Source organism: Varanus komodoensis, unplaced genomic scaffold (assembly GCF_004798865.1).
Source record: "Varanus komodoensis strain SLA01 unplaced genomic scaffold, ASM479886v1 scaffold54, whole genome shotgun sequence".
NCBI classification, from domain to species: Eukaryota; Metazoa; Chordata; class Lepidosauria; order Squamata; family Varanidae; genus Varanus; species Varanus komodoensis.
Genome location: NW_025336142.1, coordinates 2,095,016 through 2,166,297, shown reverse-complemented (window position 1 = coordinate 2,166,297; position 71,282 = coordinate 2,095,016). Strand labels below are relative to the sequence as shown.

Sequence of the window (71,282 nt, the reverse complement as noted above, 5' to 3'; positions counted from 1 at the left end):
TTCGTCCGAAGGATGCTGCGGAGGATCGGCAGAGGTCGAGGAAGGACGCTTTGCCGGAGCACTCATGGTGGAGGAAGAGCGCTGAGGAGGCGCGGACGAAGAGGAACCAGGCCGTAGGAGCAGTTGGTCAGACTGCATTAATGCCTGATCCCATAGGAGCTTCCTGAGACGATTCTCCCTGTTTTTCCGCGCCTGCTTGGTAAACGCCAAGCAATGACCGCATTTGTCGGTCCTATGCCCCTCGCCGAGGCAGAGGCGGCATAGATCATGTGGATCAACTGGTGACATTTTAGATCCACATTCAATACATTTGAGGAACGCTGCCTGCTGAATCGGGAAGAAGAACAAACTTGGAGCAAGAGGAGTTTAAGGTTTTTGAGACAAAAACAACGAAGAGGCACAGATCTATAGCGAGAGACGAATAGGCACGAGGCACAGCGAACGGCGGTCGCAAAGACTGAGTAAAATGGCGGACACTCCGCTCTATTTATACCACGAAGGGGGAGGGGAGTGGAGTTTTCTCGCCAAAAAACCGTTGGCTTTCTAATCTTCCGGCCTAGGCACTGCGCAGGCACAGCAACCCATATGTGTGATGCACAGAGGCCACGGCAAAGAATCATTGCTCTTCTTTGGTCAAGAATTCAAAGGAATGGCAGGAATGAAGAAAAGGAACACCTGGAGCACTGCTGCAGATAACTAAGGCCTAGGGAAGAGAACAAAAGGATCTCCCCCTCCCTCAGAGCCACCTTCCCTCCTTTTTCTTGTGGGTTGCATACCAGTTCTTCCACTGAAGATGGGCATAAATACCAGGATTCTTGGCATAGCCTTGGGCACTTAATGCTTTTCCTCCTTTCCCCCCAATTCACACCATGTTTTCTAGGCAATGTTTCCCCTGTAGGTAGCAGCGCAGAATCAAGACTCTGGAGGAGAAGAGAGCTCTTCGTGTGCCTCAAGGGTCTGATGTATCCAGGCCATTTCCCATCTGCTGGGTGTTTAGACCAGGGGTACCCTAAATGCATACCCAGAGCTGCACAGGTGCTAAGGAATCCTTATCTCCCTCCGCCCCCCACCTTCCTCCTTCCCCAGCTTTTCCAGAGTTCTCTCTCCACGGGATGGCAGAACATGCTTCCCTGAGCTGCAGCCTGGGCCACATGCTCACAAGGGGGAGTTTTGCATAGAGGGAGAGAGGTTCTGCACAAGCCGTAGATGCAGCCGGATGCATTTCGCCGTGCCTGGCTGTGGGACACGACCGCAGAAAAACTGCCACAAGGTGCCTGGCCTGCCAGCCTCCTTGAAACTTAGAATAAGCCCCCGTCTTGTTTTTCCTTGCAAATTTGCTGGAATGATTCCCCCCCCCCCCCCCCGGCCACCGAGAACACAGTTTATTACCTGTATTCTGCCGCATTTTTGGCAGCGGTCTGCCAGTTTCCTCATTGCCCTTCTTTCACTCACGAGAATGGCACACGCTTCGTCCAGCCGCGGCTTTTCAGCAGCGGTCTCCGCTTCCGAGGGCCCACGGAAAGGAACAAGCCTGCATGCCTGTACGCAAGCCCACAGGCCCCAGGCGGCTACGAGTACCGTTCTGAAAAGCCCGGCTGCAGGCCCAACAGCTGCCTGAACCAAGTCCGACTAAGAGCCGCCAGTTCTGGGCTGGGCTGGGCGAGGCTAGGGGTACAGGCTAGACAGAATTGCTGAGAGCTGCCTTTTGACGTTGCGGCTGTATTTGCGTTGCAGCAGCTGGAAGCGGGTGAAGGGATGAGCTTTGACCCGCGGCTGGAGCACGACGGGGTCTGCTGCATCGAGTGCAGGCGGAGTTACACACATTGTCAGCGGATCTGTGAACCTCTCCTGGGCTACTACCCGTGGCCGTATAATTATCAAGGATGCCGCTCCGCTTGCCGGCTTATCATGCCCTGCAGTTGGTGGGTTGCCCGCATCTTGGGCATCGTATGAAGCAGAGGGAAGCGCTCGAAGCAGCCCGGACTACAAATCCAAGTGGGAGTAGACCTTGAAAAATGTGGCTGAAAAGTCCCGACTCATTTTCTCTCCATGTGTGTTAAAGGATAATTGTTTAAATGCATCACCTATTAGAGATGTAAATAAAATTAAACACTTATGTTAATATTTCATAAGTTTTAATAATTCAGAGTTAGACCAAAAGGCCTTTTGTACAATCTTATCCTCTTAAACCCTGCTCAAAGTCAACATTTTAAAGTAAGATTCTTAAGACGAGAGCCAGATTAGCTCTTTTGTGTATGAATAAGTTTTCCAACATGAAAGCTCCCTTAGAAATTGAAATTCAGCCTCTCCTACCCACATCTTATGAAAGAGATGTGAAAATCCGTCCGGTTAGTTTCCTAGCTAGACCTTTGCTTTGAGGAGTTCCTTCAACCATGTAGAATTTGACAAATAAATCCTAACTGAACCTGCTCTCTGTTGTTGTTCATACAGACCTGGGTCAGGATGGAGCAGTTAGAAACCAACTAGTTCGCTGTTTCTCTGCTGAGCTGCTGCAGGAAGGGAAGGGCCGTACTGAAGACGCAGACACTTCAACAGAATTCAGGGAATTGGGGCATTCAAGGAAACCCATCCAGCTTTCTGGAGAAGCCTGGTGACTGCAAGGCCTGGACTCCAGTCCGCTTTGTGGAGCCTGCGAGTCCAACCCCCCCGGGAGCACGCAGTGCTGACGAAGCCAGATTTCAACAGGTTTCAGCCTTAGATGGCATTTTAGTTCTTCACCGTGTGTCCTATTGATGCTTCTGAGCATTCCTAAGGGAGCCCAGCTCTTATAGAGCAAATGCCCATTCGCTTGTTTCTGAAGCAAGCAGACAAATCAATATAAGGAGTGGTCACGGCGTCCCCATTCGCTCACTAAACCATGTAGAAACAGAGCAAGTCAGAAGGGGTCTCCTGGGCCATCTAGTCTGACCCCTGGCTCTGCGCATGACATGCCTCCCATGGGCATGCCTAACATTGTCACTGTGGGAGGTGGTGCAAAGAAGCAGCCTGCTTCCACACACCCAGATGCGGTATTAACAGCAGGATGGGAGAGGCCATATTGACTGGTACGGTTCCGCCTTCAGGCACACGTGCATGTGCTGCATGGGCCAACGGGATCTATGTTCCGATGCAAACATTTCGCCTTGAGCTAAATGACTAAAGGCCAAAGATGCAAAAATGCCTTTAACTGAAACCGAGAACTGAGATTCTATTTATTAGATTTGTATCTTTTTTCCTTACAATGATCTCAAAGCAGCTTGCCTTATTCTCCCCCTGCTCTCAATCTTATCCCCACGACACTTCACTTCTTTTCTGTATGGATGCTTTCACCTGACCGTAATAGAAATCTTTGTTGCTCATTATAGAAAATTTGACAAGTTGCTAATAAACCCTATTTGCTTTGAATTGTGCATGCCACTAAAGGCTTTCAAACTCTGTACATTTCAGCAAATCTTTACTTCAATTCAACACACTAAGCCTTTCAGCCCCTACATTTCAATCTTGCACACACTTAATTGGAAGTAATTGGATGCACTTTTCATTGGAAGTACACTCAACATCACAGACTTAGATAACATTACAATACTTTGTTGTAAAGCTTGAAGCTAAAAAATCTATTTAACAGAAGCAGTGAAATCTCCGCTAGTAGTTGCATTTCAAAAGCGTCCTATCCATCACTCGTTTATGTAATTTCTAGACAAATTAAATAGTTTAATGCCTCATTGGACTTGCGTTTACAAAATTCCAGTGAACTCACTGAAACTTTAGGAGGGTACCACAATAGGGGTTTTGTGATGGTGGTTGAAAGAGGAATTGATGCTACAATATATACAATCTTTCAACACAGGTAAACAGATTCTGCTGTGTCCACTTTCAGAAGCCCACAAAACCCAGAGGGAGGACAGTGAGGCAGGATAAAAAAGCATATAGTCTGGGGAAGAAAGAAAGCAATTCACTTTCAACCAATTATCTGTTCCATTCATTAAGAGATCACCTTTGAAGGCAGGACCGAAGAGCTGCTGTTTGGTAAAAGAATGCTATCCGGGACTAAAACGCAGTACGCTACGTATACCCACTCAGTGCTATCCTCTATTCCTTCCACGCTTCAGAACCATAAACAATCCACTCCCCTAACATTTTGCAATCTGCTTTTGAAAATCTCATGAGGCAGCCTACCCACTTCTGGGAGCACACGACTAGTTGAGTTCCTTTGGATCCAACTGGCAGCTCAAATTCAAATTAAGATGGAGGAGACGGGGAAAGAAAAGGGCTTGGCTAATTATGCTGCAATGCATTGTGACAATTCAGGAAATTTAAGACAAATTCTTTGGCAAACCATAGAGTACAGCGAAGCAAAAAGCTATTCTGTATACTGTGGCTTGGGTTGTTTCAAGGGTTAACTAGTTAAAGGCCAGGCAAGAAGGCGGTCCAGTCTGGGTGTCAGCAGCATTAAATGTGAGAAGCAACATTTCAAGGGAGTATGTTAAGCAAGAGGAGGATTACGCGGTTGGAGGGCTGTGTGGTTTGAGCGAGGGGTGCAGGGGCCAATCTCCTCTCCGCTGCCCTCACAAGCACCCCGGTACTGACGGCCCCATTACTGCCACTGCTGCCCAGAGCCAAGAGCCGTCTCCGCGGCGTTTGTCTCCGTCACCAGACCCACCCATTTGGCTCCTCCAGCCAGTGCCAACCGGGAAGGCTCTGGTTCATCCTGTCTGGTTTCCTTGGCGTAGTTCCCCTAGTTTGTTGCCCTCCAACAAGCCAGAACCATAGGCCAGGTTTGTCCATAAGCCAGTGATTCCTGGCTGGCTTAGCCTCTCCTAGGAGATGCAGCCAGGTGTGAGCAACTGAGATGCGAGCATTAGCACATCTGCTTGTTTGGGAAGTTGTGTAGTATGTCCATTACAGCAAAAATTTGGATTACTAAATTTAGGGCAGGAGAGGCCGAGACGAGCAGAGAAGGGTTTAACAGAATGCAACATACAACCAAGTAAGTAGTTGACCCGTTACGTTCAAAATATAAAATCTGCCGTAACAAAGCCAACTTCTGTTTAACTGAGTATCCCTTGTGAGATACTGGATGAATAATAAAGCAGTGAGATGCACCCAGTGTGATTATGCTAAATTGCTTTTAATCCCTCTTTCCATGTCACGTTCTGATTTTTTCTATCATGTGAACAAATGCATGTGTAGGTCACGTGATCATGCTCACATACGTTCCACTGTTTTTATTGCAAACAGCCTTAACTTCATCCAGTAAAGGCCCTATCGAGAGGCAGGCATATCAACAGATCTAAAAATGATGGTTTGCTTTCGAAAACAAGAAAAAACGACCCTGACACATTTATGGAAAAGGTATATATTTACAGTTTTATTTGAATATAGAGTTGAGCAACAAACAATATTAACACTGTAGCTGAAAATCGTATTTACCCCAAAGTCACCACAGTGAATAAATTATTTAAAGGAAGTGTGTGCATTAATAAGGCATTAACCCTAAGCAGTCCAATTAAAGGCTTTGCTAACTCCCCAAATGCATGACCAAGCAAAAAACAACTGTTATGACCAGGTCCAAATTATCTTCAAAGGACCCCCTCCCTAGGCAATAGTGCTAAGAGGCCTCCATTCCCGATTATACCTCTAAAACCTGCAACAAGCAGGCCTTCCAAAAGCAAGTGGAGATGCAAAGACCAAAATTACCCCCCGAGGGAACGTCCTGTGCTTTCGTTTTGAGGATGCCATGTCCACACACAACAGCAGATGCAAGAGCATGGGCAGCATGGCGTGGCACATCAGGAAGCCAGTGGCGTGGCCTGCTATGGCCAGAGCTCTGTGTGGGGCTCCCCGGCCCTCAGGGACCCCACAAGCAGTCCTGCACACCCCACCACTGACGCTTCACGCACCCCAGCATGCTGCTCGCTCGCCTCCCTCGCTGTCGCTTTGCCCCTTGCTTGGTTTTTCGCAAGGCAGAGCCACCTTTCGCTTAGGTGTTCCCCCTTTCACTTTTAAAAGAGCCTGGGGACGCCGCATCAGAAGCAGCCGGTGCTCCGGCACCGTCATTTCTGCAGCTGGCCTCTGGGAGGTTCTCTGGGCCTTGCGGACTGCTGGAGTGCAGATTTCACTGTGTTCTGCAGGACACCTAAGCTCTTCTAAAAGTTGCAGGGGAGAGGGTGGGAGAGGAAAAAGCTGCTGCTCTGTGGACAGAGAGGAAGAAAGCACTGTGCAAAGCCAAGGGAGTGGGTGAGCTGGGAGAGCAAGCAGAAAAAGCACACCTGGAGAGGGGGAGGAGAAGAGCGGGAACAGGTGGGGAGATCACAGAAAGAATGAGCACAGGGCAATGTCCAGGAGTGTGCCAGTGCCCCAGAGGACATCTTGCCCAGTCCCGTCCCCCCCACCGCCAGAGCAACTTAGAATTTTTTCCATTCCATGTCGTCAGGAGGGTTGACTTCTACTTTCCTTTTACCCACATCGGACCAGTTCGTGCTCAAAACTGTCCCACCAGATTCCATCTGCAAAAGTAAACGCATACACACACACACAATTAGCCGTCAGCTCTAAAATGACACAAATACCCCAAAACACTTCGAGACAGGGTGAGGCATGCGGGCAGTGGGGAAGTGTCAGCCGAAGGGCAATGCTCATCTGGTGCCCCCCGCAAAAACGTTTTAAGCCCAATTGCAAACAAGACATGGTTATTTCATAAATATGCAAGAATGACCTGACGAACCGCTTGGCCTCCTGTGACACATTTTAGTCAAAAACTGGCAACACTTTCGAAAGCCTTCAGGACTCAAAACTAAACTCTGGAAGTTTGTTTCCCAAATCTTTCTCCTTTGCAACAAAGTGCTCTAGTGCTCTCTTTCCAGATGCAACACAATAAACTATATTCATTCCCTGTTCCCATTGTCCTCCCAGGAAAGGAATGAAATGTAATGTTAGTAATTTTTAAAGGTATGTTCCAAGTTTAAGCAAACCCAAGAATCCACTCTTCTAAGGACAGACCAAGTATTATAGCGACCAAAAAGAGCAAAGGGCGCATTTGGGAAAAGTCGAGCAGCACTACTGGGAAAATCCAGGTTTTACAGCCTAAACGTGTAGCAAACACCTCCATGCCCTCCTTCTGAACAAAAGCATTTGTACATGAGCATATGACTCCCAAAACCCTAGTCACAAGCCAGAGACTGGTCTTCCCTTGTGGCACACAAATCTGGATTCAAGTCCTCACACGTTCCGCCAGCCACACTAAATTAAGCATCACGGAGAAGCTTATGGCACATGGGCAAAAGCACCCAAAGCAGAAGTTATCTTACAAAAGATTTGTTCATGGCGCGCTTCACTTCATCTGTCCCATCCGAGTAGATCTGCTGGAAAAGTTTGTTTAAAGCTGCATCACCCTCCAATTTTTCATTCTTCTCCTCTTCTTTGATCTCAACCACTAGCTTGTCCCAGTTCCTTGTATAATGAGAAGATGATGGATAGAGGAGTGTGGAATCTGGAACTGTAAAACAGATGAAATGGTAACACCGCAAGAGTAATGGACACCTGTCAAGTTAGAGCATCTTAGCTCGTGCTGTTCGTAGAAGATCAGCCAAGGCAGAGGTGGTAATTCCTCAGGCTGTGCCGCTCTCCTCTCCCACCCGACACATACAGGACTGCAAAGAGCAGCTGGGCCAAAGCTACGCATGCCTGGTTAGGCAGTCCAGAGGGCTCTCTCTGGGAATGAAACTTCATGGACACAAAAGCTGAGAGGACAGTGCACAGAGCTGAACCGCACAGACCTGGGGCAAATTGTTTTCGTTGAGGAGAACTTTCATGTCCTTCCAATTTCTCCCATCGTACAGCTTCTGGTTTCTTCATTTTTATCTCTATCTAAAGACACAAAGCAAACCAAGAAAAGCATTTTAGTGCATTTCAACAGCCCTATCAAGTTAGTTGGGGGAGGATCCGCTGCAATGGGAAAGAATACAGCAATGAAGGCGATTTTCACAGTGTGTCGCCCACGTAATCAAGGGCAAACACTCTTGCCTGGGAGTCAAGTCCCTCTCAACTCAGTGGGTCTCACCTCTGAGTAAGCAAGTGCTGTGCTCTGTTAAAACCGCCTGGCATGTTCTGGCTTATGTTAATACCTTTGCTGATGGTTTGGCAACTAATGTCGACATTACTGCTGCCACAGAAATGGCTCAAACAGAGAACTGAGATGTTGAAACAGTCCCAAGTTCCTGTACCCAAGTTCCTGTAGCCCACACCCTTCTTCGTCCTTTAATACTTGTTCGTCATAAGCAAGAGTTTCTCCTAAATCTTGTGACTTTGCAGAATACAAAACAAAATGGATGTTAATCGTTTTGTGAGAGCCACAATAAATATGAAAAATGATCTTGCAATCCTTGAAAAGAAGTGCTTTTAAAAAAGCAAAAAACTGTTGTGTTGCTGCAATAAGGTTTGCACCATTTTTTCTTCAGTGCTGTTGGTTTAATTAATTTGCATGTATCTGTATAACTGAATAAATGCATGCAATTCACATTCCCTAACTGGGGAGAACTCTAGCTACAATCAAAACAATTGCTGGATGCTCTTGAGAATATACCTTCACATTTTAGAAGTCAAACTGTGCAGGTCTGGTCATCTCTTAAGGTAGGAGTGCTTCATTAAACAGACAGACTCCAGAGCTCACACAAACAGGAGCTTCCACATAATATAATTTTATAAACTACTTGCTTTTTCCCCTTCAATTTGGGATAATTTTTCAACTTATAACCAGCCAGTGAAAAGACTGCAGCATGATTCCACCACTTGTCCAATGCACTCCAAATGATTCATTTTGAAAAAGCATTTCCACAATGGATACTAGAGCAAGAAAACTGCTCATTCATTTTAAGACCAGAGATAACGGGGCACTGCCTCACTCTGAAGAACAGTCCGCTCAGTCTCATGCAGCATCTAATTTGTTCTGGAATCAAGTTACACTGAAGTGTTTGTCACAGTTCCACCAAAATCCAGGACAACCTGGGGATCCTTGCAGCTCCGAGAACAAGGACACCTTTGTAAATGCTAGCCCTACAGAGCATCTTATAGCGAGCTAACCGAATACCAGCACAGACCAGAACTTGTACTATAAATGCCCAACCAGTCACAGGTAACCAAACTGCCATCGGAATGAAAGAGCTGCACTTGGCTTGTTCTTACATTAAGCCATTTAAAGTTAAATACCAGCTATCATCATCTTGTCAAGTATTGATTTTACAGTGTCTGTTTGGTGGGGCTAGTGAGTTCCTTGAATGGGGACTGCATCCCCGTTCCAGCTTTCGGAGAAAACAAAGGGCGCCATTCTGTGGAGGCCATGCTGACTTTGAACTCCTCCTGCTCTGCACAGGATACCCAGGATCCTTTGAATTTGGAGAACTGCAAGCAGTCCTGCTAGTCTGCATCCTCGATATGGCTTAAAATATTCCTTCTTTCTTTATTCATGTCGGAAGCACTGCAGGCAGAATTTGTGAAAGGCTGTCAGAAGTACAACAAAACAGTGCCCCAAAAATCCAGCACCTGTGCATGAACTACAATGTGCGGGTGGCCTGCATACGGAGCGCACGGGCACAAGCGCCAATACGCACACGTGAGACCCTGTCTGGGTGAAGAGAGAGTTCCCACCCGGCGTCGGGAGACACCACGGGCATCCGGAGCAGCCAGCCTCGACTCCCCCACTGAGCATTTTGGTGAGCCCAGAACACACCGGCTTAAGCGCGCAGCCGCCCACACACAGAGGATGGTCCATGCAAAAGCCCCGTCCGCCCCGGTTTGTCTCAGACCGGTTGGCCTGCTCAGTGACTCCCAGGTTGCCCAGCTCCCCTGAAACTTTCCTGGAGCTCCATCCATTTCAGGAGAAGGGCCAGTCCTTCCACAATCTGATCCCGGAGTGCTCCACTGTTTCACAGCAACTCACAGGTCTCCCAAGAAAGCTTTTTCCTTATTTTAATCTGGGTGGCAGCCCAAAAGTGGACATACGTTTGATGTCGATGCTCTCTCTCCTTACGGTACAACACGAGCTACATAATTAACTTTATCAACAGGTGCCGGCTTCAGGCTACCTGTGATAATTATACAGCTTGCATTAAGTGCTGTATCTAGCTGCATTTAATGTATTATTCTTCTGCCACGAAAATAAAAAAAAAAACCTGACTATGGGATCTGCTTTGGGATCAAATGTGTTTCTTGAACACCAGATAAGCTACTTGAATGACAGTATTACGCATGTCACCATTAGCAAGTTAAATAAATCTTGTCTGTACTGTGAACTTGCCTTTTTTTTTTTTTTTTTTGCAAATAAAGTCATCACATTAACAAAACTCCACAATGTAAAGTACATAAACCCACAAGAACAGTAAAGCTGATGGACTAACTGGACCAACCTACTTTAGGTTGGGAAGTAGCAAAACTGTAGCTCCTGAAAGTTGCACAATTAATTCAATATGTGCTGCTTATATGACTAAAAGAAATGTTAAATGGTGCATATATTAAATTCTGGCCTACATTTCAAGGTTAGTAGTAGTAAAATTTAGACAATCTCAACTTACAGTGCCTATGGCTGCTCTCAACAGCCCTCCTTTCTTTTTAAGGGTGTACTGTTTAGGAATAAAATGAGTACCGCATCCTATTCCTAGATTTAAACTATCTTGAAGTGACGACTGGAGTATAAACTATGAATTACCACCGAGGCCCCTTCTGACTTGCTCTGTTTCTATCATGCAGTGCTAGTAGTTCAGAGTGAAGTAGTAGGCAAAACTATTTTGCTATTCTCTTCTGCCCAATGCAGTCTGTCTGAAATAGTACTCCCAACATTTTAGCGCCCTCTAGTGAAAGTAAGAAATCCTCCTCAAAACTGCTAATTTTAACCCACAGAAATACAATACCTTAATTTTGACATATTAATTTAGAAGACTGTAAGCAAGACCTGGAGTCTTGCAGAACCAATTCTGTGAATAAATGAAGCGGCAGCTGGCAAATGCAGCTATTCCAGATTCATTGGTAATCTATACTAAACATGGCTATACACTTGAGACATATTAGTTGAAGCATTAATTTGGTTTGAAGGCAACACGCAATAAATTTAAGTACATGCTGTGTATTATTTCCAGAATTACAGCCTCATATCGTTACCCCAAACAGTAACTACAGACGCAGTTCTAAAGGTTCTGACTGCTGGAAGGATCAGATTTCTTTTCCTCCTCCTATGAAAACTGCACATGGTCCCAGTGGTACTGCAGCTGGCATCTTTATTTAGTAGCCTCAAAACACCATCCTTCATTCCTGCCAGAACTGCGAATTCCCTAGATTAGATAAATCACATATGGACTTTGGGGTTTCAGGCCTGGCTTTGGTCCAGAAACCATCCGGCGAAGAGACCTCTTGAGTTTTTCGGGACTGAGAGAGATGATTTGGCTCACACTGATGACAAAACGCTAAAATGGAGAGTTCCTAGCGCAACGCTGCTGCTGCGATGGCTGGAAAGAAGCCAGGCAGAAACACTGGGAGCTGCACCCTTTGTGCATACACACGGAAGCAGGCGCGGGGTCTGCGACACGTCTCTGCTCTAGGGCATTTCAATCATGTGTCGAGAACCCATGTGCACAAGGCACAGTGAACATACCAACCCTTCAGCTCTGAACCGCTGCACGGTTCTTCACGGGCTGCTCCTGGAGATGGTTACAGAAACCGCAGCGTATCAGGCCAAAGAGCATTTCCTCGGTGAGCTGAAGCAGAAGTGTCGGAACTGACCCTGGAAAGCCTTTGAGAGCTTATCTCCCAGCCCCTCAAGCAAGCCCATCCACACCTGCAGTGCCCAGCTGGGAAGGCCATTAGCTGGAGCTCTTCTTCAGGCCCTGCTCACACTTGTGGTGAAGCAGACAGTGACCGGGGAGACCATTTTCTGGGGCAACCTAGTTGTGAAACTGCAAAGTACTGGGCAAACCCCGTTTTTCTTCTCCATGGCCTTTCAGAAATTTTACAGTGTACTTAGTGTTTTATTCCAATATTCTGGAAAGTTACCTTGGTAGAAAGAACTCTGAATGTACTTTGTTCAGGAACTATGGAATGAAGAAGATGTAGCTTTAAGTTGTAGTCTTCGTCTGAGGAAAGATTCACTGATGCATTTAGCTGTTAAGATAAAATGCAAAAACAGCACACACAAAGAAAACGGAGTCATTCTAGACCTCCAGCTCTTTTCCAGGAGAAATGAATGCAAAGACCTTTCACTGGGAACTTCTAATTGGTGTCAAACATGGGACAGGGATTTCAAATGGGAAGTTGTACTACATTATTCAACAGGTAAATCAAAGTGTGCTAGAAAATAAACAGAAGATTAATGTTCTTAGCCACCAAGTAGGTACTCAGGAAGCTGTTATGTCAGTTTGGTAAGCATGCTTTAGGTAAAGAACTGAATAACTGTAGAAAGTTTCCAGGAGCTATAAATAATTAAACAGACTAAAGCCACGTGACTTCCTTTTCTTGCTTTATGCTTCACAGTTTTATATCCAGCAAAATGTGTGAATGTAATGTAGCAATTCACTGAACATTCAGTTATACCATCCAGAAAACCAGAAGTGAGTATTTTCACAAGAGAAGTTTTTAAACATCAGGATCCCGATAATTAAAACCAGACTTTGTTTGAGATGATCTACTGAGCACTTCCCTTCTGAGAAGGGTGCGCATCCAGTAATGCCTATGGTGGCATTTACTAACACCTCACTTCTTCCATCCGCACACCTACCCTATGCAGGGGCGCCTATCTGCATATTTTTGCCTTGCGCCGTAGTCCTAAATGCTCCCTTCCTGGGAAGCAACACTGGTTTGAAAGTACATTTGAATCCAGGTGTGTCATTTGCAGCCTGAACTATACATCCAGATTACCTCTTTTTCCGAGAAATGCACGTGGACTTCGTCCTTCTTTGCATTCTTGATCATAATGGTTATAATTACATGAGATTCTGTCTGGTACCAATCATACCTTTAAAAAGGCAAAACAAAGTATTTTAGCTTAACATCCCTTATTTTAAGGATTTCAATTTGCACATGTGTAAACATTCCTAGTCCTTTAAAATTCGGGTTTCTTAGTCCTTTTATACTATAGACCCTTTCCATACTATGATGTCTGGCCCTACAGATGTTTCTGCTTACAACCCCTCCCCTTTGGCAGGCGTGGTCAAACAGGGTCTACAAGATGGGATGACCAACTGCACTTCCCCCTGCCCTTCTGAATAACCGTTCTTACAGTTTATCAACTACGGGATTGGCCACAGTATGACTAATCAACCACAAGAACTTGGAGCACAGGATTTCCACCCGGGGTGAGGGTCCTGGGCTGGCCCAAATTCACCCAATGAGTCTCACGGCAAGTGGGGGAAGAACCAGGATCTCTCGAGACGCCATCCAGTTCTCAAAGAGCTCTGCCACGCTGGCATCCTGCCTGCCATACAGAAACTATTAAGCCTCCTCTGGTCAGACTGTACACCCGCCAAGGAGAGCAGACGGAGGGGGGCCTTTTGATACACGCTGGCTTGAGTTGCTACAGAGGGAGTCAATACAAGCAGGGAGGGAAGCAATGAAAGCTGCAGGGCCAGCTTTCGCACCCATCCCTAGCACTTACTGGAATTCTGTAAGCACAGATTTCTTGGGAAAAACTATTAAATACTAAGCTCCGTTTTTGTAAATGTTAAAAGAACTTACTTGATCTTAGATGGCTGTGACTGGTGTTCCAATATCCAAGTAGCATCGATTATAATGAAAAGTAGTGGAGAATTATTTAGCATTGTTCGTAAATCAGACATCAGTGCATTTTCACATCACAAGAAAGTTATCTGCAACGACCCACATCCATTAAAGCTACGACAGACCTCAAGAAGGGGGCTCCATCAAAGTACAAGGCACATTTTGAGGTCCTTGGATCAGGGCAGGCCACTCCGTATACTCCTCTCAAGGAGGGAGCAAAGTGAACCCCACACCCCCCACCAATGCTGGTGGGGCACATGCTAACTGGCTCCTTCCTCAACTCGCCACCCTCCTCAGCGTGGCAAGGACTCAGGACTCGAGGGCGGCTTTGGAGAGCAGCAGACAACTGAGAGGCTGGCCTGAGCTAGCCGAATGCCGGAGCGGGGTGGTTTAAACTGTTCTGCAGCTGGCTGCCCACAGAACCTTTCCCACTGCAGCTTGCGATGCAGTGAGCCGGTACCACTCATGCGGGAGACAGCATGCGTCAGCTGTTTCCTCCCCTCAGTCACATGGGGGGGGGCACATCCTCACAGGCCCCCTGCTGCCTGTGACGTGTTTCTGGAAGGCACAACAGAACAATCAATATTCAGTATGCTGGTTAATACCAGAAACAGGGCAGGTTTCCTTCCAGGAGGAAAAAAAAAGTCAAATTTTAGGGGGAAAATACTCCTTGTCTATGTGAATCAAAAGCAAAGCCATTACTCTGCAAGTATATCCATTAGAAAGCATCTTACCACTTCGGTCTGTGATCCGGCTGGAAGGCAAAAACAGAAAGGCACAAAATGTATAAATAAATCATTTTGGTCTCAAATTGCCATTTCTCACGCATTAGCTCGGTGGACACATGAGAGATGCTGCACGCACAAACATCGATGAGCGTGTTGCGTGCGCGAGGGAGAGGACAGCGGCTGAGCGCATACACCCCTTCTGGGGGTGGGTCCCCCCCACACCCCGTGAGGTTCCGTGAAAGGAATGTGGCAGGAAAAGCTTTTGCACCCCTGACACAAATGAAAGTGGGCAAAGTGGTGGCTTCTGACGGCATATCAGAGTGCCTCCAACCCCAGAAAATGTGCATGCCATTGAGAACACCAATAAAGCATACCTTACCATTAATGATCTCTTCACATGTCTTGATCCAGACAGGAAGAGCGGTGTTGCTACCTAGCAAATGGAACACATGAAAGTGCACTGCATCGTGACAGCGAACGTAACAGGGGACGACCTTGTTTTTCCACTGGTCTCGGAGGGTGTTCTTTATGACATCACGTGTCCCTAGAATTTGTGACTCCCAAGCTTTTCCCTTAAATTGAGATTTCTACCTTTTAGTGCTGAAGGTCGAATGCTTGACAACTTAAGTTAGTTCTCAATAATATGTGAATTGGCTGTGCTTGACTAATTTTAACAAGCCAGTAGGGTGACATTACCTATAAGAAATGGTATTTAAGCATAATGCAGAAGTACATTATTTGTGTAAGAATAACACTTATACGAGTATCAAGCATTTTTAATTGAAAAAGTCCATTAGCATTTCTTTACCTGCAATTAAAGCAGGGGCCCTTATACATTATTGGACTACAAAAAAATCTTATCATGCATGGAGAGGATAAAAGCTGGGTATCTTCTCCATATAGAACTATTCTGGTTTAGTTTAGGGTTGTTTTAAACAGTTCACGAGGAACTGGCCCAGGGTTACAGATTACTATTACCAAGCTTTTGATAGCAATTTATTTTATTTTATTATTTTATTAAAACATATCTATGCCGCCCTTGCCGAAGCCTCGGGGCGGCTTACAACACAATAAAATACAAAAATAACAATATAAAATTAAAATTAACAATATAAAATAAATAAAAAATATAAAAGAAGTCGCCCTGGCCAGATAAATGAATTAGTTTAGTTAAAAATTAAATTCAAAATTAAGAATTAAAAATCAGTATTTTTAATTTTGAAAATATTTTCAAAATTACTCTCTAGTTCAGCATCACTATATAAAATGGCATTTACAAAATCCAGTCTTTTGAATTTCTGCCACCCAACTGCACATTCTAAACATGATCTGTTTTCAGAGCATTTCAACCTAAAAATGCCATTAGACAAAGCGTGTGAGCGAGCCTAAGAGAGGGCTGCGGGGGATGCCACCCTTCGGGTTCCAGCAATTGTTGGCTACATAGTCTTCAGAAAAGTTTGAGAGGAGCAGAATTTTGTAAGCCCCAGGGAGTTCCTTCATTCATTCATTCATTCATTCAGAATTTTTGTATCCCGTCCCATCGCAAGAGTCTCGGGACAGCTTACATACAAATGTAATTTCATTCCTTGAAATGAAAAAGGTGGGATATAAATCAAATAAATACATATATGGCAGAGAAAAAGCATAAATGCTCAACTGTTGATGGAAAATATGAAAATTCTTCACATTGGTCATCAAGCATCTCTCATGAGCCCCAATGGAGGGCCCGCCTTGCAGGCTGAGAAGCAGAGAATTAACAGGCCCTTTGACAGAATGTTTGACCAGGTAAACATTAACCTGGCAGCCATTAATAAGCATTTAGATTAAGCAGCAGTGGGCCATTCCTGATTTGGCCGTTTTGTCAGTCTGGATCCCCTGCAGTGCAAGTGCTACGAACCTTCTGGAATTGGGTCCTGGTGACGCTGGTGCTGACAATTCCACGCTGCTCCAGTGTGAATGACATCAGCGGGGCTTGGCAACATGACACATCCCCCCGGGAAACCCATCATGTCAGCAAACACTGACGACGCTGTGCTGCACGCACATAGCAGCAAACAAAGTGACATGACCTGCATCAATGCTAACGGTAACTTGGATATTGGGCCTGCAATTCACATACGGCAGATGTGTGCACACCTCTAAATGAGTATGTTTCCATACTTACTATCCAGCCTGCTACCCTCTTTGAAAGACTTCAGTGCAGCAGTATAGTTCTTCATATGATATTCACCTATCCTAAGAGAGGATGAGAGGAGAACATGACACTTCTGGCTGTGAAAAAAATCAGGCTATTCGACAACCACAGTATCTTTGGCTTTACGCAGTATTTTGACCTGGGGCAAGAACACAGACAAACCTGCACAGTTTGGGGGTTAATTCCGCCCCCACTGGGGTGACTGAAAAAATGGGACACCCACACATCTCAGGAGCTGCAGGTCAAAATTTCCCTGAAAAATGCTTAGCAGAGCCTCTGCTTTCCCTGCAGGAACTTCCCTGTGGTGTTGCAGCTAAAACTTTTGGCTTGGGCAATTTTGGAAATTTCACCTTGACCAATCGCTTTGCCAAATGAATCTCCCCTTCTCTAGCCAGTTTAGCAAAGTTGTTTTAAGAAGTGAGTACAGGGTTCTTCACTTTCACATCTACTTTTTAGTGTAAAGAAAAGGAGATTTTTGCTTTCTTTTTTCCCTGAAGCAGGTCAAACACTGGAAGGGAAGGAAATTCCCAAATTTTACACAACCATTTCATGAGGACCATACTCAGAAACTCAAGGACTGAAATAATTTCAAGCAGACTGAGCTACATCAAAACAGCACAGCTTACTCACAGATTTCTTTTTCTCAGTCATAATTGCTGTCTCACACAATAAAATTCACGCACATAAGCATAAAAACACCCACATTGCGAGGAATGGCAGTCCCTCAAGTAGTGAGGCAAGGGGATTCTAACAGGCTGAAAATCCACAGAGGGAAAGCAATATTGACAGGGGAAGAAGTCCCTTTATTTCCACAGCAAAATGTAAGGAGTGGAAACAGCAGGGTGAGGTGCTGCTGTCTAGCTGCCTGGCCCCTCCCTGACTAATGCCATCGGAAGAACGTCTGCGGGAACATCTTATCCCGTGAGATGGGAAAATAAATTTTTTAGAACTGAATAAGAGAGAAAAACTACAGATATGAAGAAAGAAAAGAGCAACAAGACCAGCATAGAATAGTCCTGCCGAGAAAAAATAGATGTAACGAGAACTGGAGTTTCACTGATGTATTCCAGTCCATCTGAGCAACTGCAGGGATGGCCATTTTCCCCCCTTTCCCCTCTTCCAACCCCATTCCTTGCAGGCTGTGTTTGACCAATGAGTGATCACTTACCCTTGCCTAAGAAAGGCGGCAACATTGTTGGGGTCGAGGGCCAGTGCCTTCTTCGCATCTCCAATGGCATCTGCAAGGAGATGGTTCATTTCTTAATAGTTGCATTATTCACACTTCCTGGGCAAAACCAAACCATCTGCCTTAACTGGACATTTTACATGTTAGACGAGCCTTGTAATCTATGTGCAACATTTATTAGAAGTAAAAAACACACAAGCATTTCAGGAAAAAGGAAAAGCATGCCCCCCCCCCCCACAAGCTCTTCTAGACTGGAACAATATTATTGGTTTCACACTCTGAGTTCTGGTGACGAACAAGGAGCAAGTACCAGACAATTAAACAGCCAATTTTAAATTAATCTGAAATCTTGAACAGTAAATTAAGAATTTATTTCCTCTTCAAAGTTTATTAACTTTATGTTCTTGTTGCTAGCTTTCAAGTCATTCAAATTTGCTAGTCAGGGCATATTTCATATGAAATCAATGACTTACATACCATCTTCCATTCCACAAAAGGAAATGGTTTTCCTGCCTCCCACTTCCTTTTACAGCCATCAAAAATAACCCCCTGAAGTTGGACCAGGGCAAGCGACTGCACCAGGAAGGGCAAAGTCGCCAAAACTTGGGAAAACCTATTTTAAGTGAAGGCACTGCCTTCTGCTTGCACGCCATCCTCTTTGCTTCCAAGCCAAAGGAACTTGGTGACATACTGAATACAGATGAAAATATTGAGGAGATACATAAAGTGTGATATTCTAATAAGTTATATTTTGAAATGCACAAGCAGAGCCTACTTTATTGCAAGAGCAAAAGACTTCTCATTTATTTGAAGCTACTATTATATGCAAGCACAGACACAAAACCCACATTTTTCAAGTTATTAGATTGCTGATATGGAACAATCAAATTGATTATCGCTCGGAACAAGTCTTATTTGAATGTTACATTCTAATTATTCCACTTAAAGATAATCTTCTTATAAACCTGAGTAGGATATGCAAACATTATGACAAGAGGCATGTTCCGGTATCCAAGTTTTCAGGTAAAACTACACAAATCAAGCTACATTTTAATCTATCCTTGACACTAAAATATTTTAAGTTATCAATAGCATCAAATAGGAGATGTTACCATGGTAATTTTGTAGAAGAATATGAGCATAAGCTCTTTGACAGTAATACTCTGCATCATCTGGCTGCTGTTCTATGGCTCCTGTCAGCTTCTGCAAAAGCAAATACAAATATTTGACTTGACATTTTCCACAAATCCTTGTATAGCCCACAGTGAAAAGTCTTGCTTGACAAATCAGACAGCATCAATTAGCACGGTTTTGCTTTGAGAAGAATTACACCAGAAGCAACATGCTTCAGCTCAAAAGACAGCTGCCTAAAACTGAGATGAAAACCTCACTGCCTGAATCCAGCAACGAGCTAGGTCTGGAATACCATTTGGAAGACACTGGCAAGAATAATGCATCAATTGTCCTTGCATATGACTGGGCTGGCATAAAATGGCAACTCACTGTGGGCAGCCCATCTGAAAACCTGCAGAGGATGCTAAACCGGTCGAACCTAAGGGAGCACTGTCCTCAGTGTGGCCCCATTCACTCCGATGGCTGTGCACAAAGAAAGCCTCTCTGAAACATCTGATGCTCCCGTACCGCATTCTCCGCTCCATGGCAGGTGTTTATTTTCACACTGGAGTTTTTAAAAGCTTTAACTCACACTGAAGCTGCAGTTTTTGATGTGCCATCCTCAGCTGAGGTTGTCATGACATGCAAACCCAGAGATTATGGTTTATGCCCAGCATTAAACAACCTTCATCCTACCCTAGAAACCCATTTCTGGCCAAGAAATTCCAGCCAAGGCAAGAGGCTAATGGATGGGCCTGACGCTTTCTCACATGAGACATTTTGAAAATACTTGTTCTCGCTACCAACTAATTACCAGCCCCAATTCAAGGTGTTACTTTTGCTCCTTAAAATTTGATCCTTAAAAGTCTAAGTGGCATCTGCACTAAAGGTCTTTGAGCTACAGCAGCAGGCATGCTGGACTGAAATCAGAGAAATCAGGGTTTTAGTCCCCACTCAGCCAAAAAACCCACTGGGTGACTCTGGACCAGTCACAGGCTCTCAGTCTAACCAATCTCACAGGGTCCTTTGAGGATAGGATCACGTACCTCACTTTGTATTCCTTGAAGGAAAAAGGATGGACTATAAAGTAGCAGCCTCAGTTTCACTTACCACAGTGAGAGCCTCTTCCTATATAATTCCCACACAACATACACCTGATGCTCCTGCTATGATCAACAGAATTAGCATCTCAGAGGGGGTTTTCTTTCCCTAAAGTTCTAGAGAGCACTTTTAATTTCTCTCAAGGATCTGACATCGTAGCTTAGATGCTTACTATTCCAACTTTTTACGGCTTAGGTTAATCTTTCTGAACGGGAACACATGGGATGAAGAGACACTGTCCACACTTATGCAAAGAAGTACAGTACAAGAAGGGTTCCATGAGCGAAAGATTCTCCCCTCAAGTGTGGCAACCCACCTCTTCCAGCAGGCTCTTGTGCACCAAGTCGTGCTATTAAAGGAAAAATGGGAAAGTATGTGTGTACTATTGTAGTACCTAGTCACAGGAACGGTACAGAGCACATTCAGCAGAACATGCGAAACAAGGCGGTATGAATGGTGGTACAGAACTATATCTGCATTATGTAATGAAACAAATAAAATCCAGTAAAGAGATCAAAGGAATTTAACTGGCATTTACCCAGCAAAGAAAAGTGTTGTTATAACCAAGGCAGTGGTTGCCCTCCTTATAAACTGGGTATGTTCATTTTGTCTCAGTGAATCTTGGGCATTAATAGCATTGAATTGCAAAGAAAAATTACCACAACTTATGCAAAGAAAAGTGCTGCCTCATTATAATTTTTGGTCATCTTGAAAGTGTCAACATTTTAATCCCTGAAAAAGTTTTGACAAGAACCCCTGAAGCAAAGGTTCTGAAGTTCACTAAGTAAACCCATTTATGAATTTCAAAATACAGTTCTAATTTTCTGTTAAGAGCCATTACCACCTTAGTGAAGTGCACATGGTGGGCATGTCGTGAGCGGAGCCGGCTGGTGCCGGAGGTCAGACTAGATGGCCTGGGAGACCCCTTCCGACTCGCTCTGTTTCTATGTTTCTAAGTGATTCACAAATTTAAAAGTCTGCGGCAATGGGAAACATAAGTTAAGCGTAAACAGACAGTTTTCACAAAAAAAAGAGTTCCCCAATTTGGCCCAGTGTTGTTTCATGTTCAGATACTGCCTAAATTTAATAGAGAACAGTGAAACGTAAAAACAAACAACACACAACTGTTCAAAATAAAGCAACCTGCAGAAAACCTTAAAACAGGGTAGACTCCCAGTTAATGGAAAGGCATGAAGGCTAAAGCATCCTGAAAACAGATGTTTATTCTCTAAGAAGTTCTCAAGTTCAAAATGCAAGTACAAAGTGAATTACACTGGGGCAAAAATCCTAACTGATGGGGTTTGGCCTGCAGCTACTAAACAGGAGAGAACTTAGTTTTCAGAAAAGCAATTAGACGAATGTACGGAAAATATGACTTAAGAGTTACTAGCTAGACAGAGTATCCATGACCAGAATGAACATCAATGCCAGGGAGTTGCTAGGGAACAACAACAGAGCTATTGCCTTAATGTCTTGCAGGCCTAAAGGAAACTCTGGACTGATCCAACAGTTTGATCTTAAGTTTCCAGTGAGTACTCAGTAACTTTAATAGATGCATGTTTGCAGGAAGTAGTCAGTAATTTTTAATAGGTGCCTGTTTACAAGGAGTAGTCAGCAGCTTTGGTAGATGCACAAAGGGACATTTTGGCAGGGGCAGCTCCTTCCAACACAATATCTGCAAGCATTACCGTACACCTGCAGAAACGGAGCCGAGTCTACGCAAGAAAAAGAGCGAACGGGGCGCCCAAAGCCGCGGCTACGGGTTGGCTCCTCAGCCCGCGACGCGAAAGGCTGCTGGGTCGAAGGGCTGCCTGCCCACGTGGAGCAGCGCCCGCCCGCCCGCGGCCCCTGGGCCGGCCCTGCGCGAGGTCAGGGAGCGGACCGCGCTCCCTTGACCGCGGCTGCCTGCACCGCGGCACTGCCACACGGCCAGGTCGCCCCCACGCCCATCCTCGCCAAGGAGAGCGCCCAGCAGGCCGCCTTCTGAGCCTCGCCGCCCCGCCGGGGGAGCCGCCGGGCCCGCCTCTCACCTGCAGGGCGGCCGCGGGGTCCTGCTCGATCTCGGCCTCCGCCGGCCTGCGGGAGAGACGAGAATTAGACACGGGGGAAGCGGCGGCCGGGCGGGCCGGGGGAGCCCGCCGGGGCCCGGCGGGAGGGAGGCTCACCGTGCCGCGCCCGGGCCCGCCGCCGCCGCCGCCATCTTGGCACCGCCGAGGAAACTTCTAGAGCGCGCCGAGTTCGTTTCTCCTCGCGGCGCGCGGAGATGACGTCACGGGAGCGGGCGGGCGACTCTCCCCGGGAAGCGCGCCGGCCAGACACCTAGATCTATGAACAGTGGGAGGTGTAGACGTGCCTACGTGAGCTTTGGAGCGGCATGCGCTTGCAGGGAAGGACCAAGCGCAGCGCGGGAGGTAGCAGCCCGGCCCGCGTGCACCGATGGGCGTTGCTGTTTCGAAACCAGGATCCTGCCTCTTGAGAACAGCGGTCCTTTCCCCGACAGGTTCAGCGGTCTTGCTAGCACACCTTGATTTTAGTTTGCTCTCCAAACAGCAGTTGAGTCCTGCTCAGAACCCGTACTGCAATTAAGAGCATTCATGCATCGATAAGGGAGAGATGCATCCATGCATCTTCAGGAATCCACAAAATCTTATGCCATCAAAAGCGCTAACATCGTGCGATTTTTTTAAGGACCATCTAATCCACTGTAACTGATTCGTGTGCAAATATGCAAAATGGTGAAGAAATGCAACCTCTCACTAGCCCTGGACATGTTTTTGTTTCTTGAACAATTTTTAGTTGCAGAAAATCCCTTTTTTCTGCCACAAATTGCAAAAGGGCTAATGCTCAAGTTCCTCCCCCGCACCCACCCACCCAGCAAATGCATCAAGGCCCAACTGTTTTGCACTGTGAAACCAAGCTGGAAAGCGACATTAGTTTAGTGGATGGAGTGCTGGGACATGGGAGATGCAGGCTCAAAGTCAGCCACAAAGCCCCCTTTGGGCAATCGCTCCCCTTTCGGCCTGGCCTACTTCACAGGGTTGTTGCTGCAAAGATACAACGGAGTGGAGGAGAATTATGCAAGTCACCTTCAAGCCCAGAAAAACAGGACAAAAAGTGACCTACACACCAATAATCTAAAATGTTTGCCTGCTTGTATACTTCAAGGTCACTAATGCACTAATTAAATTACAATAGATTCCCACATCACACCGGCATGCAAAGTGCAGCAACAGTGGCATCCAACAGAGACCAAACGAAATCACCAAACTACACAGAAAGGAGACAATATTATTTTCAACAATTATTGAAAATAATACGAAAGAGAGAGCACCAGCACAGCTTAGCTATGCAGATACTTTAGAAAACAAAACAGCCTACATGCTGAAGCTGTTAACACTAGTTTTACCCTGCAATGTTCAACCGGCACTGCATTCCAACTCTATTGCTTTCCAAGTATTGAAACATCCTGTCTCACAAAGCCAGATGCCTAGACTCGCCAATAAAAAAGTACAAAGAAGTTGTACTTGATTTATTTCCATAATAAACCAATTAAAATACAAAAAGTTCAAATGGGTCATTCAATTTAAAATTTTGTTTTTAAATACAAATTCACTCTGTAATATATGAATACATATAACATTAGAGCTCTAAACATAATGATCTTATTTGTATCTATAAAATATTGCTCTACAGAAACATTTTTATGAAAAACGTTTTTTTGAGAAATTAAATTACATATTTACAATAGAAAAGTACTCTTATAGAAACATTTAAATCTCAAAATACTTACATAAGCCCCATATACTTTTTTTACTTCTTTAAACAAAAATGGGAAATCAAAAACACATTTTATTGTTAAATTGATCTGAAAATAATTGCACCTGGAGTGGTAACTTCAAATCTGTTGAACAGGTACCTCATATATATGTGTGCTATAAAAACAGAAGATATCTAAATATAAAATGACTTCTTGATAAGGAAGATAACATTTCCCTTTTTTGCACAATGGGCAACCTTTGGGGCAAAATACAACATAAATTAAATTCACACTGTCCACTTTTTATTGTCCTTGTAAAACCAAACATTGTTCTGTCCACTGGCCCCAAACAGAACTTTGGAATTTGCTAGAAGAATCATATAATGGAATGAAAGAAAAACACCTTTATAGAAAATAACTATTGCTTTAAAGCATGGATTATAGCACTGATTACATTATTATGCAAGATGCAACAATGCATGAAGTGTAAGAAATTTAATTCTTTAAATCTTAAAAAAAATAAACTGCTTGATCCTTCATGCTTGCATTCTGAATCAATGATATTTGATATAATTCAGCAAGTAATACAAAACTGAAATCAGCTCTATAGTATTATTTATAAAATTAATTTCCAGAAATTAAAGTATCTTCATAATGACAGCTTTGGAATCAAATGATACATGTGCATTTCATGAAGTCCCGTCACGTTAAGAAAACCACTGTCCCACAGAGTCATCGCTTTGCTAGTACGGTGTTTGCTCCAGCTGTTCGCTCTCTTGCTTCACTTGCACAGCGGAGGAGATCCCGTTCGAACTTGATACCACCACCACAAAAGGCTGCTGCTGCTGGAAGCTCTGTTCTGAGTGTGGACATTCTTCCCCTGTGCTCTCCTCTGCTTCTGATTTTATCACTCCCTGTATAACAGTTGGTTTGCTTTCAGGCGCTTTGATGACCGAGGTGATCACTGTGCTGGATGGCTGAGGAATCACTTGCGAACTGCTGGGGGTGAAAGTTACCATGGGGGTAGCAGAGCTGAAAGATGGAGCAGACGCCACGTTGACTGTTCCATTGCAAATGGTCTGCACGCTGCTGGTGAGAACTTGGTGGACCTGAGCGGGACTCAAGACGATGGATGACGAAGGCGAGACTGACTTTGGGGACTGCAGTACAACTTTCTCCTTAAGCACAGTCATGGACTGCGAACTTGGGATGGCTTGCAGAATAAACTTCTGGGGTGTGGTTGCCGATGTCGGGTCAGTGCTGGCGATCACTGTTGTTAGAGGCACTGTTTGGAGTGTCACAGTATGCAGCTGCTGGTTCCCAGGGGACACGACCACCGGAACTTGACCAGGAGCTTGAATGGCCCTATTAAGAGAGGCAAACAGAATCAGCATTTTCTAACTTGAATCGAACACATGACAAAATTGAAGTCCAGGCCCAATTCAAGGTGTTGGTTATGACCTATAAAGCCCTAAATGGTTTGGGACCTGGATATCTAAAGGAGCGCTTGCGCCCATATATGCCCTCCCGCCCCCTTGAGATCAGCAAAGGATGCCCTTCTCCGGGAAACCTCTGTGAATGATATTAGGAGGGTGAGTACCCGGAGGAGGACTTTCTCTGCGGTGGCACCCCATCTATGGAATGCGCTCCCCAGAGAGGTCCGCCTGGCGCCAAAAAACAAAAAACAACCTTTTTATTTAAAACTTATTTAATTGTTACATTATTGAATTAATTAGGATTTTAAAATTTTTAGCCGAGAATGCACCGGGGGTTTTTTAATGTTTTTTAATTGTTATATTATTATTATTTATGTATGTTTTTATGTATTCTTTGTGAACCGCCCTGAGGCTTTGTTGCGATGGGGGCGGCACAGAAATGTTTAAATAAATAAACAAACAAACAAAATGCATCTGTTATGATTTGGCAATGAGATTTCACATTTAACCTGGGAGGCCGATGCTAAATCCCTGATCATCTACTGGGACATACTGGTGAGCACCAAAATAGGTCACTATCTTCCAACCTAAATCAGGCATTAGAATTAAAAGACTAATGCAATTGTGAGGACTCTGGCAGATGAAAAGGACCAAGATATTTTGCACGCAATTCATACTCGACATGGTAAATAAAACTAAAATTTGGCACAGCCATACTCCGATAGTAAAAGTTGAGTGTCATCAATAGTAAAAGTCGATTGCACTATCGCCAATTTTGATTTGAACTGAGCAGAGCCAAGCCCTGCTTATGGCTTTCAGGTTCTGCTGGCATTACCTGAAGGATGCAGGCTTCGTACCCTCTCTTTTGAGCTTTGAGGATGCACCCACCAAAAAGCCTGTTTTCTGTGATCCATCTCCCACAGCACCTTACTGCTGAAGGGTTAACAGCTTTGGGAGATTCTAACTCATAACACATTCACACAAACTCTCAATCCATTTCCCTGCCTGAGTAGTAAAAACACATGGAATACCTTGTAGCTTTGTGGTTTGCAAAGGTTTGCAAATCCAGTTCACTCGTTCATATGAAATAGTTGGTTATCTTAACTTCCTGCAAATCTGATCTATATCACCGCATGTTTAAGTCATACAAGCAAATATGCGAAGTTGCGATCTTGCTCCTAGTGACATCCCTTCAGCTTCAACCAAAGCGGATGAGATCTTAAGATCGATACCTGGGTTCGCTTCCGCAACCTTTCCACCTAACATGTGCTTTTGTCAGTAATCCCACACATTATCTTCAATAGTATTCCTGGTATTATCAAAATTCTGACCACATAATAAGTGAAGCTTTGATAAAAGGCTCTCTAACTAGGAATTCCTTTTGTATCCTATTTTATGCCATTCAAAGAGCCAGTGTGGCACAGTGGTTAAGAGCGTGGGACTGGGACTCAGATGATCTGGGTTCGAGTCCCCGCTCGACCATGGAGCCAACTGGGTGACTTTGAGCCAGTCACAAACTCTCGGCCCAACCTACCTCACAGGGTGCTTGTTGTGGGGATAAGGAGAAGGAGAACGATGTAAGCTGCCTTGAGCCCTTTGTAGGAAAAAGGCAGGATATAAATTGAAAAACAAACAAACAAATGGTGGGTTCAGAAAGCTTTCTTCCATGTGCACTGAGTTTTGCTGTTACACTGTGGTGAAAAAGTCCAATGGAATTAGATTATCTGAAGGGATCCAACATGGGGTGAATTCCTAATCCAGCACATGTTGGATAAGCCACAGCAAACTAGTTTATGCATAGGACGTTGCCCTTTAGAACCTCCAGTTTGTGGGAAGGCGCCTGGCTCAAACATTCTTGTCACAACATGGAGACTGCCTGGCAGAAGAAGAGCAGAAAATGTGGCTATTTTATACATATTATCTTACCATAGCAATTGCAAAGATCACTGAGGTTGCTTTCACAAATTGATTCGTGATGGCTGAAACTATTTCTAAGGGTGGGCTCATTATTGCTCCTCTGACCTGAAAATGCTGCTTTTTCATGGAACAGATTTTGTTTATAGTACTACGAGGTTGAAAATCCCCTCAATTTACACCCCGTGCTCTAAAAGAAGCAATTTACACCCCATGCTATGAAACAGTCTAGAAATATTTTCCTTAAATAAAGACAGAATTTTCCACGGACCGAACTTAATCCTCCCAACTCATCAATCTCTTCTCCATTAACCGTGTTCTCACCTGATTCGGGTACAGTTGGCAGAAAATTCCTCATTATTTTTCATTCCTACTTCGAAGCAATTGCAATTTTCACACATTCATAAATTAAGCCCTTTCAATCAAATCTAGACAATTCCCAAAATGCTGGGCTTCATTCTAGGGATTTGCAACCTCTTGCTGGGCTGGCAAGAGCTGGTGAAAGTTTCATTCCAGCAATATCTGAAGTTCCTTACCCTGTTCTAGGGAAATTTCATTATCAGCCTAAAAATCAAGTTTAACAGATGTCTAAAACAGGGCTCCATGCTCTACAACCACATACAAACACATTCTGAATGTGTGGTAGTTACCGGAAACCAGAGATTAAGGATACCAGACGGATGCCTGGGGCGCCTATTTCAGATAGTGCAAATTCTACGACCAAGTCATTCTCTACCATCAGTCAGATATTCAAATATGACTTGAGGACAGAAGCCAGCGGGATTCCAGACGTTCCTCACTCTGCAATATTGGACTGCAGATCTGGAGGGCATGCAGGTAAGGCTCTGGGGAGGGGGAAAGCATTCTAGTGATGGTTTCCATTCTACTGGCCAAAGAATCCAAGGCATTAAACTTGCAATTTGTTCCCAGCCTTGCTATTGAAAAAGGGGCACAGACTAACCCCCTGGCTGCCCTAAAAATCCAGGCTGCAACAAGGGCATTCATTTAGATTTCTTAAGTGATACACGGCAGGTGCACTGCGTGGCAGTCATAGATGTTTGCATGCAGATGCAAATCAACACCCCAAAGGTCATCAAAAATAATGCACAAAACAAAACACAAATAAAAGCAAGTACATTATTTGAATACTGTTAACTTGAAAATATCGGTAAGTTTGTGCCCACCAATTTGCCATTCACCCAGAAAAAATAATGCCTATCCTGGAACCCACGCAAATGTATTCAGTTTTAGCCAGGTAAAATAAAGCAACTGTTGCAACCGAGGGGAGGGAATCACAAGAACCTGCCTCGTCTCCTTTACTGTTCTGTAATAAAGTAAGAAACACGAAGCCATCCAGTCATCCAAATGCATCTGCGTTCACAGGAAGGTGCAAGTAAACACCGCTCTGTCAAATCGCTAAAACCTCAGCAAACATGAAGGCTAGAATTTCAGGAGAGGGTCTTGGAATATCCAAGGGTCATGAAGCTGCAGCTCTTAATACTACCATTCCTAGGAACAGTCCTGGACTGTTCTAAAGCAAGCTGGATTTAAAAATTCGGTAACCTTTTAGTGGTTTTCTGCAGCATCTTAATTTTATGTACAAGGTTTTATGATCTGTCACTAAAGCATCAAAGTTTTCAAATATATTCCTCCAACTTGTTGAATGTACAAGCTAGTAAGATATCTCCAAAGCATTTGGAAATACAGGCCCATAGAAAACTAAGCCATTCCATTGCTAAGAACAGCGCATTTAGCCTTTCCCTCTATTTATGTTGACGGCATCGAAGATGCTGTTGGACTCCAACAGCCCTTTAAAGGCCTAGCTAAAAATAAAAGTATGCTCTGATTGCAAAACATAATTTCAGTTTCATAATTTCATTCTCCAAAAATAGTTTCTTAATACTGCATTCCAAAAATGTAGTCTAGATCTAGAACAAAATCTACTGGGATAGATTGGATGCTACATTAACTTAAATTCATCCTGAGAAGGAAACAGAAATAAAAACAAAGGCCTAGGTAAACATCAGGCTCAAAATAAACAATGGGAAGAGTTCGATCCACCCTAACGACCTTTTGAGTTTTCTTTAAAATAACAAGCAAGAATTCAATGTCGCAAGTTTGCAGTTTGGAACAGCTAACTGCTACATCAAGACAAACCCAATGTGAAGCAGGTGCAGCTGGTGCTTTATAATAGGGTGAGCGTGGGTATGAATGCAAATAAATTTGCTTACAAAAACAAATGGAATACCTGCAAGTGGAATAACCACAGGATAGAATTTACGGCACAGGAGAAATGCTACATCATTTTTCCTAACTCTTTCAAGAAGTTGCTGGGATTAGAATGGATCCCACCCACCCTAGGGATTTGGTAGCTCCATTTCCCCATTCACTCAGGGGGTTGAAATTCTGTGGCCCTCCAGACACGCTGGACAACTTGCAGAGCCTTCGACTACTAACTACCCTTGCTGGGGGTGATGGGAGATGTAGTCCAAAATATTTTAAGGGCATTGCATACTTTTGAAAATTTGAAATGTGTGGGGCACATGAAATAACACAGGACAATTGATCCCATGACTGTTGAGGGGTAGATGGAATATAAAGTTGTCCGTGTCTGTTTAAAAAAAAATTACAAATATTTAAACCAGCCAATAAGGTCCACAGGAGCCCTATTAGCATATAAGGGTTAAAAGAGCAATATAAAAAAACAGCTATGAATGAATCACAGTCATGTCTATGTTGCAGTGGATTTAGCAGCTTTCATTTGAGCTCGTTACACTATAAATCTTTCCTGTAAAAAGAGCTGCCATGCACCACTGCAAAATATTTTCTTTCAATGTGAAGTTGAAATATGGCTGACTTGGTGGTTTTAGTGCGTTCCAGACAGCCATGAAAATAAATCTGGCATGCAGTCGGAGTACGATCCCCTTTCTGAATATTCGGTTAGGTAACAACATGGCGTAGGGTCGGGGATGGCAGGTAAGCTGTGCAAGCCCCACGCAGAGAGGTGCCCCAACTCCCCCCATTTCCTCCCCCAGACTCACTCCCTTTCGTCCCTTCCGCCCTCCGCTCTGACCCTCTCCGCTTGCACAGCCATCCTGCCACACCAAGCTTTGCACAGCATGTCGGCCACACCTGTAGCCCTGTTTCTTCGGAAATGCGGGCAAAGACGGAGTATTCCGCGGGTGCAAAAACTGGAAAATAAAGTGCACCCTCTGCAGTCATTCATCTGCTGGGCCAGTTGCCAAGAGAAGTGGCCCTCCTCCAAAATCAGTGTTTGAAGGAGGAACAAATTCTACTTGCTCTGTGAAGTAAAAACCCAAGCCCCAAATGTTTACTGGTGCATCCACAGGTCACAATGGCATACGCCTTATGAGCTGAATTCCAAATATCTGGATAACCTGGAAGCACCTTCAACACTCGAGAATACACTGTGTCCTGATTGAGCAACCTGTATACAAAGCCCTCATTTTCAAACTTCCAAGTCAAACTTCAGAGTGACATGAGTTGTGTGTACACACAGAAATGTATCATTCTCCTTGGTCCCCATCCAGCCATCCCTCTATTCGCTCTGTTGCTCTGGCGATTTCCTGAGCTGCCCTTTGTGATATTCTTATCTGTCTGTCCATATTTAGTTGCCTCCTCTCTGCCATTTCGAAAGGGCAGTGTCAGAGTTCCCCACAAGAAGACTGGCCTTGTCCTTGTGGCGGTGATGGTGAGTCACATCCTTGGAACTTATTAAAATGCAGCCTTTACAATGAAGAACACCTGTTCAGCTCCCGAAAGAAAATACAATTTGGTGCCACAACTGAAGAGACTCTGACTTGGTTCACATGATTGAAACAGCTCCCTTTTGGTTATTTAACCCACACCGAGTTGTGCTGCGTGCATTGTGCATATTTAGCCCTTGGGCATCGGTTGCTGTGCCATGTGAAACCAGTAGATGGGGTTTTGTGAGAGTTAACTGACTCTGTGGTCTGGGTTGTCCGTTGTTGGGCTTATGGGACAGTTCCTGAATATACAAAACGCCAGTCAGCACACACTTCAGTTCACTGTGGTTTGAACGACCCACTGTGAACTGATGGTGCAAACCAGCCCAGATCACAGCCCATCTGACCTCCTGCCAAACGGCTCTCCTATACGGACTGTAAAACCAACAGAAGCTTATATGGGAAAAGAAGGCTCACCTGGATTCCCGTAGGATTGGACAATGTCTTAAAGGATTGCTTCACTGGGCTGGGAAATACAATGGATGCCCAAATGTTTTACTGCCACTTAGATCCTCAAGCAAGGGAAGGAGAGCAGAGGGGGCAAAACTGCCATGTTTGAACTCACTGAGATTCTCTAAATTCTTCCTTGGAACTTGTTTTGCCCTGTTTGTATTTCCAAATGTGAACCTCATTTTTTAATTTGGAAAAATGGTATGTATTTGGCATTCATATGTTTAAATTTCAAAAGATTTATATCTCACTTATTCTCCTAAGAGGCTGACAACAAATACATGTTTAACAATTGAAAGCATTCCTCCATAGTGAGGGAATAGTAGCAGAAGAACACAATGCACCAAAATTTTGGAATCAATCAAGGGAAAATCAGCCTGGCAGAACTGCTTTTAAATTCTCAAGAAATGTTCATGGTATCATAAATCTCACATGCAAATATATGCAAAAGTACAGTGGTACCTTGGCCCAAGAACTCAATCCGTTCCAGGACTCTGGTCATGACCCAAATTGGTCGTGAGCAGTCAAATTTCCCCATAAGCGTCAATGTAAATAGGGTGAATCCATTCTGCAACTATCTTCTTTACTCACAAAAATGTGAAGCAAAGTGACAAACAACAACAAAGATCGTGGCCATCTCCCCCCCGCCCCAGCAATCGTGCGAGGGGGTGGGGGGAGACGGGCGTGATTGCAGACACATGGGGGCAGAGGTGCGTGCGGGGGGGAGGCGGGGGCGAGCGCATTTGGGCAGGGAACACAGGTGCAATCACGGCCATCTCCCCCCCAGCATGACCACACTCGTGCCCGTGCAGGGAAGGCGGGCGTGCTCACAATCGTCACCCGATGCAGAGTTCAAGACCTGCAGCAAAATTTTTATGAAATTTCTGTTCGCAACCCGATCTGGTCGTTTGTGAGCCGGGGTACCATTGTACATGTTTGCTAAGGGGTAAACATGTTCTTTCAAAAAAAAATTTCTAGATCAAATGTTAATGTCTCCAGGAACTTTACAGGTCTGAAATTATTTGGAATGGTGCATTAACACAGTGACATTAAATTTAGCTTCCAAAAGGCAAAGCAGCGCAGCAGAAAATTGACTGTTGAATATTTGTATAAATGAACCGCCTTTTCTTTGAGGGAAATGGCTGGCCTGCCTATCTAATGTAACAATAGCTTCCAGGCCACAATACAAGCTAGTGCACATTTTTGGTTCACACGTGGTACAGGCTTAGCGTGCTGCAATCAGTGATCACTAACCAGTCAATACCATTTTAAAATACCTGACATACTTCCTTGGAATTACCCAATGACTTCCAGATAGCTTATTTCCAGCATATATACTTCTTGAAAACCCATGAGCCAATCTTTCTGTCTCTGATACAGGCACAGATGTACAACTGCGTTTTATTACATCTCTTCCTGAACAGCCACCACCAAGCCAATAATACATCTACCTCAGGATCCTCCCTCCAGTTTTGAAAGACACCATGTAATGGAAAGCACTATTTTTGATGATCTATTTGTGACAGCAATTCGAAAAACTGAAACCACAGTGGTGCTCCATATTCCCCGTTCCCTGCTGCTGCCCCTCCCCACACACAATATTTTCTAGTTCTTAGATCAGATATTCAAGAGGCCAGCGCTGGCACTTGTTCTGCTTCTCCGTCTTAGGCTTGCTTCAGAACCGTCCAGATTTTCTTACCTTATATTCTGAACAGAAGGATTCAGTGTGTCTTCCATCATGTTACCAGTGACAGCTGTGTGTCCTTCTGGGATGGACTGCACTGGTTGCATTAAATGAACTGTCCGATAAAGCTGAGTTGGATGTACTGGCTGAGCTGACGGCACTGTCCTCAACATTTCTGATGCCATAGGAGGCTGCAGTTCCACAGACTGCTTGAGTTTGGTAGACTTGGGGTTAACAGGTATCTTTAAAACAGCAGTAGATCCGCCTCTTGCCCCCATATTGGAAGACACTTTGGCCTTGCCCACTTGGTTTCGGTTAGCCAGAGGTGCTGACAGTAGAGAGGAATCAGGGGAGTCTGTACTGGAACTTGGATCATCCTCATCATCAATGTAGATTAGGTCTTTTGGCATTTCTTTAAACTGATAGACCAAACGCTGCCCTTCTACTTTGGCCAGGATGCCTCTTTGGTAATAGTACCTGTTCAAAGGAGGAAAACACATCAAAGGTGACACACAAATACATAACGGGAAAAACCCATGCCTAAGTGACTGAGTTAATAAAAGATTACTCCATGGATGTACCGTTTAGAATGCATTTGAATAAATTTCCTTTGAGGAACAAAAAGCTGTTCAACAGGCGCTTAAAAGACGGCACAACGAGCACCAAGCGACTTTTAACCTTTTCAAGTGATTTGGAACTCAAGTTCAAACTGTAGGAACAACAATTTTGGATGAACGATCATAAATATTTAGAAATGATAATGATGCATATTGTTACATACATGTTGAAATTATGCCTGTCTTAGCGCAGAATACTTTCAATCCAATGATACACATTTTCAGGTGAGAGAATACTGATATTTTCTTAAGTTCACATACCTGAGGGCTCTGCCCATTGTTTCGTAATTCATATCAGGCTTGTTTTTGTGCTTTCCCCATAACTTTGAAACAGCCTTGGAATCTACCAATTTAAAAATGCCCTTCTCTCTTTGAGTCCATTTAATGTATTTAGGACAAGTAGCTTTGTCCTGAAGCAGTGCTAGTAAGAATTCCCAGAGATAAATTGTGTTTCCTGGAACAGATAAATGAAAAGCTTTTCAAAAAATAAATATGCACCACATACAAGGATCCTGATTTTGACAGTAAGACATAACTTTCCTAAGGGGTTGCATGCTTATGCGGATTTCTTTCAACATACAACTATTTCCTGGTTTGGACCTTTAATTTGCCGTGTGCGGAGTGCACTATTTGCGGATGTATTGCCATGTGAACCAGCTCCAAAACGACGAGGGCCTCCAAGTGCCACACATGTCTGAGAACTCCTGGCAGTTCAGAGCGAATTTTATTTTATGACCATAGTATCCTACATGGCAACAAGTCCTTGCGTGCCAGCAGAAGCATTTCAGCCACCTTTCTAAAGGATCTGTTGTATCCATTCTGATTCTCACGAAATACTAAATTCACTCGCCCGAAATCTCATTTGATTTTAATGCTTCATGAAGAATAGTACTACTGGTCTGATACTGCCAAAAATCTGTGGAGAACCATCTATACCTTAGGAAAACAGTGCAATATAGTACTGAAAGGTAATCCATGCTCTGGTCGTCTCTAAACTGGACTTCTACGATGCACTTGACATCCTTTACTTGAAGACTGTTCAGCACTTTGTGTATACCGTTTATGTGGTATACACAAACACACACAAGTCAGATGAAAGGTCAAGAAACTCCTTTCGTTTTCCCCCACCCTCTAGGATTAAAATAAATCACCCAGGGCATCATAGCTGGAATTTTTGTTTCCCAGAATTTGATCCATACAGCTGTGCTCCACAGTCCTCAGCTCATAACATTTGCGCTTACCCTTCCCATCTTTATTTTTCTTTTTCACCGATATATTTGGAGTCAGCGTAGGTGACTCTGATCGAGCAGCTTTGGGTTTCTTCCCTGAAAGAAAAGCGAGTGTTATGCAAATTCCACATGGCAACCACGAAGGAGGCATGGCACGCTCCATTCAGTCATTGCCCACAACCGAATTATATTAATGTCTTTACTGAATTTATTTCCGGCCTTTCTTCACAGAAAGGTCATTTTTTGCTTTGCTTTTTCATCAACAGCTATGAGACTCAAAGTTGTCAACTGAGCAAAAGGGTGGGAAAGGTGGCAATCAGGTCCAACTACCAAAGCTTATACACAGAACTCTTCATGTTGTTTTGCCAGCAAAAATCCCCTCATGGTTTCACTTCTTACTTGTTAGCTTGCTGCTTGACAGCTGTCAAATGAGAAGCCAAACAACAGAACGGTCTATTCATAGTTTTGCTTTGTCAATGTGAGAAAAGCTTTGAAAACATTGTGCCAACTATGTGGCATTCAACCACAAGTACAGACATTTCAGAAGCCTCCAAATTTCAAATCGGAGTCCTGTAGTCCTACTGCTTCTACACACTACATCTTCACAAACTATTTCTACACAAAAGTTCATGGTGTTTCTTGCTTGGTTGCTCTTCTAAAACATACAGTACCTGTAATACAAAGCATAGTTGCTTAACTAAGATAAGTTTATTCTACTTTCCAGATGGTCTAACTAACTAAACTGATTTGAACCTTTTCCAAAATACACTGATCGCCCTACACCCAGATATGAAACTCTCCGTGTAGGCTGCTGTTTAGCACACTGTAGTGTCTCCTTACCCTTTCTCTTCTTTGGTTGCTCAAGTGCTAGAGTGCTTGGTGATTCAGCAAATGCATCTTGGACTTGGTGCACCTCAACCACTTCGGGGATCCCATCCAGTGTTACTGACACTTGAGTAATAGGACCAATGTCAACATCATCCTCTGTCCCAAATACGTGTGCTTCAGAAAAACAATGGAGAGGTCACGCCACACTTGAACAGTTCTAGAATACCTTCTAGCTATCAGGTTAACCCTGCTCAGAACAAAAATTCAAGGCTGTTGACTAAGATAGCCTACTGAATCTGAATAATCTTAACTGATTAATTGATAGAATCTCATTTTTAATTACAGAATTTCTATACTGTGGCTATTTTGAAGCTAACCCAACCTTACAGGAATGTTGAGACGAAGCCAACAAAAAAGAATAAATCTTATAGTTCCCCAAATCTGCACTTCATGAGGTGTATGACGTGGAAGATTGCATCAAGGGGAAAACCAGTGAGAAGTTTGCTAACTGGCAATGTGAATGACACAGAGAACAAAACATGCATGAATGTTAAATATTTGAGTATGCCACCTTAATTTTCTAAAATTAGGGGATTGGCACAAAATGAATGGCTTATTAATGAACTTGCTGAGAAGATAAGGCAAATTTCTTCCCCAGTCTGCCCCACAGTGCAATGGCGTAACCGCCAAGGGAACTGCTAGATAATTTAAATAGCTTCTCTTGTAATATCTGCTTTCTGCAGAATCCAGTTTCAAAAACCACAGACACACCACCTTTAAAAAACCCACATTTTTATATATTGGCTGAAGCTCAGTCCAGGTAAGATGGAGGTCCTGTTGGTGAGTGGTTTGAGTTTCTGGGTCAGTGACCTGGGCCCTGCCCTGGACGGGGTTGCACTCCCCCTAAAGGACAGGGTCTGCAGCTTGGAAGCACTCCTCGGCCTGGAGCTGTCCCTGGGAACCCAGGGAGGAGCCATTTCCTTCCGCTACGGCTGATCCATCAGCTGCATCCTTACCTGGAGGAGAACTGCCTGGCAACAGTGACACATGCACTGGTTACCTCCTGCTTGGACTACTGTAACGCGCTCTACGTGGGGCTGCCCTTGAAGATGGTCCGGATGCTTCAGATGGTGCAAAATAGAGCTGCCAGGATGCTGCCGGGGACTGGGAGTTATTCTCACATAATTCCAGTCCTCTATCAGCTACATTGGCTTCCCATTGAAGTCTGGGCTCAATTCAAGGTGCTGGTTATTACCTATAAAGCCCTAAACAGCTTGGGACCAGGATACCTAAAGGAATGCCTTTTTCCCTACATGCCCTCCTGCCCTCTAAGATCGGCAGCAGAAGCTCTCCTCCGGGAACCCTCTTCGAAAGAGGTTAGGAGACAGAGTACTTGGAGGAGAGCTTTCTCTGCGGTGGTGCCCTGACTATGGAATGCGCTCCCTAGAGAGGTCTGCCTGGCACCGTCATTATATGCTTCTTGGCACCAGGTCAATACCTTTTTATTTGACCAATATTTTAATGATCCAAATTAATTTTAATTGTATATTTATTTATTTATTCATTAATTTAATTCATTTTAACCATGTCATTTTATACTCAGTCGTGGTGAAGCCAATTTATTTTGTTTAGGACTGCATATTGTTATTTGTTTTTTGGCACCAGGCCAAGACCTTTTTATTTAAATGTCATTTTAATTGTTAATATTAGTTACTGATTTTATATCTTTGGTCATGATGTCTCCAATTATATTGTTATTATATTGTTTTTATTATATTGTTTATAGTTATATGCCTGATATGTATTTATTGTCATGAGCCGCACCAGGGCTTGGACGAATGGGGCGGCATAGAAGCTCGCTCGCTCGCTCGCTCGCTAAATAAATAAATAAATAAATATTGTACTTGGGGTTTTAATGTCTGTAAACCACCCAGAGAGCCCTCTGGGCTATTGGGGTGGTATATAAATGCAGTCAGTCAGGGAGTCAGTCAGTCTTGCTCTTTTACATAGGACATTTTTCTCAGATGTATTCCGGTTAGACTCACTTGATCTCTTCCCATCAAGCATTGGGTCAGGAGAATCCATATTGAGAAGGGCCTCAGCAGCTTCAATGGTTTGCATTGTCTCATCTCCATTATGGCAGGATGCTTCAACTGAAAGTCAGAGAGGAGGAGGCAGAAACAAGACAGAAATTCAGAATTTGTAAGAATTCTAGCGCGAAACCTTTAAAAAGAACTCTTTGATTTTGGCTTCATTCCACATAGGATCCTAGGATGTAACTATGAACAGCAAGAAGAGAAATTGTCTGTATCTCCTTTCAGCCACTCCTGCAATAAAGAAATTCCACCATGCCCAGTTCTTTTTATACATCCCAATTTTCACTTATTATTTATTATTTACTTACTTCACTTCTGCTAATTATATGTAAGTCCAGTGCCTATAAGCTTCTCAGCTGTCAGTTTTGTTGGAAAACAAAGATGGACAGATGGCCATTTTGTCTCCAGATTTCAGTGCGTGCTTGCTACTTTTGTGCTAAAAAGCCGGTGTGGTTCTCTCCAGCTCTCCTGGGTACAGAAGCAGGGGCCCTGGGGCAGAACCTCAAAATGGTAGCTCAACCACAGTAACCACAGGAATGCGCTCCCCAGAGAGGTCCGCCTGGTGCCGTCGTTATTTGTTTTTCGGTGCCAGGCTAAGACCTTTTTATTTAAAACTTATTTTAAGTGTTAATTTATTGGTTATTTGTAGGATTTTAAATTGTTTAAGCCAAGATGCACTGGGTTTTAATATTTTTATTGTATAATTTTGTTCCTGTTGTAAGCCGCCCTGAGGCTTTGTTGCAATCGGGGCAGCATAAAAATGTTTTAAATAAATAATCAAGAAGACTGGAGAAAAATAAGCTAAACGCACCTAGAGATCATTTATAGTAACTTGTATATACGTGTTGTACACTGATGATTTAAAAGAAAAAGAAATGGTAGGAATTCCAAAGAATTAGAACAGAGGCTTTGGTCCAAAGAACTGCTTGGGTCCATGTAATGAGCTTGTGCTGGTCTGGTGGAGTTTTGTTTGTTTGTTTGTTTTTACTCTTTTCTTTAAATAGGCAATGCCCAGATAACACCATGAACTGCTCTTGAAACTGAGCTAGTTTCAAACGCAGCTTCCAGAAAGCACGTGCCAAAAACACTTCTGAGCTCAAGGAACCTTTTTCAGCATGCTTCAGATCCTGGCTAATGCAAGTTCGCAGATTTAACTTCCTCTGAATGTTTACCAAACACAAAATGAGCAGTGTGGCAAGATCTTCCGGGAGCAACATGTCATTCCCTTTCTCATCCATCAATTCCTTAGGGACACAACATCAAAGCAGGCTCAGCAGGTTTTATTTACAGACTCCTGCCAGTAACTTCCCTCGCTACAATCCAGTTACAGAGTCTGAAGTTCTTCTTGCCACAGGAGAGAACTCCGCCTGTTCCTCTTGCAGCTCCTAATCCTGAGTCTAATTGCTCAGTCTCCTAATTGCTCTCAGTCTGACTCTGCCCTCTAGTCTTCAGGAACCTCCATGTCTTGTTTCTCTAGTGAATCTTCAGATAGCAGGCTTCAGCTGCACCATCCCCTTTCCCTCATTCCCTTTCCATTCCCGTCATTAGTCAACTCTGGAATGGGCTGCTAGTCCTCAGTGACTCCCAAGGGCATCCTCTCAGTTGGGCTCCTTGGACAGAAAGTTCATGGTAGCAGTGAAGTTAGGACTTGCCTGAAGAAATTGGTCTAATCAGAAGCATCACTGAAAACTACGGCTTGGTGTTCTATCTGAATTGACAAACCATCGTTTTGACTAATACTTTGCTTCAAGCATATGCTACAGCATGAAGAAGCTGAATTTCTACTTTTGAAGCTGGGTACTAAAGAGGGAAACAAAAGCAAAGAAGCAGCTGTTACGTATATAAACTGCTCCAGGAGACTTTTCGCCTGAAGACGAGCCAACTATTTGGTGTGAAGCAAAAACTGTGCCACTGACTTGACTCGTGGCCTCGCTACCTCCCACCATGGCTTATGTAAGCCTGCGACGCCTGCAGGTGCCACGCTGCGTATGTAAGCCACGGTCTGTCACGTCATCTGAACGTGGGCGGCAGGGACTGTCGAAGGGTTACATGATCTTCAAACAGCCACTGGTGCCCAGGTTTGGATGACACAACCAACTGTGCCACCACCTGCTGGGGACTGCCTAGTCGAATGCTTGCCTGATCACACCACTTCCTGAAGCCACTGTGGGCTGGAGGGATCCGAACACCGCAAGTCACAACGGGAAAAGGCCCACGAACCTGTGAGGGTGATGTCATCGTCTTCTATGATTTCTTCTTCTGCGACATCCAGTGACGTTTCCGTTATCATGTCATTGGGCTCGGCAACACAGGATAAACCAGAGTAATTGTTCAGGAGATCCGCACTCGGCACATGTTCCACAATGACAGCGGGAAAGATTGATGGGTCACCCAGCTATTAATCAAGGGGAAAGACAAAGCAAAAGCACTGCTTTATCAGTGAACGACTAGGGTACCCAAACAAAGCATCGTGACACAAACTGGCTCCAGTGTTGCTTAGCTAACCTAGCCAAGTCAGCTGGAAAAATGTGTTGCTTCCTAAGAGCATCCTGAAGTATACCTGCGCTGGTTCGTGCAACACCTGAGCCCTGCTTTTTGGTGCAGATGTGGCCCAGAGATTACGAGTCTGCAGCTGATGAGTCTGCAGACCCACGACCAGGTCAGTCTGCCCAAAGGAAGCTGGTTCACAGCCACTGCAACACCGCCATGCCAATACACAGTCACAGAATTAAGGAGGGGATTCCCATGCCACCAGCGGGCCAGGGGCTCATTCTTCACTGGCCTTCCAAGGACCTGGGTTATCAGATTCCAAAGGACACTGAAGAGGAGGCAATGCGGGGGGGGGGGGCAGGAGGATTGAAGGGGGAAGGAGCTGTGGAAGCCCAAAGTTGCTGCCCACAGCTCTCCAGGCCGACTGTGAGAGCAGGCACGCCTTGGAAGAGCTGGGAGGGGAAAGGAGGCAGCCCAGGAAAGAAGCGGGCCATTGCTTCAGAAATCTGAAGGACAAAACAGTCCAGGGCAAGATCACCCGCCAACGTTTTCTCACAAATGTAGCTCAAAATTACCCCAACCAAAATATCCGGTCCTCCTGGGAGAATTATCTGAATGGAACAGAACATAATAAGAGAATCAAAACCATGAGAGAGAATGGCACACCCCTTCTCTTCCCTTCTCATGGCTGACTGGCTCCTCCACTACTGAAAACACACAGTGTTTGAAAGATCAAGAACATTCTGCAGAAGGTACAGTTCCTTCCTTGTCATTTTTCTAATACTTTTTACCATTTCCGATTTGCACTAAGTATAGAATTGTGAGATGAAATTCAGATAAACTGTGCTTACCAATAAACTCTAAAACATGGTTTGCAAAGTATGTGTTGGATGTTTAGGAATCACAGTCAACTACGTTGGAGCAGTTTAGAAAAGATGCCACATCGAATCAACCAAACCACATTTAAGTATATCCTTTCACTCTGATATTCCAGCTGCATACAGAACATCCGCATCCTCAGCCCAAGGACGGGGAATCACCTTTAGACCAAGGGCTGAATCTGGTTTTGGAAAAGCTTGCGGGAGCCACACTCCAGTGGTGCGCAGGGCCAAAATCAAAAGGCAGAGAGGAAAAAATGCACAAGATATTTACTACTGGTAACTAGGAGAGGTTAAAATGAAGAGAAAACTGCAGAAGAGCCAGGAAACTACCCAGCAATTGGCCGGGGGAAACAGGGTGCGTGGCCAACCTTTCGGGCATCTCCAGAGGGCTACATTCAGATCCCAGGAGGACCAATTTGACTCTCAGACCTGAGGTTTCACCTCAGCTTCTCCAGCTCTAGCATCTCTTTCTGGGAGGCATCCTGAGTTTTTACAAAATCCTGGTTTGGGTAGGAAGCAGAGTCCTCTTTCTCCCGAATATCCTTTTTAGGGGTGGGGGCAATGGCATTTTGCAGACTTTAAAAATGTTATACCGTAATAATCATTCACACTTATTCCCCTCTCCTTTGGCATGCTATTTCCAAACCTCAACAAACTGCCTATCCCCCCCCCCCACCCGCACATCCCTTGGCATTTTGTTTCAGCAACAGGCAGTATTGGGAAGGCTCTCTCAGAAGTCAGGCCACAGGAATTACAAAAACAAGATCTACAAGAAATCCAGAAGCATTTTAAGCCATCAGCCTCCTATCAGGCAGGCCTCCTCAAAGAAAATGGAGCAGACAGCACCAGAGAGATGGCTTGGTCCAAAGAGACAGAAGTCACAGGAGAGAGACACAGAGAACCACAAGCATTAAGCAGCCCAGAACAAGTTTCTCCGAGGGCATACAGTTCAGTTGCTGATAGGACTTGGACTTTGGATTCCTTGATGGCTCACAAATACAGGTATTACATTTATACATTTATGTGCTTCCTCTAAGAAGCCCCTTTCTCCCTATAGCAATCTTGTGGGTTAGGCTAGGCTCCAAGTCACCCCAAGAAGTGGAAATTTGAAGCTAAGTCTTTCCAATTATAACCCAACAGATGACCTCCACAATGGTTACCTAGTAAAATAGAATGCCAATTAACAGTAAAGCTTGCTTTAAGGTCTAGCAATCTGTACACTCAGGTTAATGGGCAGAAAGGTGGGTATGTGTTGTAAAAACACAAGGTTCTGTCCTGGTAACGAAGAAGGCATCCCTATTAGTTTTCTAAATCTAGTACATCTAGAATTCAGCATATTGGTACAAGTGAGAATTTTGGAACAACTCCAAATTGGGTTAAGCTACAAAATTCTGTGTAAATATGATGTTTCAAAACTTCCCTAGGATATGGAATCCATAAAACTATCCAAAATACAGTTGTACAAGTCAACTGGCCTCTTTAATTCATTACTTCGTGAACTGACTCACAGTAATGGCCAGATTACACCCACCTGCAAGTTTAGTGGAGAACATGAAAGTCACTTTTTAAAAATCACAACATTGTTCATAGTTTATGAGATACGTGGGATATTTTCCAGCAGATAAACTTGTCTGTTAAGAGGAGACCTTCCTGTTTTAGGTAACGATCTAGTGGAATCAATATTGATCCCTGCCCATTGAAGCAACTGCCCTCCAACAGGCCTCCTCCTCAGGTGGAGGTGGAAACAGTGGGAGGGAAGGCAAGGGAAGAGAAAGCACCTCCTACCCTGTATTCCAACCAACTCCGCAGCACTGCAGCGGAAGCATGAAAAGAGACCGGGGTTTTGTCTGTCTGACCAGTCTGGCATGCTGCATCTGTGGCTTAGCAAAACTGTTGATGAGCAACCCGTGATACCGGCTTTACACATAATCGCCACCCATGGTTTATACAACCTGCATCCGTAAGCGCTCAACAAACCATAGTTTCTCCGTGGGCAAGTTTGTGGTTAACAACCGTAGTCAGCTCCATGGGTTGCTGAATCACACGTTTTCAATATCTACAAGTATGAGGTAACTATGGGCTGTTGTCAGGTTGGGAAACCTTGGTTGTTTAAACAATGGGCTATCATTCTGGGCAAAGCCAGAACCGTGGCTGTTCATGGGTTGTTTCACAAAAGCACAGAGGTGGCCGGCAAAACAGTAATATAACAAAGCCACTCCATACACCAGCACTTCAGTGTTGCCAGGGCACGTGGGGAACGCAGAGGGAGCCAGCAAGAGAGCAGGAATTAAAGAACCCAAGCATTCACCAAACAGCCAGCGGTCTGCCTGAGACTGTGGATGAGCCCTTAAGGCAACAAACCACGGGCAAATTACACCATGAACTGTCCCTGCATGCGAACCCTGTCACTGCCTTTGGGGCGATGGTGCAGTCTGTTGGGAGAAATGACCATTAATTTATTGCCTCTGCATTCCTTGTTAGGATATCATACCCCTTTTATTCTGCCAGTTTGCTTCTTCAGTGCTTTTAATTACTCGTGGGCAACTTGAGTTTCAAAAAACATGTTGAAAAGTGTGATGCTGCATTTGCTCAACATGCTAACTGTGCCAATTCAGCGCGTGTTTACCCAAGTCAACGCCACCATGTTCAACATGACTTACTCTCTGGGGAAGTTCAGGGGCCTACAAATGCACCTTCTGGCTCACCAACAGGTAACACGTAAATAATATACTGAAACAATGGATGATGATAATGGATGATGACAACAATGAGGAGGAGGAGGAGCTGGTCACCACATCAGAGGCTGGGCTACAATGCTAATGCAGTAATGTCCACTCACAGTCTAAGAAAGAGAGGTGGACTAGCGGCTTATTCTGCAGTTGTGCCAGGCCTCTGAGATGCTTGGCGCCAACTGTTAAGACCTGCCGAAAACATGCGGACCCTGTTAATTTCTTGTACTATTATAGGTGAGGTAGTTAGAATGCCGTCCTGCAGCTAGGCTGCAGTTTGTTTCAGTCTTAGCCAACTTCCTCTTCTGCTGCAAAAAACAATTTCCCTTCTTAAAGGAGAAGTTCCAGACAACAAATGCAGCCCATAGGAAGAAACACTGAGAACATGGCTTTGCATTTGTACTTTACAAACTTTTTTGTCTATGCAGTCTTGACGGGTATTGTGAAAATCATTTTTTGCACTAAGAAACGAGTTATGAAACGTCTTTGATACTAGTAATGCAATCCACTTGGATGCAGGCCCCACTTACTTTGAATCCTGGATACATCTCTTTAAGATTGCAGCCTAGGAGTACCATCCATCTCCCAGATGGAATTAACATATTTAGCATAATCTTTCCACTGCAAACTTCATTTTCCATTTAGAAACTGTGGTAAGCATAATTGTCTGGTTACTGTTTACTTGTAACTACTGTGATTACTGTAATACACATCACTCTTGTGTGATTGCTTTTTTTTCTTGTATGTTATACAATTCACAAATAACGAAACAGCTTTGGACTGCAGTATTGCAGAATCGTGGCATTATTTGTTTTAGAACAGAATCCTATTTAACACTGGAGAGAAGGAAGATTCTTTCCAGAGATAAAAGGAAGTTTGTGCTTGCAGGCACGAAGAGTCTTAACAAAGAATCATTCCACCACAAAGAATCATAACAAGAATGTGGTACAGTGGTTTGCAATCAGCAGGTAAACCAGAATTAGAAACTGGCTTGAAATGACGGTACCAACCTATGGCTTGGCATGACACCTGCATTTAAGGAACTACGGCCAAATGGCCGGGGAACCACCTGCAGGGGCTGCTGTGACAGGGCAAGAGAAAGAAGGTTATGAAACTGTGAGGGCGGCCAACTCAAGCAGAGAAGCATCAGTAAACATGCTCTGGCTTGCCGCGCACATCTGGAAACTCACATCATGGTTTCGGTTCTAACTACATTTACCCAAACTGTGGTTTGCTGGGTTGCATGTCAGAAAGAAAGCTGCCCCGTCTGCGTCAGACCAGTTAACTGTTGACCCTGCTGCTGAGGCTGAAGCCAGCGAAGGCCAAATGCTGGTTCTTCAGCATGCAAAGCATGTGAACGCCCACTGCGTGACTGCCCCCACTCAAAGCAGCAGCGTCAAGGCTGGGGCTCAACTGTGAACTGAGAGCAGCAGCAGAAGGCCAACTGGCTCCATGAAAGTTGTACAAACAAGAGACATTTCCAGGAGCCTCTTTTGCGAATTAATGATCCAGTGGCCTGCCGCTGGAGAATTTATACTAGAACGAAACAGGCAGCCGTGATCAGAAGGACAGGGCACAAAAACCTATGAAGTGGGGTAGAGAAGGCAAGGGCTTGAGGAGAAAGCCAGAGGGAGTAATCTGTAAAGAACAGGAGCTCAGAGAAAGCACCGCTGATAATGGATGCAGATGACAAAGTTACACCAAAGGGGGAAAAAAGGAGGGGAACAGGAGGTACTTGTTATGCTGAAAGCAGAAAAACCAAGCATCAACAATAGGAATGAATGCTATTTATAATTTGAATTAGGCAGTAAAATCCTTGCTGGCTTGCATCCGATGGTGCATCGTTTCTTTGCAAGGGGTAATTTGTGCAAAGCACAATTCAGTAGGTTCACTAAGCACTAGAAAGTATAAAGGAACCGGTTACAAAAATATGCATGTACCAGTTACTTTGCTTTGCAAGTGAGGGTCCAGACCAGTATTCTCAAACCTTGTGCCTTCCAGACATACCCAGAATCAATGGCCCTACTGGATGGGAATTCTGGGAGTTGTGGTCCAAATGCCTCTGAAGACCACCAGGCTGGCGAAGGCTGGTCTAGCATCCTCCACAGCAGAACTCCGACGGTAAGAGAAGCACGGCAAGCAGCTGCAGACTGCCAGCTGATGTGGGAATTTGCTTGGAGGACTAAAAACTTGCAAAACCATTTTGTGATTTCTGCCAGGTGTGTCATCAACTCTTCAAGCTTAAAATATGAGAAGGATAAAAGCCTAACAGGAACAGTGAACAAGGTGCAATTCATCTTATTTGCTTTTTAGCTGGAAACAGTTGAGGCTGGAGGCAAGAATTTGTGTCATGGGTCCCTGGATATCTCTATTTTCCAGGACTGTTTAATCCCCAAAATACTTATATCGCCGTCCGTCATTAATGGCTCTAGACACTTACAGGTAACCGATTTCTGAACATCTGAGGGGGTCGTTCCAGCCTTCCCCAGGAAGTAAGTTAGTGACAGTTCAGTCGAACAGATAAACTGTCTGGCTTGGCATAAGGAACCCTCCTATATGCTTATAGTCCTGTCAGCAAAAGTCTTTACTGCTACATAATCATGCTTCAGGTTTTAGCTTCTAGGTCTGATAAACAGATATTCACTTTTCTAAACCAGACTATGCATGAGATGAACCAAGAACAGAGCCAGACCATTGGGAGAAAAGACCAGAATGAGAAACAGAAGCAAAACCTTTCAGTTCTGCATATGTAATTCTCCCCATCAAAACCTTTCACTGTACCAAAACAGATGAGCAACTGGTGGAAATGGATACCATAAGTATAGATTGTAAGACTGCTACAATCTACAATTCCCCTTGATCTTTTGGTGTGTCTCCCTGAGGCTAACAGCAGCCTGATGGGAATGTGGGTGCTTTTGAAACTGACCTGGTTCACACATAACAAGAAGCCATAGTTTAATTGGCCATCTTTGTTTGCCTTATCCACAATTAACCCATGATTTAGTTTCCAAACAACTCAGCAATCCATTTTTTAAAATCCCTAGCTAATTTGGTTCTTGCCCTCCTTTCATCCTGTAACCCACATGCCTTTACAGCACTGTAGCCTAGCAAAACCACATGAACAACCCAAGTTCCAAGGTTCGCATGTAACAACCAGAAATGATTTAAATAACTTAGAATTCACAACCCAACAAAAAACTATAGCTTCTCTTCATGGATAGTTTGTGGTTAACAACCATAGTTTTGAATTCTCACATAATGAGAATCCATAATTAAACAACCAATGAAACTGATTATGGGTTACTAATCACCAATCATCCACAAAAAGAATGCATGGTTTATTTTAATGGTTTGTGATGAGAATTAGAACTACCACATAAAATGTGAAGAAAGTGTTCTTTTCATTTTTTTTTCTTTTTCCTTTCTTTATGCAATTATAAATGAATTGCCTTTTGGCCAGAAAAGGCCTCCAAATAAACATACACTTTAAAAACTTGAATACAATATCAAAAATGTAAAGAAATTAAGACTGGGAGACAACCATTTTTAAAAGCAAACAATGAAATGGCTTATATTTCAAAGTATTCAAAGGCTGGGAGCAGAAAAATGTTTTAATGAGCCCTTCACAAACAAACAAAGATGGAGCCAGGGGAGGAAGAAATGTTACTACAGAAAAGGCCTCATCCCAGGTTTCTACCAACCCAGGCTTTCTTGGAGGTAGGTCATACTCTATTGTTCCCAATCGCTATATATGGGTGTGAAGGCTGGAAGTGAAGGAAGCTGGAATAGAGAACATGCACGTGTTTGAAACATGGTGCTGGAGGAGAGCTTTGTGAATACCCGGACTGGCAGAAATATGAACAAGTGGGTCCTAGATCAAATCAAGCCAGAACATTCCCTGGAAATTCATTCCTGGGGCACATCGCGGGAAGGCAAGATGCACTGGAGAAGACAGACAAGCTAGGTCTGTCCAAAGGTGGAAGAAGGAAGGGAAGACCAAACACGAGATGGACGGACTCCATCAAGGAAGCCACAGTTTTACGAGAGCTGAGCACGGCTGTCAAGGGCAGGACGTTGTGAAGGGCTTCCATTCATTGCGGGACCACAAGTCAGAGACCATTTGACGGTGCGCAACAAGAACCACCACCACCACCCTGTATTTTACAGCAAATAAAGTCACATGCAAATGTTGAAGAGAAAGAAAGAAAGAAAGCAGAGTGAAAGTGAAAGGAAAACATTGCTTTGGGTGTTCTCTTCAGAGTACCTGAGATATCCCCATCATCTGTACAAAAACCACACTGTAATAGAGTTCTGTTAAGTATTATTCATGTTCCTTTCCTCATATTTATCCCTCACTTGCCCCTCTGAGGAGCACACAGGGAAATATACGTGGCTTTACCCCTCCCTCCCTTACATTCTCACGTGAAGGCCTTCCATTTCCATCTCACACAAGCACACACCTACAGAAATAATCGTCCTTGGGAATTTTGGGGAGGGTGTCAGTGGCTTCAGTCCGGACATCACAAAAAGGGATCTCTGGGGAAACAAAAAATAAAAGGGAGAGGGGACAGCCAGCTCAAAGGGGCTCACAATCAGCAAAGGGGACACCAAGCCAATGGCATTTCCTCCACCGCAGCACCGCTGGTGCCGAGCGGCCCCTTTGCCCCCTCTCTGGACCTACAATGGGATCAGTCACCTGGGGTTAAGACATGAAAATACGTCTTGTGTACAACAGTCCAAGCAACAAGACAGGGGTTGTCAGGGAAGATGGATGCTCTAAGGCAAACTCCAGAAAATGGTCCAGCTTCACACAGCACCTCCAACCACCATGGCTTGCCATGTTGTGTGAATCCAGTCTAGGAGGCAGCATCGGTTGCAAGGCAAGGAACCTGTCCCAAAGTCTCCCAGCAATGGCTGACCAGGGATTCAAACTTGGACTCCTTCCAGTCATATCCTACAGGTAGGGGATACCGAAGGAAGGGGACAGAAACACTGCTTTCTCCTTTCCAAACTTTTGTTCTTTTTTAATTATCATTCATTAACGTGAAGAGAAGCAAGAATATAATCAGATACTTTTGTGATAAAATGGTATGCTTTCTCATTTCCTGAAGGGGTTCTTGTCATGGCTGTGGTTTTACTAATGCAGAAAAAGGATGTGGAAAGAGCTTTTGGTTTGGTCGGCCATAGTCAACCTCTTTTTTCTTGGGGTGGGGGGGGGGAGTAAGGATCTGCACCTCATGGCATGCAAGCAGGGTGCCTCTGGACATTCATGTGTCACGGGCACTGTCCAATCATCGTTTTTAAGTCCTACATAGCACAATTCAGACTCCTCTGCAAACTGCAATGGCTCCAGTCAAAGAAATGTTTTCCTAGCAATGTAATATCCCCAAAACACACACACACAAACTGGATTTCAAAAAGCAATTGAGCAAAAAGGGGCATTTGTTGCAATATGAACTGATCTTCAGGACACAACCTAATAAATGCGTTGATTGTTTCTCTGCACTATACAAACTGCTATCCTAGGTCTAAAGGCTACAGCACATGACCAAGACTAGGGACTGAAATAACTTTTTAAAAATCCAAAAAGTATGCACTAGAGAAATACAGAAGGTGACATTTCAAGAATTTAGTGTGCTGAGTGACAATCTGACTTTTCAACAGCTGAACTGATTTCTTCAGAACTGGTACAGCCTGTTTGATTACTTGCATTCCCAAAAAGTTGTAAGCTGGGCACATCATGAGAAGGCAGGACTCATTGGAGAAGACAAAAATATCAGGGAAAGTTGAAGACAGAAGAAATCAGAATCCCAAATCTGAGATGGATTGATTCCATAAAAGAAGAGCTGATGAGGTCTGTTAAGGACATTCATTAACAGGGTCATCATTGGTTGAGATGATCTGATGGCACATTAAAACATGAGGATTCCCATAACAACCATCCAGCCCAAACATTTGTAAATAAAACTAACTGCAGACTCCACAAGATTCCAGGCTCTCCCCTCCAAAGAAAAGTGGCACAGAAGGCTTACTCTGCTCAGGGAAGGGGAAAACTAAGTATCCTAAGGATTCTGGATGTCAGAAGGTCCTCAGGAATCAACTAGTCAACTGAGAACGCAGTCCTATGCCCGAATACAAAGGAAAATGTCCACAAAGCCTACCTTGTTGGGAATGCTGGGAGTTTTAGGAGGTTTTTTCCTTGGCTAAAGATACATAGGATTGCAGCCTGAAGTACTCATAACATCCATGCACTAGAAAATCATTTAAAATGTTCACAGGATTGCCCTGAGCAACGAAAAGTTCAAAAGAAAACAGACAGCAAAGCATTTTAATGTTCCTTTGGGATTATCTGGTGGCTCTTGAACATTACCTGTTGCTCATCCTCCATGACATTACTGGCAAACTCAAACATCAGATCATTCTGCTGTACAGCTGCTGCCATAATAGAGCATTCCACGGTCTCAGTTCCACATGGAATGAAAGTGGTCCTTCGGTGCAAAGAAAAAGTGTCTTTCACCAGGAAAGAGTTGCGTGAGGCTAAAGACCTTGGTCAGGCTGGTGTCCAGTAAACAGTTCTCGTACAGTCTTCCAGGACTTATTACTCACAAAGACAGATGAATTAGGAAATGCCTCCTTGAATACACGTCTCATCCAGAAACCACTGGAAAACAAAAGCAAAGCTGAATCAACAACAGTAATAAAATTATAAAATAAGATCAATATAGATAATGCTGAGTCTACCAGTTTATGAAGATTGCTTAAAAGAGACATCTAGAAATGACTGGCTTTTGCAAAATTATGAAACATGTGCCTTCTACAACAGCTTTTCTTTTTGTTAACAAAGTGAGCTACCAAACAGAAAAGTGAACATGCACAAAGGCTACTGATCTAAGTAGTTTTCTTCCTTACAAGCAGTTCCAAATTGCAATGCTCCTCTGCTGTCCAATCAACAATAAGCCTCTTTATAAAATTCTTAAAGTGCATTATAAATAAGGAAGCTCCTAAAGCTGCATCAAAGCCTTCTCCCTGTTCTTAAACAAGAAGATTTTTGGATCTTTTTTTCCAGCACTCTGAAAATGCAACACTGCTGTATTCTTATCTTTAACACCGGCTTGTATGCAGCAGGAAGGAAACACTGTCCACGTCATGGCAAATTAAACATGCAAAGAACCGTATGCTACAGAACTAAACAAACAGAAACGCACTAGGAACGGGACAATATATGTGAGTGTACTTGTAATCCCCTTATTCTAACCCACAAAAGTAGATGGTAAAATCAGCATAACAGGAAAAAATATCAAAATCATAATCAAGAAGTAAACCAACATTATTACAAGTATAACATTCATGTGATCAAGAGATAATGTGTGATAGTTTCTTTATTAACCTAGACCAAGAAAAATCACCTTGATTTTCCTCACAAATGCTAAATTGCAGTAGAAGCTTTAAAAGGTCAGATTCAGCCAATTGAACCATACTATCTCCTGTTTCCTATTAAAATACTGAAAATCAGCTGCTACCAGTCAACTGCCCTCTTCAACAGAGAAGGCTTCACATACCTCAGTTTTTATACAGAAGACCCGACATTTCAGAAGAAAATGAACTACACTGGAACTAGGGCCACAATTACTGCTTGTTTAGACTTTTTGTTAACTTGACATTTTCCAATGTGGGGCACAATTTTCACCCTGGAATGTTTTCAGAGACCTAGCTCTTATCCCCATCTAAAATCTCGGTTGATTCCACCAGGAGAGGAACTGATCTGATTGAATGGCTCCTGATTAGATTCTAAGGAGAAAGCCTATAGAAAATGGAGGATCAGGTCTATTGCAAAACCAAACTAAATTAGTGACCAAATGCAGATTGTTTTAGAAACCCACAGTCCAGCTTCGTGTATGTATTCCAACATATGGACTACTTTAAGCACCAGTTTTGGAAACAGTTGCAAGAGAGGCAGTGTGGTGATTAAAGCGATGCACAGAGAACTTGGGAGAGCCAGGTTCTAACCACTACATAGCCTCGGACCAGTCACTTGCTCTCAGCCCAGCCTACCTCACACGGCTGTTATGAGGAGGATAAAAGGCCTTGAGTGCCTCACAAGAGGAAAAAGAGCAGGATACCGATGAAATGCAGTAATAATACCAAGACAACTATATTTAGAAAAGGCTGTGCTCGTGACGTTGCAAAAGAGCATCAAAATCTAGGTACAATGAACCAAAGGACTGAAGTGGAAATGGGATGGAGAGCAACCTTCTTCCATTATGCACAGCAGATACCCAAGGTTTGTCGCCAGGTTGGTCAGCAAATATTACAAATTCTGTAAATATTAAAGAATTCTCCCACACTCATTTGACCTTAGCTTTAGATCTCAGCCTAGAATACTTACAACATTCACTCACTCACATTCTATGTTGTTTTTATTTGCTGATCAGAGTGGAAAACAAGATGTCTAGAACTGATGTGACATAAAATAACTATCAATAATTTGTGTCTCATACAAAAAGGAGAGGGCATCACATACTTAATGTTCAGGGAGTCCTGAAACTATGGGCCTGCTAAAACCTAATGACCTTTTCTCCAGCGAGAGCCACTTTCAGAGAAAGTTGGTCAAGCACGGCAGGTAGCTAATGAGGCAAAGCTACAAATCAGAACATTCCTGGTTTAAATCTCACCTCTGCCACGACCTCACTAGATGGCTTTACACAATCCTCCCTCAGATTTGGTTTCCCGCTTTGCAATATAAACTCGTTTGCTGTTCTGAGATAATGCATGTGAAGAAGCCTGAACCCTTGAAAAGTTCCAAACATTAAGAAGGTAATGATGATTATCCCTACAGATTCTTGACACCTCCCATCATAATATCATTTCTATATCCCACCACAGCCAAAGCTCTCTGGGAAGTATAAATGGTTCATAAAAACAGACAATACAATAAATATATCATAAAATCAGGAAAAAAATTAAGATGTTTTAAACAGCTAAAACCAGACAGTAATAAGGAATAACAAAAGAGTCCAAGTCACTCTGTGAAACACTTGTTGATCCCCTCAAGCCCCCAGGTGGCTGCATAAGTCTTTAAAAGTCTCAGAAAAGAGGGCTGTCTTAACCTGGTGCCAAAAGGATTTGTACCAGCCAGGAAGCAGTAGGGATGTTATTCCAAAAATGGGGGCCGCCACCAAGAAAGCTCTCCCTTTGCACCTCCCTCGGAGTTGGCACTTGCAGGAGGGCCACAGAGGCTGAGCATGGTGTCCATACAGTCACATAATCTGTGAATACCGCCAGCATCCATCCAGTTAAGGCACATCACGGACTGCAGGTGCATCACGACGAAGAGGTGCTTTGCATTCACCCAGGCAAAGAGATTAATTCTGAAGTTCCTGGAGGACTCCACTCCTATTTTATCCATAAACCTATTCCCAGTTTTGGAGGGCTATTTTCACAGCTACAAGACCCTTCATTGAGCTTCACTCGATTCTGAGTGCTTACAACAGGCAAGAAAAAAGCTACTTATGATTAATTTCCAATTTGCACTGTAAGGTAAGGAAGATTTCACCCTCTGCTGACTTTGGGTCTAGGATGCGGGAAACAGCATCCTTTCCATCAGGTTCTTACCTCTGATTTTGAACATCAGCGGGCAAGTCCCACTGTGTCCTCATAGCAGAAAGCCAAGAGGAATCCCTCCTTCCTTCTATGGCCAACTTCCTTGCCAAGGGCCCTGTGAGCAATTCGGCCTTCTTCCCCTATAAGCCATGTCTTCTTTGGAAAACCATGCAGCCTTTGCAGATGTGCTGTTAGAATCAGCCCCCGCACTTTTAAGGACATCGGCTATGCAAGGTTAGACCAGAAGAAGAAGTCCTACAACTAACTCCCAGCATTCCCCAGCTAGCAGCAGGCGCAGGCCTTGACGGCAGCCTATCACAGATGCTGCAAACCTGTTACGGGATGGTGATATATTCATGCAGACTTCCTTCCTCCCACTCCACCTCCCACTTGCTGTCAAGCGTGACCAGCCACAGCCCTGCCTGGGCAGCTGCCATGACTCAGTTAGACTAGAAATTCCCGTTTTTACACATTGCAGTCTTGCTTCCTTCAGGAGTTTGCCTGTCCTACCCTTGTCTCAGATTACAGGGGGAACTGGGCCTTTTAGCCCTGACAAAACAGCTAACCCTATCTCATGCCTAGATCTGCCTATACTTCTTGCTTCATATTTAACCTTTTCCAGTGCTAGGGGGGAATCTTTCCTATATGAAATGGGACTTTAAACTTTTTTTTTTTAAAAGACAACCAGTTATACACCTAGTAGTTAATGTAACAGTATCATTTTTCTGGTCATGTCAGATAACAGTTCTAGGTAACAAACATGTCTCTATGCCACAGTGAACTAGGTCAGAAAGCAAAAAGCAGACACAAGTCTATATAAAAGTAAACAAAAATTACCATTTACAAAGGGGCTGAACTTGTTCTGTCCTGGCAAGAGAGGTTTTAAGTATCCTGATTCTCTTCCCTTACATCATACATACTAGTGCAAGTTCACCTTTTTTTGATAAGCACTATAAGCAGAAGTTTTAATCACTGCTATATGATACTAAAGTACTACCTAACTGTTTGATTTCCTGTTCCCAAGCAGCTGCATAAATGAAGCACTGAACAGTTCAGCACAAAGTTAAATCATGTTTGCAATTTTTGCCCTCACTGACCAGAACCACATGCCTAATCCTTTCTTACATGTAGCACATCCAATCCCTCCCCTTTCCAACATGCTCGTAAAGGCCAATTTGAATGCTCAAACCCGGCCTAAATAAGCCAAGATGCGCATCAACCGCATGAGTCCTGTTTCCTCTTGCTTCACTGCTCCATTAGAACAAGGGAAAAGACACATTCAGAAGCTGCGATTAAGCACAGCATCCCATTACAGGTGAACCGGAAATGACAGTTAATGGCTTCCGAACAAGCCAAGATTTAAAGCCATGGTTCAAAGTTGGCTTCCAAACCCTATCTTGCTCGAAGCCATTAACCATGGTTCTGATTGGGGTGTAACAGGAAGCTGCATTCGGTTGGGCTCTGGCTTACTTGTTCGCTCACTTGGAGCAGGAAGCAAAGCGTGGGGGGGGGGGGGGGAGGTTGCTTCTGATGCATGACGCTGTGCGGCTCTTGCTCCATTAAGCCAGGATTTGATGATCTCACCACAGACTCAGCCATTCCACTCTTCAAGCCGGGCCTGTATGTGCTGCTGTATTTAGAGCACTCTCGCAATTCCACGCCCAACCCCACCCAGTCCACGTTTGCTGCTGATACTTGGGAGAGGCTTGGGATATGCTGTGCGCCAGGCTTTGGAATACACCTTCTCCACTGGCACGGCTATCCTTTGTGTTTCTGCCTTCCAGTTAATCAGTAGTGAGCAGTACAAAAAGGAAAGCTCAAACATATTCTGTTAGATCGGACACGTGCTGGCATTTCAAAAGACCTCTCCATCCAGAACAAACCTGTCCACACAACATAACACCTTTTCCACAGCAACTGCAAGGAATATTGGAAACTGCTAACCAAACACTGGCTAGAAATGCATTTTAAAAACTCTGTACCCAGCAAAGAAACACACAAAACTTTCTAGCACGGCCGCCACTGGAGTCTAATGGTCTTGAAGGCCAGCCGCACAGCAGGTTAACAATGGATCTGTTAATCTTCAACTTGTCGAAGCGTATCCTGCAGAAAGTGCCCATTTCAAAACAAACACATGGAACCAGTCAAACTGAAACCGATCGTCCTCTGCCTTTCCACACCCAACCAGCCACCAAAGGGAGGCCCACCAGTGCGGAATCGTCACCCTTTCAAGGCCTATACACAGACCTATGAGAGAGAGGCAGCAGTTGCATGGCTGATACCACAAACAAAACCAACCAAGTGGATGACAGCGCTAGGGGACCGCCAACAGCGCAGCCCTTGCGATGATGTTGAGAGTTTAGGCCCCATAACTAAGCAACAGATTTACAGCTAATGAAACAATACAGCAGGGCTCTGCAGAACAAAACACTGCCCCATTATCGCTACTTTGTTTTTTTTCAAGAGCAAAGGAAAAGGGAGGGCAAAGACAAGATACTGTATCCAGAAGTCCTCCAGAAAGTAGGCAATGAATGAAAAATGCACAGCAAGAGAGATAAAATGAAGTACTTCTCCACCAATTAGCCCCTTGGGGGTTGTGACTTCTGCTCAGAACAAATGCATGTCTCTCAAAAATATGCAAAGACTCCATATTACTTTTATTTAATGTATGCTGGGTGGTTCTAAGAAATATCTACTTGTTTATGTTTCTTGCATGCTCTTAGATCTTCTCCTTCTATTATTATCATTATCATTATCATTATTAAATTTACTTGACTAATGATAAGTACTTGAAAGGCTGCCACAAAGAGGAAAGCCAGGATCTCTTCTCGATCATCCCAGAGTAAGGACACGGAATAATGGGCTCAGGGTACATCAAGCCAGGTTCCAGCTGAGCATCAGGAAGAACTTCCTGTTGGAGACTGTTGAATGGTACCAGTGACCCAGGGAGGTGGTGGGCTCTCCCACACTGGAGGCATTCAAGATGCATCTGAGAGGGATGGTTGAATTTGGAGACCTGCCCTGAGCAAGGGGTTGGCCTTATGGTCCTCTGGCCCCTTCCAACTCTAGTATTCTATGATTCTAGTGACATTCCATGGAGAAAACTGTATTCCATTATCCACCAAAACAGTCCTGATGAAAGCAGGCAATGATGCAGACAACTTGTTTTTGTCAACTACCTTCGTCTTTTAAAATTAATGCCAAGCTTCCTTTGGGACTTACCCAGATGCCTTGCATTAAGCCACATGCTTCAACAGGAATAGCAAACAGAAAGAAAGTGACTTATTTATCCAGGTGCTGGTTTGTTCAAGGCACCGTATTCCCCAATTTAATTGCTTAAAAGCGAAGGTTAGGCATTTGGGGTAATGTTGGACAATCTCTTGATAGTGGAAGAGATACTTACAAATGCAGTTTTAAAAATTACTCCAAATGCTAGGTAGTCAAATCTCAAAGCATGTATCTTTTAAAACTTTTTAAAAATGGCTAACGGACTGTTAGAAAGAGTTTTGCAACCAACCAGGACCTGAATAATACATTGATAAACAACTCTGCAATCCAACTAACAGAGAACTGGCTATTTCCCTTTCTACCAAATTAAGAAATCTTTTCAGCTTCAAAACGCACATTTTTTTCTCACCAAACGAGGATGGTCCGAAGCGTGTGTGAGGAAAAGAGGCTGAATCACTGGTTTTGTGACTGAATGCTAGTCTAGGGAACCTGCCTGTCCCCAAAAGCCCAAAGCCAAGGAGAAAAGGAAATCTGCATCATTGGATTTCTCCATCTCTTCAGCAGGCAGAACTTCAGCCTGGCCCCACAGCCAGGGATGGGATGATGCGAGTAGGGAGAGGAACAAGTCAAAAGACTTGCTCCAGAGGGACAGGCAGAACTGCAGGGCAACCATCAGCTTTGGCTTTATTTTTTGGGGCGATAGGGACGTATCTAGAACAAATCACACCTTAACCCATTTCACCCTCACAAACCCATCCTTTTCTACTCTGCACAAAACTTTAAATGTAAGACTGAAGAGGCAATGATATGGAAATTTCCTTTCTTTTTCTTCAGGAGGCTGTTCTACAATGACCCACATGAGAAAAACTCAAGAGGAGCAGTATCTTGGTTCATCTGTTTCACTTTTAGTGGTCTAACTGACAGGAAGCAGACAAACAGCTACGAAATACACGTGATGAAGGTTTCCTGTCTCCATTGCTGCATCTTTCTGTCTCACTTGCTCGAGACCAGCTCATTAGGGCTACGGCACACTAGGCCAAATGCGAAACGGCATGGCTTTTAAGCAACCAACAGTTCCAACGAGCGCAACAATATGCTATTAAAAACAGGGAAGCCAAGGGAAGCCATATGGGAAGCCAAGCCTGAACTGGAGTGGATGCAATAAGAACCAATGGAATGGAATGTCAGTATGTGATTAGAAAAAGTCAGAAACTACAGTATTAAGGAATATTATATGCCCTACTTTAACAAGAGTATTCTAGGAAATATTCTAGGTCTCAGAGCATAGCTATCATAGCCAACAGTGAGGAATATTTGAGGAGAGTTAGGATGGGGGAAGGGCGCTGTATGGTATTTTTCGTACACCTCATTACATTTATGGCATACAACACCATTACACAATTGCATGAAGCTATTTTGCAGTCAGACGAACATTTCTTGCCAGCGATAGCATATGCTTTTCTGCCACAAAAGGCACTCACTAGAATGTATCACACCAAAAGGCTCTGTGAAACAGGAAGTTGCAGAAAATAAGTGATACCCTGAATTGCTTAGAGAATGAAGACTATTATAACTCCAAGTTATTTTTCATGGGGAGAATCAAACCTAGTATTCTTTAAAGCACGGATTTCTAGACAGATCAAGTGAATTGAAAGGCTTACAGGAACTAAGGGATGTATTTTTTTTTTTATATGTACACTTTATGCAAACCACCCAGAGAATCATCTTGACTAACAGGTGGTACAGAAATTAAATAAACAAATATTAGGAAATGCAACCACCACTCATCATGGGGTTTCAAATCTAACCAATCAACAAATGCCTGGAAAAGAGGAGGAGGAGGGAGAAGTAAGCCTTTTAAAGAAACTGTGTATTTGTGCAGAAGCACACACAAGGGTAGCAGTCAACCAAAGACCTTTCAACATCTAAAAGCCACTTCTGTAAATTGTGGTGAAAGAAGAGGACATCTACTGCTGAAGGAACTGAAACTTTTGAGGAGCCTGTAAGATCTCACTTCTCTGAATACTCTACATTATTTGAACAAGACACTTCTCAGCTTGCTGTCAGGCATTAGGGCCAGGCCATGATCAGTACAAAAGAAAACTCCTACTCTTCTGAGATTTGAATTTCTCGTTATGTTTTGCAATCCAACATTCCAAGTACCACTAGAGATTGCACAACTAAGTGCCTTCTCATACCATTTGGGTCAACATGATGCATAACTGTTTTACAAAATCCGTTTTAAAATCTGAAACGTGTTGGCAAGGACTCGGGAACGTAGAGAAAGAAAAATGGGCCAGTATGTGCATTGGAAGCGACAAGGAAACAAGACGATACAGAGTCAGATAAGAGACAGGAAGTCACATATGGTATTAATAATCTGGACTTTACCCACAGCATGGGTACATTCAGACCACGGTCTAACATTGTGAGAACAAGTGCCAATGAATCTCAAACATACATACTCCTTTCGCCCTCTCATTATCTGTGACAATAATTGAGTGTCTCTGCTTTCATTTTAGATTAGCAGCTCTTTCATGTGCCACCTAAAACTGAAACTTTCAACAAACACACTAACAACAGCTGGTCTAGGGTCAGGCATCGTGGCAAGCAGCAACTAATCTAGAACAAGAGCAACGAGCGGACAAGCTGCCATCTTGTTTCACCATCTTGTTTACTTGCATGGGAGGGCTGGCTGCCCATAGAGTTCCTGCTTTCCAGAGAGGTCTGGGGGTAATTAAGCATGTTTTAAGCCGATCTGGCCATGCTGGAGCATCTCTTTGCACCGGGCTCTACAAGAGCCGCCCCTCCACCTGGGTCCCCCTTCCCCAAACCCCACTCCCTTTCCAGACTACCATTTGTGCAGCTCCCGACGTTTGCGGTTTTCCCACCATTCCAAAGTGTTCGACTGCATCCCCTAAGGTTCAGTTACAAGCAGTAGCCCCGGAAAGCTTCTCTAAATGGAATCTGACCCCTCTGGCCAAAAGACACAAGACATCCTTCTCTTACAAGGCGAATGAAAGCATGCATTTGAGAAACAGAAGCCAAACTGACTCATCTCAAGCTCAGTAGACCAAGAATCAACCACATTAGTAAAATGTATTCCAATTTTAATGAGAAGCAAGCATTAACTCAGTAACAAACCAAAGAACTGCCACTGAACCCAAGAACATTTTGAAGATGAAGGTAGAAACAGCAGTACGAAATGATTTGTTTCCTGCCTTTTTTGGCTGCAGTTCTAAGCAGGGAAATTTGAGAATTTCTCATCCAAATAAAGAATAAAAATGTTGAAACACATCGGGCCCAGAACTGAACCTTCTGGTACCACACTCATTACCTCTCCCCAGCTTGAAAAGGTCCCATTTACACCTTTTCTCATGCCTAATGTTTCAAAAAATTAATAGTGAGCAGGTGATGGTTGTTTCAAGGTGTTGCTTAGGCACTTTGGAAGGGCTGTCATTGGGAGATACCACCAAAAACCATCTCTGCATTAAAAACAAAGGGGGAAATGGTGAGCCTGATCATCAGTTGTACACCCTGTGTGTTCTTCCACTAACAAGCCATACTGTGTAGCTGTTCCACCTGGTGGCTTAGTGTGTTGTGCGAACGCAGTGACCTGGTTCACATGGCGCAACGACCCATCCTAGGCAGCTAGCCATAATGAGTAGCTGTGTTCAGTAAATTCATAATGCTTTTCACAGGTGGCCTATTTTTTGTGAACAAGTCACCCTGACATATCAAAGCTCGTTCTACTGGTTATTCAAACCTTGATGAGTTGTTGTGTCATCTGAACGCAGGAGTCCGATTTCATCATGGGTTGGTTGCCGGGATCAGCTGCAGCGCAACTTGACAAGAGTGGCAAAATCAGCCCCCCGCCACTTACAATCTTCTGCGCCTACCATTCAGCCGGTGCAGACATGGCAGTCTGGAAGGGGCCACTGCTGTTCTCTACTTTTTCTTTCCAGTGACTGAAAACAGGCACAGCTGGGCTCGTAACTTTATCATTATTGTTTTCTTGTTGGTCTTTCACAGGTGTGCTCTCACCACTGCCTGGTACATGAAGTCTTGCTTGACCAATTCCTTCGTCTGCCTCAACTGTCAAAGGGAGCTATTCTTCCTATACACAGTTTCCTCTCATAAATGGAAGAGGAAAGGACAATTAATCAGCTGTGCACTTTTCCATTCCATTTACTTCCCAGACATTCAGCCTACGAGTATTTCCAAGCCCAAAAGAACTGAGCATTTAAAAAAATGAAAGACATGAAAACCTTAGCAGTGGCAGAACAAGAGAGAGCAAACAGGGCTGATATTTACACCTTTTCCCCCAATGGGCCACCATTCACTCAGTTCCATTCAGCTGCCCACAGTAATCACACCAGTAAGCAATTCAAAAATGAGGCACAGAAAGGGAAGAAGAACTATTACATCCCCACTGTGGACTAGATGCAGACTGGGCAAAGTTTTAAAAAGGGGGAAGACAGTGAAAACTACCAGTTCAATAGTTAAAGCCCAGAAGCCTGCACGGCTAAGGGGAGAGACTCTTTCCGCACACACTCTTTTGGTAAACTTACGCCTTTGGCTTTCCTCCACATTTCCACTGCTTCTGACTTGCACTAATAGGTCCTCTATTATTTCCTTGATGGTCCGTCAAATATTAGCGAACAAGCAGCTTCTCCTTGAGAATTTCCTTGTATGTTGCCTGTTCCACCTGGGCACTTCCTTAGACAGCTGTAACATACAAGAAAATTGACAAGACCAGATGACATCTGTCAGCCATCAGGGTGCACATGTGAAAGACCTAAATGATACATGTATGCCCCCAAATGTGCAGTTTTGAGGCTCCCAGAAGCAAAAAGAAAAAAACCAGGAGCAAAACAGGAGAAACGATCAGGGCATTGCGAAGGCTAGGGCAAGGAAATGGGAAGAGTTTGGAGACAAACTCCCCTGGGGTATATGCTGGAGTTGGCCGGAGGACAGAGTGAAGGAAGTGGGGGACAAAGCATGGTGACACGTCAGGAACATTGCGCACTGTTACATAAATAACCCACATTGTGAAGCTTGCTTGCAGTGGTGGCTCAGCATCACGTACAAACCTGCCCGTTGTCCTAATACTATGTTTTAGGGCCTAAAGACCAAATTTTATCTTCAGTGCACCGTTCATTTATTTGAAATCTTTCCAGTGGTGTTTTCAGGAGAAAACAGCACATAAAGCACTTTGTGCCCAATAACCTCTACGCCTTTTCAACAGTTTGATGACCCACATTCCCATATAAAGCGAGGTAATACACTTGCCGAGAAAAGAAGATGTAAATGTGGCTTCTGGTAGGTTGCTAAGACACTGCAACGTCTGAAGGAGTGCTAAGACCCCTTCTACAGGAAAGAGAACAATACCTAGTATGTGCATAGCATTTAAAGGTCCTCAAAGCTCTTCACAGGAGTGACAACCCTGTAAAGCAAGCCAACATTCTTCTCCTCGTATTGCAGATGGGGGGGTGGAGGGGGAATGAAAGAGGTGGGATTCCAGTCAGGACTTCCTCTGGTGCAGCTAAGTCCTGGTTACTGAGGTTCGACGGTTCACTTCTTTTTGCCCAAGCTACTAAATCCATCTGTCCCTCTGTGTATGGGGGATGCTTCTGGTGTTTCCAAGTGGATCAACAGCCCAGTCAGCATCCACCTGGAGAAAGGTCTTCAGCGCAGCAGTGACATTTCACCGTATCTCTGGAACTCCCTGCCTCTGGGGATCAGGCGCCCAACTAGCACGGTGCTTTTTTCAGAGCCTCCTTAAAAATCCTTTAATTTACGAAGCACTGCTGCACCAACCAATCATGTCTTTACTGATTCTGCTTTATCATGTTGCCTTTCTCGTTTTATCCATTTTGCCTTTGGATTGCTCAATGCTCTAGAATCCCCTGTACCGAAGGGTAGCATGTATGAATGCTGTTTGTTATCTTTGAGAAAACAGGACTACAACAAGAGCTAAGCTGGATCAAACGAAGTAACCAACTAGCTGTCCAGCCACAACAGGGCAGGAGTGCAAATGCACGTTCCTGGCCGTGTTCCGAGCAAGCAAACGGTGTGCACTATCATACGGCCTTGATAATGAAGGCAGCATACAGCAAAGCAGGACATGTTAGCCTCATCTCCATAAATGCATCTAATCCAATTCTAAAGGCCTGGGTGTCATCTCCACATCCTATGAGTATGACTTTCAAAGTTAAGTGAGCACTGTGTGAAGTGCTTCCTTTTATTTCCCAAGACCTTCTTATGTAAACGGCATTTTAATTGTTAGCTGATTTATTGATTTTATATGTTTGGCCAGGGCGTTTCCAATTATATTGTTTTTATATGATTATATGTATTCATTTATCGTTGTAAGCCGCCCCGAGGCTTCGGCGAATAGGGCAGCATAGACGTTTATTAAATAAATAAATATTTGCCCTGAATATCCCACCAATCAGCTTCACAGGAGCCTAGCATGATGTGTGTGTGTGTGTGTGTGTGAGAGAGAGAGAGAGAGAGAGGGAGGGAGGGAGGACTTTCTATCCACTTCACCCCCCCCCCCGCCATGTGCATAATTTTTTAAACCTCTATCATGTCTCCCCTTGCATTTTTTCCAAGCTAAAATTTTTGCTTGCGGTATAGCACTTAGAGTGGTAGGCTGGGACTTGGGCGATGCAGGTCCTAGTCTCACTCAGCAAGAAACTCTGGTATACGACTTTGGGTCAGTCAGACTCTCAGACTAATCTACTTTACAGGCTTCTTGTGAGGATAAAATGAAGAGGAAGAAAATTGTGCACGTTTCCTTAGATTCCCGGAAGGAAAAGCACAAGATAAATATATAAATATAAATAATATAAATATAACTATTTAACTTTCCTCATAAATATAAATATTTAACCTTTGCTCCAGCCTTTGCCCATTTCAGCTGCCCTCTTCTGACTCCACAATCATAGAATCACAGCTGAGTGGGTCCAACCCCCTTCTCAGCGCAAGTCTCCAAGCGCCACCGTCCCTCTCAGAGGCACCCTGCGTGCCTCCAGTGTGGGAGAGCCCACCACCTCCCTGGGTCACCGGTGCCATTGCTGTACTGCTCTAACAGTCAGGAGGTTCTTCCCAGCGTTCAGTTGGAACCTGGCTTCCTGCATCTTGATTCTGTTATTTATTTATTTTTTGATTTATATCCTGCCTTTTTCCTACAAAGGGCTCAAGGCAGCTTACATCGTTCTCCTCCTCCACCTTACCCCCACAACAAGAACCCTGTGAGGTAGGTTGGGCTGAGAGTCTGTGACTGGCCCAAAGTCACCCAGTTGGCTCCATGGCCGAGAGGGGACTCGAACCCAGATCGTCGGAGTCCCAGTCCCACACTCTTAACCACTACGCCACACTGGCTCTCATTCCACTGGTTATTCTATGTCCTGCCCCCCAGGATGATCGAGAAGAGATCCTGGCCTTCCCCTCTGTGACTACCCTTCAAGTGCTTGTAAAGCATTCTCCTCTCCACCCTCAGTCTTCCCTTCTTGAGGCTGAACATGCCCTGTTCTTTCCATCTCTCCTCATGGGGCTTTGTTTCCAGTCCCCAGATCATCCTTCCTGCCTCCTCTGAACCCTCCCCTGCATCTGCCTGCATCTTGTCTGCATCTTTCTTACATCATCGTGCCCAGGTGAACCAGATGCAGGACTCCAGGTGAGGCCTAACCAGTGCTGAGTAAAGGGGAACTAGTACTCCACGTGATCTGGAAGAGACCCTTCTATTAATGCAGCCTCAAATAGCATTTGCCCTTTTTGCAGCCACATCACGGTGATGACTCATTCAATATCCTGTTTAGGTACAGTGACCAGAACTGTACACAGCAGAGTCGCCCTATAGAGTTATATAAGGGCAGTATGATACTGGCCCTTTAAATTTCAGTTCCTTTTCTAGCGATGCAGAATGGAGTTGGCCCTTTTCACACTTCACATAATAGCTAGACTGCTACCCATTTCTGATGAGTTTGGCCCCGATCCACAAGAGGGACGTGTGAAACATTCAGGGGCCATGCAGGGGATGGGCATTTAGATAGAGCTGTCCACCACAGCCCCAGGACTTCTTTCCTGCTCAGACACCACTAGATCAGATGCCATCGGTTAGTTTTTTCAGGGTTTGCAGAAGAACATTGGTCTGCCCTGTTCTAGAGCACACATGTTGGCACAGCCAGTCTCGGGGCAGAATTCGGTGGAGAATTTTGTCCCCTGTTGAAGTTCTTCTTTTGCACAAGTCATGGGCCCCACTGAGTCCTTTTCAGAAGCAGAACCCCCCTTGCACAACAACATGTTTGTGTTCCCCAGAGGAAGCCCGGCAACAAGCAGAAACGTTGGGACATGTGGGCAGAGCAGAACTTTGGCACATTGGCACAGAAGGCAGCATCAGAAAACCTCTGTTGATGCACAGGAGGCCTGGCACCAGCAACAAATGGCTGGTCGTGTTTGCCAAAGCATGACGCGGGATGGTGGCAAACATCGTGGCTCCAAGCCACAGCAACCCTGGGGTGCCGATCCGCAAATCTGCCCTTTGAGCACACTGTTGTATCCAGGCATTCCTATACTCTTGTTAATGCTTGTTGTAAAAATCACATCACGTAAACAGCTCTGCAAGCTTCAGATCAACAAAAACAGATATCTTCGATATTTTTACGCGGATTCGATTCTGTTCTGCTCTTTACATTTTACTTCAGGTATAGAATCAGAATCATGGGCTTCCTTTCACTGCTTTCTTTCCTTGAACACAGATACACACACACGCACATGCACACACCTGCCCTATTCCAAAGGGCTTGTTGTGCCAGTTTCCAAAGAAGTTTCCTGTATGACACGGGAGTGGGGGATATCTGATGCTGAAGAACAAAATATCCAATATTCTTCCTAGATGAAGAGGTTATACAATTCCATATGTTAATTAATACCATTCTTTTGATCCTAGGTATAAATGCAATCTACCTTATTTACACAAGGTAGGGGATAGTACCCCATAAAATATTCGATACTGAAAAGATGTCAGAGAAATGAACAAACAGGCTGTTCTTTCTTCAGGGAGAGAGCCAGTGTGGTATAAGGGTGATGAGCATGGGACTGGGACTCAGCCGAGCTGGGTTCTAGTCCCCACTCAGCCCTGGAGCCAACTTTGAGCCTGTAACAGACTCCCAGCCTGGCCTACCTCACAGGGCTGTTGTTGTGCAGATTAGATTGAGACAGCAGCAGAAGGAGAACGATCTATGCCACTCTGAGGTCTTTGTAAGAAAAAAAAAAGCAGGAACTAAATCAAATAAATAAGTGTGCCCCAGAACAAATGCACACATGTGCATGCACACACAATGAGTTTTACACGTAAGGCTTGCATATGGATAGTGACGGCGGTAACTCTGATGCTATAACGAACACTAACATCCAATTCCCACACATGCTGACAACATTTCTGGCAGCTTTTCCTCCAGCAGCGCCTGTTTTGCGAAATCTGACCCAAAACTCGAGCGAGTTTTGTTTTCAGCTGAAAAAAAGAAAATAAGGAGGGTAGGCCTTCTCAAAACAAGACTTCAGCTCAAACTGTGACAACAATTGCCCAAATGAACAACAAAAAGCTAGGAGGCAAAAATCCTAGCTTACATCCTTCAGGGAAAATCATGCTTTGGCAGCCTGAATTGAGGAGACAAGGAATTTAAACTTAGGCTTCCACAGAAACTGCCACTAAATGAACACTCTCACAAGGCTCCTGCCAAGTGTTGTCACACAACCGTTCTCCAACGCACAGTATGATGTAGTCCTGCAGAATACCACCTCCAAACCTCTCACCCAAATATCAAAGCGACAACAGCTTTACAAAATAAAACAAGTGCACACTCATTTCTGTCTCATGGCAAAGATGTGATAAAGAATTACAGGGAACTACCCCGTGCAAGATGATTTCACCTTTCTCTCAAGTACATGCAAGCAGAATATAACCAACTATCAGACTGCCAACCCATTATTTTACTAATTGTAGCAGGCCTTTCCATTCCATGCGTTAAAGCACCCCACACACACACACACACACACACACACACACACAAATACCACCTATTTTATTAACATGTATTTTAGATTTTCTCAGAAGTAAAGGTCATACCTAAAGTGCATTTCTTTGTAGCACACAGCACTGGCTTTCCACAATTTATTCAACTGAATTCTTGTCCTCATTCAACAACATGAAATGCATTTCAAATTTATTTATCCATGATCCAGTAGTGCTGAGAAGCCCTGTTCAAACACTTTTCACCCAACCAAATTAATTTGAGCTGCAAGGGGAAGTTTTAGTTTTTCCAGTTCTACTACTCCAAACATTTTTTCCTTCCCTGGCAGACGAAATAATTACATGTGAAACATGCTATATTACCTTCTCTGATCTTTATTCTTTCCTAAATGCAAGTAAGCATGGACTCAGTTTCATTTATTAACTGAGTCAAAAGCACACAGCCATGTTTGTTTTTAAAAACTCAGCAGGTACATCTAATCCTCTACTAAATTTAATACATTCAACTTACAGACCCTTTACCACATTAAATCAATCAAAATTACCTTGATCTAAGTTGCTTTCAGGGTCCCAAAAGCTAGACAGTCACAAGAAATCCAACAGTTTTGTGCACTTAAAATGGCTACTGTAGATTGGGGAAGTAGTGTCTGTGCTTCAGCTTATGACTCATACATGAAACTAAGTGTTTCTCAGAGAGGCACGCCCAGGTTGCTGTGGGCCCAATTACTCTGCCAGGTCAAACATGCAAATCTTCAGGTAAGAGGGGAAAGAGAGAACAACCTGAATCAGCCAGCCACACCTTACCTAGCAAGAGCAAAGGCCGGAGAATTGCTGGAGCAAAGTGAAATTCACAGACAGCCCGCTCAACAAGTGGACAAAGAAAGGCCAGTGCAATTTATGCCGCGCTATCAGATCGACTTGTCTGCACCCGGTTAATTAAATACATGGAAATATTTCAAAGTTTAGAGAAGTTAATCATCAATCGCTAAAACTTTTACGCCGAAATCATCTCAAGCTCGTAAAATTATTGTCTGAATGGATTAAGTAAATAAGGTAACTTAAAGTGCAAAAGAAGCCATAATTCTATACATGCCTGTTCTTGTGGCATGGCAGGGGAGAGAGGTCCGAGTCAGTTACAACAAGAACTACATTTCTGACAGAAGATAACGTGTGAGGATAACAGAAAGCAATTTTTAAAAATGCAGTACCCACTTTACATTCGCTTTATACAGCATGACAAGGACCATTTTAGGAGTACTATGGAAAGAAACCCTTCCAAAACAGAACCCAGTGTAGGGAGAAACAGGATTCAGGGACACAAAAACAGAGAGTCAGAAGGGTCCTCCTGGGCCATCTAGTCTGACCCCCAGCTCCAGCCAGCTCTACTCTTGACATGCCTACCATGTGCATGTCCAGAAGTACCAGATCCACCAAGTCAAGGCCAGCAAAGGGGACCAATAGGCAGAAGACACTGAAAAGTAATTCCTGAGTCAGTCAGCACCGCTGCCAGCCACTCACATTGCTAGCCATTTGCCAGATTCATTCATTCATTTATTCAATTTATACTCCGCTATACTAGTCCAAACACTCTCCAAGCAAATTACAGGATCGCACGCCATGGGGGACCCACAATTAACAGCTCTCCTTGACAATCAACAGCTGATCCGAAAGAGGACTGACAGGACATTTTTTTGACCGTGCCTTTGCCACAGTAGAGCAGGGAAAAGAAACCTGGTATTTTGAATGCTAAGTAGTTCAGCTCTCCTTATAGGCGAGGAGACCTGCAACAGCTTTTCCTGTTTACTTTTGAGTACACTTACACTCAGTAATAGTCACAATTTGACAGAATGGATTTCACAATCCCTTTGGCCATACCCCTGGATGGAATGCACACACTGGAATTTAGACCTTGGGCTGAAACGGATTCTTTACTCATAAGCAGACGGATCCAGCAACCCTTCTTAATAAAAATGTTGGAAGAAAAACCTCTCTGAACAGTGCAGAAGATTAATCTTAGTGTGTTTTTAGCCCTGACCCCAAAACCACAACTCCCCAGGAGGAGCACAAAAGCCAACTTAGGATGGACGGCTCTCTCCAGGAACTGGCTTCCCCCAAAATGAACTTCCGTGTGCTGGCACACTCCGCTCTTTGAAAGGACATCGCATTTTGCTTAAATCTGCAGTTCTCTGTTCATCTGCACAGAGGATATATATGCAGAACAGGTCTGGCATCTCCATGGATGGATGGACAACCAAGAATGGCATCGTAAGAGGGAATGGGGCTGAAAAGTAAAGCGATTAATACTGCACAAGTTACAGTCAATACATTATCAACTAACATGTGTTAAGTGATGTTTTTGCTAAATGGCAGAAAGGGAACTCAGAGGAGTGGAATATTATATTCAAACGATTTGCAAGCAAAGAGGAAAAAGCCGGCATTTGAAACATAGAAGAAACTGTTGTAGGGAATCACAAAGGGTTGCCAGCAGCAACCACAGAGCGGGTCGGCACACCTGCAGAGTCACTTCCTCTGCCTACTTTGCCCTTTTTTCCACCCGGCTTTTGCTTCTTGGGAAACAACAACGGCCGTGCCAGGCGTGAGTATGAAGCATTTGATGGCGCTCCTGCAACAGGATGAGAAGCGGCCGTCGGATGAGGTCTTCGTGGATGCTGGCTCTGGCAACCTGGTGTCTGCTGAGCACACGTGCATGTGCCAAGATGATGATGATAATAATAATAATAATAATAATAATAATAATAATAATAAAAATAAAGGCGTGCTCGGGCATACGGTTTGTCCCTGGGAATGGCAGAGGTGACAAAAATAACAGCTACCTACCGCGTTTAACCAAAGGCTGTCATACTCTGATCGTTATGTTTACATTATTGTCTAACTGTGTATTTGAAATTGCACTTGCATCCATCTAGGAATTGATACAGAATCTGGACTTGTGAAACACATTACCTCTACATGAAAAAACAGGAAAAATGCATCTTTGTAATCAGAAGCCTGAGAATTAATCATAAACACTGGGTAAGAAAGCTAAGAAACAAAAGCGAACTTTGGTAGGAGTTTTAAGGGTGGGGCTTCTGCGCACTGCACTGATCCCGCAGCTCTAGGCCCTTGAGCAATTGCTACTAGCCACTGCCTCGTGCCCTTTAGTCTCTACGTACCCTTCCACAGCCTGGTAAGGATATCAAGTTTTTAAAAACCTGAATACGTTTTCTGAAAAGAAAATGCCCCTGGAGGCATAAAATGATGCTACTTATAAAAAGCAGGCCTCACAATGTCTGAATCGCTCTAAGGATCCAGCAACCGCTAGCACACAGGTGGAAGTCAAACGCACTTTGCTGAACTGCTGCAAATTTGTCAAAGATCTAGTAGCAGATGCTGCAGTCTGTTCTGTCCTCCTCTGACGTGGATCCACTGTAGTCTGTGCATTCAGTGTGAGGATCGTCCTTATTTTCAGATAGCCCAAGTATTCCAGGATACTTCTCAAACTGGTGAGAAGTGCAGCTTCTTTCAAGATTAGTAGGTGAGGTGCTTTCCATGTGATAAAAAGTTTTTATACTACGTAATTCTGTCAGTCTAGGCAAACGGATGTCAAATGTTATTCCATATACCAAGATTGTTCAGACTGCCAATTTATCTCAACATTCCCCAGGTGAGCTATTTGCAAAGCTCGGGGTATACCATGGTCCGACAGAATTTCAGAATGTGCTATTGCACACAGATTAAGCACCTTTTCAACTTTTAAAATAAGCATTTTTCTACCTCTTATAGCCACAAAGATTTTGTAAACCACCTAAGAATATCTGTTGAGTTCTCAGAAGATAGAGGGGTGCTAAATAAAATTTAATAGATGATATAAATTTCCTCCAGGGTCCCGAATAGCTATTTACTAAGCCAAACACAGCATCACTAGAAGACTAAATTAGGATATGTATTATTTGTTTATAAATATATCCTGCCTACTTTTCTTGTGTGTGTGTGTTTTGAATTTTCAAACTTAAGTTGGGATAAAAATGTTGCTTTATTGGAATTAAAAATTGAGAAAATTAAATACAGGAGGTTTGGGTTTCTTTAGGTACAACAGGCAAGTGTAATTCTGAGCTATAACTGGAACCACACTAGTTCACAATATAGAGACTGCTCCTTCAAAGCATAGCAGACACAAAAACTGCTGCGCATCTTAAAGCAAAAATGGTTTATTATGACATAAGCCTTGATGGGCAACTACCTTAATAGAGTCCTGATCAACATGCACTGACCATTAAATCATTGTAAGTAAATGTGGTGGTTTGGACTCCTAAATTTGGAGCTAGTTAACTTAGGAAATTTCATATAATATGTTGGCGCAGGGCAGCAAGTTAATTGTTGCGCTTATACCAACCCTGCCATCATGCTGGCCTTTCAGGTTTGCACTTGCTTCCTAAAGCAGTCTTCAGTCTTTCAAATCC

The 71,282-nt window shown here is 44.0% G+C and overlaps 3 protein-coding genes across 9 annotated transcripts in view; 1 reads left to right on the top strand and 2 right to left on the bottom strand.

Annotated features, from left to right (window-relative positions):
* The window catches only part of CNMD (chondromodulin), a 20,777-nt gene extending 16,852 nt beyond the window's left edge, over positions 1–3,925 (top strand). Inside the window, exon 7 of the mRNA XM_044448256.1 lies at positions 1,738–3,925. Coding sequence (XP_044304191.1) covers positions 1,738–1,953 — 216 coding nt within the window. The 3' untranslated portion in view covers positions 1,954–3,925. The remainder of the gene's footprint in view (positions 1–1,737) is intronic.
* Positions 3,926–5,344: 1,419 nt separating this feature from the next.
* SUGT1 (SGT1 homolog, MIS12 kinetochore complex assembly cochaperone) lies at positions 5,345–22,321 on the bottom strand. 2 transcript variants are annotated; one of them, XM_044448254.1, is made up of 14 exons: positions 22,243–22,292; positions 22,108–22,153; positions 20,394–20,426; positions 18,976–19,066; positions 17,846–17,915; positions 16,648–16,718; positions 14,863–14,916; positions 14,490–14,509; positions 13,714–13,733; positions 12,898–12,994; positions 12,037–12,144; positions 7,776–7,866; positions 7,308–7,495; positions 5,345–6,506 (listed from the first exon to the last, which is right to left on the bottom strand). In XM_044448254.1, exons 1-14 carry the CDS (start codon positions 22,275–22,277, stop codon positions 6,405–6,407), a joined length of 1,026 nt encoding a protein of 341 aa, XP_044304189.1. In that variant the 5' UTR covers positions 22,278–22,292; the 3' UTR covers positions 5,345–6,404. The 2 variants fall into 2 exon arrangements, with proteins under 2 accessions (XP_044304189.1, XP_044304190.1); XM_044448255.1 differs by lacking the exon at positions 20,394–20,426 and having other exon boundaries at positions 22,243–22,321.
* A 1,249-nt stretch (positions 22,322–23,570) lies between these two features.
* On the bottom strand, positions 23,571–67,534 carry ELF1 (E74 like ETS transcription factor 1). Of its 6 annotated transcripts, none has more exons than XM_044448191.1 (10): positions 67,368–67,428; positions 61,355–61,511; positions 50,326–50,616; positions 40,076–40,250; positions 37,805–37,912; positions 35,772–35,933; positions 34,944–35,027; positions 33,964–34,156; positions 33,101–33,562; positions 23,571–25,199 (listed from the first exon to the last, which is right to left on the bottom strand). In XM_044448191.1, the coding sequence occupies exons 3-10, from the start codon at positions 50,395–50,397 to the stop codon at positions 24,578–24,580; spliced, it is 1,878 nt and encodes a 625-aa protein (XP_044304126.1). In that variant the 5' UTR covers positions 50,398–50,616; positions 61,355–61,511; positions 67,368–67,428; the 3' UTR covers positions 23,571–24,577. The 6 variants fall into 6 exon arrangements, with proteins under 6 accessions (XP_044304126.1, XP_044304127.1, XP_044304129.1 ...); XM_044448192.1 differs by lacking the exon at positions 67,368–67,428 and adding an exon at positions 65,575–65,593; XM_044448194.1 differs by lacking the exon at positions 61,355–61,511 and having other exon boundaries at positions 67,368–67,534.
* Positions 67,535–71,282: the final 3,748 nt, after the last annotated feature.

Excerpts from the sequence above, each read along its gene's own strand:
- ELF1 (XM_044448194.1), bottom strand. The coding sequence starts at position 50,397 with ATGGCAGCAGCTGTACAGCAGAATGATCTGATGTTTGAGTTTGCCAGT. Across the intron at positions 34,157-34,943 it reads GAAAAATAAAGATGGGAAGG|GAAACACAATTTATCTCTGG; the intron begins GTAAGCGCAAAT and ends TATCTGTTCCAG. Across the intron at positions 25,200-33,100 it reads CCTTCTGTTCAGAATATAAG|GGCCATTCAAGCTCCTGGTC; the intron begins GTAAGAAAATCT and ends CTCTCTTAATAG.
- SUGT1 (XM_044448254.1), bottom strand. The coding sequence starts at position 22,277 with ATGGCGGCGGCGGCGGCGGGCCCGGGCGCGGCACG. Across the intron at positions 19,067-20,393 it reads ACAAGAGCCTGCTGGAAGAG|AAGCTGACAGGAGCCATAGA; the intron begins GTGGGTTGCCAC and ends TTGCTTTTGCAG. Across the intron at positions 7,867-12,036 it reads TCAGAGTTCTTTCTACCAAG|ATAGAGATAAAAATGAAGAA; the intron begins GTAACTTTCCAG and ends TTGTGTCTTTAG.